Source organism: Megalobrama amblycephala, linkage group LG7, assembly GCF_018812025.1.
Source record: "Megalobrama amblycephala isolate DHTTF-2021 linkage group LG7, ASM1881202v1, whole genome shotgun sequence".
Taxonomy (NCBI): domain Eukaryota; kingdom Metazoa; phylum Chordata; class Actinopteri; order Cypriniformes; family Xenocyprididae; genus Megalobrama; species Megalobrama amblycephala.
This window is the reverse complement of record NC_063050.1, coordinates 47482375-47543322: the sequence shown is the minus strand read 5'-3', so window position 1 is coordinate 47543322 and position 60948 is coordinate 47482375. Positions and strand designations below refer to the sequence as shown.

Sequence of the window (60948 nt, the reverse complement as noted above, 5' to 3'; positions counted from 1 at the left end):
TGTCTGTAATTGAATAATAATAAAATAAAAAAAAAGCATGTAGACCTTTTGTGACAACATGCCCCGCTATTAGGTTAGTTGCTTTATATATATACACTAAAGTTTGGGGTCAGTAAGATTTTTTTCATGTTTTAAAAGAAGTATCTTCTGCTCACCAAGCCTGCATTTATTTGATTAAAAATACAAACAAAAACAGTAATATTGTGAAATATTATTCCAATTTAAAACAAATGTTTTCAATGTCAATATACAGTAAAGTGTAATTTATTCCTGTGATCAAAGCTGAATTTTCAGCATCATTACTCTAGTCTTCAGTGTCACATGATCCTTCAGAAATCATTCTAATATGATGATTTAATGCTCAAGAAACATTTATGATTATTATCAATGTTGAAAACAGTTATTTACATTTTTATTTCATGATGCTATGATGAATAGAAAGTTCAAAAGAACAGCATTTGTCTGAAATCTAAATCTTTTGTAACATTAAACACTACCGTTCAAAAGTTAGGGGTCGGTAAGAATTTTAATTTTATTTTTGGGGGATAGAAATAAAATTAATCAATACTTTTATTCATTAAGGATGAGTTAAACTGATCAAAAGTTACAGTAAAGACAATTATAATGTTAGAAAATATTCTATTTTAAATAAATGCTGTTCTTTTGAACTTTCTATTCATCGAAGAATTTTGAAAAAAAAATTGTACACAACTGTTTTCAACATTGATAATAATAATGAATGTTTCTTGAACATCAAATCATCATATTAGATTGATTTCTGAATGATCATGTGACACTGAAGACTGAAGTAATGATGCTGAAAATTCAGCTTTGATCACAGGAATAAATTACACTTTACTGTATATTGACATAGAAAACAGCTGTTTTAAATTGGAATAATATTTCACAATATTACTGTTTTTGTTTGTATTTTTAATCAAATAAATGCAGGCTTGGTGAGCAGAAGATACTTCTTTTAAAACATTAAAAAATCTTACTGACCCCAAACTTTTGAACGGTAGTATATATATATATATATATATATATATATATATATATATATATATATATATATAGAGGCTATCGTGTGTGTGTAGGCTTTTTTATCTTTAGCCTATAGTAATTATTGCCATTTTTCGTTGGCTTTTCTTTACTTTGGACTTTATTTAGCGTCCACAACGATGAATAAAGTGACGAAATATTTACGGTCAGTAATTTTGTTTACAACATGAAACCGCGTTTTACAGACTTGTGTTGATTGTAACTCGTGAGGTAGATGCTCTGCACTGAGATCAGATGCAGTAGTGCTGCTGATGCTGCTCAGTTTAAGAACAGGATGCGTGAACAGTCGTCACGAGACCGCCGCGCGCAACTCCCTCACTACAGCATCAAACGGATAACGTCCCACATTATGGACACTCTGTCCTTTATTTAAATGAAAAGTGTGGTGTTTAAACCCTAAAGGCGCAGAAGATGGGGGATAAGTTCGAGTTGCTGAAGACACCTGTCAATAGGACAGCTGCGCGGACGAAGAACAAGAATGAGAAACTGCGATTACGCGTCGTCTTCTTAGACGACAGTGAGAGAGTTTTCGAGGTGGAGGTGAGAAATAATATATATATTTATACAGACCGGGGCAAGTTGTCACAAATGCTTCTTTTTTTTTCTATAGCAGTGGTTTTGCGTGCGGGTTTCAAACCTGCGGTTCTTAGTCGAGAATATGTTTTGTGAGCTTTGTCTCCAAACTAACATTCTAATAGCATCATATTTTTTGCTATCTGTTGCGTAAGCTAAACAACTAAACACAATAAAACCACATGGCGTGCACTCAGACTAGATTCAGCTGTATAATGAAGGTAGATTTTAACTGTGTAGGTTAGTTTTCATAAATGTCATATGCATATTTACTTGTTGCCCAAATAATAGTTTGATATATCTGTATGTTTGATGAAATGTTCAAAATACCCCATATAGTGTGACAACTCTGCTGAGGCACTGAATGTGTTCAGTGAACTGTATTTTTTTTTTTTTTTTTTTTTTCCTGGGAAGTAAAAGTGTAGCTTTTTTGTGGCTGAGACTTCAAGCTATTTGACAATGGCTTTCAGAAATAACCCTACAGCCTGTGAAATATTGTGACAGTGTGACAACAAGCCAAGTCTATCCTATAATTACATTTTGTAATGTTTATGTCTATATTAAATAATCACTTAAGTATGTGTAGCTGGTAACAAGGACAATACATAATTTTGACTTTTAATATGTTTGCATTAATATATCACTTTACATCTCTTTACGTTTCCTCATTTAAAAAGTAATTAATTAAAAAAATAGGCTACATCCTTTGTCAAAACCATCTTTTGTGGTCTAGTGTGTGTATGTGTGTGTGTATGTGTAAGGGGTTCTCTCACTTTTACTCTAGCTGTGTTTTGCTTGTAAAGGAGCATCATTTCATGTCCCATTATCTGCTGCTGCTTCTGCTTCATGGGGGATGCTCTGTGTGTATGTGTGTGTACGTGCCTGGGGGTTTTCACTGCTTTTACACAACACAAGCTTGTCCTACCAGTCAGAAAAAGCAGGTGAGATATAAAGTCAGGGTGGTGGGGAGATGGACAGAAAAAAAGGACAGAGAGTGAGTGAATGAGTGAGTGAGTGAGAGATTTAGTGCCCGTGAGGCATGTGTGTGACTGAATAGGGGTAAATATCATGGCCTACACTGAACAGAAGCTTGTCCTGGCCTCATTCCAGAGAGCACGCCAGCATTCCCCTACACCCTCGGGCAAAACAGGCAATTAGAAGCACTGAAAAATACAAGAAATCTGAGAGAAAGATGTCAGGTTGTAGAGAGACAATCTGTTGTTTTAATCAATACTTGGTAAAAAGAATGTAATTTCAGCATATTTTGTGGTGCTTGCTGTTATTATTTTTTAATACTGAGGGTTAGGTTTTTTTAATGACATGAATGGTACCTTAGAGCGTGTGGCTTGTTGATGAGAGCTATGCTATTGCTTGTCTGAGCAAAATACTTAAAAATGTGTATAAAATCTTGTAAATTTACACTAAAAGAGGGAAATTTCTGGCTGTTTTAGTAACCGACCACTCAGAGCATAGCAACCACATAGGAATGCCTTAGTAACTAGTGGCTACCAGTGTTATAGTTAACTAAAACTATTAAAAGTCATTTTCGTTAACTGAAATTAATCTGAAATATAATAAAACATAAATATTAGAAGATAAAACTTGAAAAAGTTAAATGAAACTTAGAAATATAGTCTTGGCAACTAAATTAAATAAAATAAGTTTAGGTTTAAGAACTAAAATTATTAAAACTAAAAGCTAAACAGAAATAAAAAAAAAAAAAATAAAAATGAGGAAAGCACATAAAATTAATACTGTAAAACTCGATAAGTTACTGTAACGCAAACCATTTGAGGACACTGATTGCCTTGAGTACTGTAAACTCATATACATTAAGTTAAAGTCACTTATATTTTAGTGTTTAGTTTAGTAAATTATTTGAGTAAACTCAACTTAAAGATTTTAAGTTTATTCCACTCATTCAGTTTGAAATAAATCTAGGTCTTAACAACTAGCTACTTAAAGGTGCTAAAGAGGATCTTTTTGTCGACTGAGAATCCAAAGACTGTTAGTGAGTTTTTGAAATGAGCGCATGCGTAAGAACAACCCCCCTCCTTCACAGCTTATTTCGAGGGAACGCCTCATAAACTCGTGCACAAGTATTGGAACACGAGTGTTTACCACCGGCATTCGCTGTGTCGTGTTAGTGGATTCATTATGTCGGACTCACCGCAGGTAACTCATAATCTGCAGTTGTTACTCCTGTCTCCTGACAAAAACATTGCATGCGGCGCCTGTGGAGTGTGGAAAGTTACTGGAGCGCGCAGCCGCGCACGTCTCGCACAAGGAACGTCACGGCAGTGATTGACAAGCCAGAGGGCCAATCGTTTACTCGATGATCACGTAAATGGTTGGCTGATGTTTTTAAGGCCCTACCTCGTGCACAGATGATGTATATTAATATTATTCCTTTCAGTGCACCTAATAAATAGTCTTTTATCAGTTAGTAAAGACAGTTTCAAGTAATATTGCAAAAATGTATAAAACAAAACATCCTCTGTAGCACCTTTAAATGGTTTGAGGAAACTGATTGCCTTCAAGGATTAGTTCACTTTCAAATGAAAATAATCCTAAGATTTACTCACCCTCAAGCCATCCTAGGTGCATATGTCTTTCTTATTTCTGACGAGGACAATCTGAGAAATATTAATAAATATCCTGACGCATCCTGACGAACCTTATGCGCTACCAAACGAGTATGAACTGAAGAAAGTGACGCCAGTTCCATTTTATGCCATAATTTAAATATGGAAGGCGGTCTGGCGGAAGCTACATATTTTACTACATAACTTGTATTATATTTTTTACACAAACGCATCGCTTCACTTCAGAAGGCCTTTATTAACCCTCTGGAGCTGCGTAGAATATGTTTATGATGGATGGAGACACTTTCTTCAGCTCATACTCGTTTGGTAGCACATTACTGCCATTAATTTTTAAAATTCTCATGCTCACCTACAAGGCCTTGAATGGTTTAGCGCCACAATATCTGTCCGAACTTTTAACTGCATACACCCCAAGACGCAATCTTCGTTCTTCTGATTCTGGCTTTTTAATTGTACCTTCTACACGTTTACGCTCTATGGGTGACCGGGCTTTTTCTTCTTTTGCTCCCAAACTCTGGAATGCTCTTCCCAATGAGATCAGACATGCTGACTCTTTTAGTGTTTATAAATCTTCACTTAAAACTTACTTTTTTAGGCTTGCATACAAGTGATTATTTTTAATAATGTGTTTTGTTTTGCTTTTTATATAATGCATTTTTTTTTTCTTCTCTTAATTTTGCTCAAATGTATGTTTATTGTATTTATATGTTTCTGTGAAGGCGCTATATAAAATAAAGTTTATTATTATTATTATTATAAAGCTCGGATGCGTCAGGATATTTATTAATATTTCTCAGATTGTCTTCGTCAGAAACAAGAAAGTCATATACACCTAGGATGGCTTGAGGGTGAGTAAAGCTTGGAGTAATTTTCTTTTGAAAGTGAAGTAATCCTTTAAATGGTTTAATTTCATCAAACTCAAAGTAATACGTTTACATAAAACTATGCAAAAACTAACACTGGTACAAAACAATGATGACAGAACAGGAGCTAACCTAAAATTAAAATTAAAACTAAAAACAAAAGCTAATTCAAAATATTAATAAATACTATAACAACATATAAATAATTTTGCTAGCCACAACATTCTGACATCATGGTGGCAACACTTGCACGGACAAGCGCGTCACGTTTTCTGTAAAAATGTCATTTGATTATATTCCCTAGACAAAACTGGATTAAAGCACATGTTCAATGATGATTCACTGTTGAAAGTCAGATTTGTCCTGAATAAACAGTGCAAAAAAAGCATCCATTATGTCTTCACACATATTTACAAAGTCTGTATATTCTGACGTAACTTCACCCTGCCATGAGTTGCACAGATCTTTCTTTATTTTTGTACTGTGGTCTGTTTTAACCTCTCTATCTCACACTTGTCCCTGACTTTATCCCTCTATCTTATTTTGTTCCTTGTCTTTGACAAGATAATGGGGAGTTTCTATGCCCCGCTGTCACAGTAAATACAGGGTTTAGTGACACATCCTCACACACATATGTGCCCACAAACACACTCATCAGATAGCAACCCTGTATTTTGAGGCTGACTCAGTGAGCATCTGACTTCCCCATAATTCTGTTTGAGCAGTTCAGTTGCTGCAGATTCAATTACCAGAGAAAGTTGCTTTAACAGTAACATTCTGCTCAAATCGCATCACCATCTCGTTAACACCCGCATCAAGTAATAGAAATGGAAGAAAGAAGCAAATCCGAGGAGTAATTTCACAGTGACACTGCAGTCACATCATTTAAGTTACATTGATGCAGGCAGCACTGAGACCAGTATAAAATGTCTGTGGTTTATTCTTCTTCGTCTTTCTGCAGAGAAAGATTCTGGGTTCTGATTTCTTCAATAAGGTGTGTGGTCATCTAAAGCTGCTGGAGAAGGAGTACTTTGGCCTGGAGTTTCGTCACCATACTGGCAGCTATGTGAGTCCTTTGACCTGTCAGTGATGTCAATAGCAGCCCTTAAAGGAATAGTTCACCCTAAAAAATGAGTATGTTGTACCCTCATGGAGCACAAAAGAAGAAATTTTCAATAATGTTGTTGGTCGCTCTTTTTCATGCAATTATAATGAATGGGGTCTAGATCTTTCAAGCTTTAAAAAGGATGTAAAAGCACTTTGGAAATTATGACATTCGCCTAACTCTTTGCAGTGACTTCATGAGAGAAGTAGAAAAAAATACAAATTTAAAATCGGTTTATCCAGTTCAGAAAACTGATCTGAATGGATTGTTCACAAATAAAAATTGATCAACTCAGAGTAACTGATCTCATCAGCGTCCATGAGGTTGAACAATGACAATGTTTTTATTTATGAGTGAACTGTCCCTTGAAATAGTTGCTTTATCTACACTTGTCAAATGGATTTTTTTTTTTTGATGCAATAGAAAATTAAATCAGGTCTTAATGTTTCTTCTACAGGTCTGGCTTGAACTCCTGAAACCAGTGGCTAAGCAGATCAAAAGTGAGTTTTGTAGTGGTCGTCTTGTGACAAGGTCCACTTGGTTAATTTTCAGTTGATTATTTGTTCAGCAAATGCTTGGTAACTTGGTGAATGGTGTGACAACTTTAGTTAAGTTTTATTGGCAAGGAAAAGGGATTTAGAGGTCAAATTGATACACTTAAAGGAATAGTTCACCCACAAAATGAAAATTCTGTCATGTCGTTCCAAACCCGTAAGACTTTTGTTCTTCTGATGATCTTTCATGAAATCTGAGAGCTTTCTGTCCCATTGACAGCTACGCAGCTGGAACTTTGACACTTCAAAAAGTTCATAAAGAGATCGTAAAACTAATCCATATGAATTAAGAGGTTTAGTCAAATTTGTCTGAAGAGACACAATCGTTTTATATGATGAACAGATTTAATTTAGGCTTTTAACCCTTAAATGCATGACTGTTTCACCAATCATTCTTACATATTCGGGTCTTTATAGACCCAGATCAATATCTAACATGGAAGGATCTCTACCTGTCGCGATAATATAAAACTCCTCTGATATTAGAGTAGCAATTACAGAATAAAATAAATCATATTTTGTTAACTTTTGGAACTTGAAAGGGTTCAGTTTGAGCAGATGTTTTATGCCATCATCACTGTCCTCGTCAGAGCTAATTTCCCAGTAAATTCAGCAAATAATAGGCTAGTTTTATGTTTGAGGTCACAAATATGAGCCTATTCGCGATCTCAAACATATTCTCAGAACTATATAATTTTAACATCTTCAAAATCAATATTTCAATCACTAACAGCTTCACCAGATCCATCCAGTGACAGTTACAGTCATATTTGATTGCGTTTAGTACTTGCTCTGCAGTAAATCACTGAGCCATTTCATGTTTTTCTTATTTCGTTTTCTGTCTGAAAGAGTCATCACTTCAGCATTGTGTAACAGACATTGCCACCTTGTGGAATAAAGGTGAATTGCACTTATTTCGTCATCTAAGATTCAATTATTGTTGTGCAGAAAAAATATACGTACACTGATAGACACCTCGGGTCGTTAGCGACCCTATACAATTTTCACAAAAAATGAATTCAAAAATAGGCATTCTTTTATAATTTTATGATTTTTTTCATGTTATATTCTTTATAATGAATCAATTCAGGAATACCAAGAAGGTTGAAGTCTAACTTTAAAAAATGAATGAGAAGGAGGGTAGTGAATGACGTCCTGGGTCACTAAAGACCCGAGGTATGCATTTAAGGGTTAATCACATATAAACCTTGATCAATGAACATAAACAGAAGCTCAACCTTACTTGCTTAATGCGCCAGAACAAACCTCATTGGCTCTTGCATAAGCTCAAACGTGCTGCGTAACACATGAGAATGAACCTCATTGGTTCTCAAGTCAAGCAAACATGTTTGAGCTTCTGTTTACCACAACTGATGTGTGCGTTGATAAATGTTTATGTGAATAAAAGCCTAAATTCAATCTGTTTGAGATTGAGTCTCTTCAGAAAAATTTGGACTAAACCACTCAATTCATATATATTATTAGTTTTACAGTCTCTTTATGAACTTTTTGAAGCATCAAAGTGTCAGTTGTGTAGTTATGGAAGGACAGGAATTGTTTCATCAATTTCATTGATTTCATCAAAAAAGATCTTCATTTGTGTTCTGAAGATGAATGAAAGTCTTTGGAAAAAAGGGTTTGGAATGACATGAGGGTGAGTAATTTTCATCTTTAGGTGAAATAAACCTTTAATATATTTTAGCCATCTGCAACACTGTGCCATAAAATCATTCATTCATTAACCATTTCAAACGTATCCAACTCTTGGTGATTCTATGGGCCATCTCTTGTCATACGTGAGAGACTGTCCGTGAACTTTCTTGGCAATGATTTTTCCGGGGTAGGTCACCAGGTCTTTCCCCAGCCCTATTACATGGCTTGGGACTCACACACTCACACACACACACATTAATTCACACCTACGGACAATATTTAGTGTCTCCAATTCATCTATACTGCATGTTCCTGGAGCAGAGCACCTGGAGGAAACAGACACAGGGAGAACATGCAAACTCCACACAGAAAAGCTTCCTGGCTCAGCTGAGACACGAACTAGGGAACATCCTTGCTGTGAGGCGACAGTGTTACCTGCTGAGCCACTGTGCTCTCAAAAAGAAAAAAAGTGATTCAGTGATTCAGAAATCCAACTTGCCCCCAAAACTCTTTGACACAACACTCATTATACTGCCCACGTAGAAAACTCCATGAACAGCTAAAAATGCTGCTGACATGCTTTTTTTGCATGTCAGCAGCATTTTTTGCAAATGAACATACTTTTAAAAATACATTAAAATACTGTATCTTGAGAATGTACCCCTTGGCACATCTTACCCCACTTTCAACTACAGATGCTTTCTGTATCCCCTAATTTGAATATGTGGTCTCAGAAGTTAGTATTCACCAATTCCAGCAGTTCCCTAGATTGAACCTTTTATTTACCATCCCAGATGCTTAACCATTAGAATATCACTGTCTGCTTGATCCTTTAGTTAATATTAAGATTATTAATAAAGTAGTTTTAATGCTAGTAGGGTCAAATAAGATTGTGCACTTCCCATAGATACCAGTGATGTGGCGTTCCATTTCATAGTGAAATTTTTCCCTCCTGACCCAGGACAACTGCAGAGAGGCTTAACCAGGTAAACCACAAGCACATGCTTATCTATTACATAGACCGATTAATAGATGATGATAGGTGATATGCGTTCAGTCTGACTACCGATAAATAGATGGTGATAGGTGATATGCGTTCAGTCTGACTGCTGCCTCTTTTATACAGGTATCTGTTTGCCCTTCAGATCAAACAGGATCTGTCAAATGGCAGCCTCACCTGTAATGATAACAGTGCCGCCCTGCTGGTCTCTCATATACTGCAAGGTATCTCCTCTTACCTCATTGAAAGTTTACATGCCATCTGTTTGATTATCATATACACTTTATCGTTTTCCCTCTCTGTCCCCATTTGTAGCAGAAATTGGGGATTATGATGATGAGTTGGATGCTCATCATCTTGAAAATAAGCAATATGTGCCAAACCAGGAGTACTTGGACCACAAAATCATTCGCTTTCACAAAAAGCACAGGTAACATCAGTTACACACAGTATGAGCATAACAAAATGATAATATTCCCATTAACATGCAGCTCTTATAATGTACAATATGCTGTGACAGATGAGTAATTGAACATCTTTAATTTTGTCCATTAACTTAATTTGGATTTTGGTGACAGAGGCCACACTCCTGCTGAATCAGATGTGCATTTGTTGGAGGTTGCCCGGAAAATGGACATGTACGGGATCCGTCCTCACCCTGCCCATGATGGAGAAGGCATGAGAATCAACCTCGCTGTCACACATATGGGGGTACTCGTTTTTCAGGTACTGTACAGATATAAATGCTTACATTTACATGCTTACATATGCACAACAACCTTAAATGCAGCTAAGAAATATAAATTCTCTCTTACATGTTTAAATATTTAACATCTTATACCATTATCAGGGAAACACAAAGATCAATACCTTCAGCTGGGCCAAGGTCCGTAAGCTAAGCTTCAAGAGGAAACATTTCCTGATCAAACTCCACACTGAAACTGGGGTGAGACACAAACAATCCCTCCATTACTAGCACTGTTGGGAAACTGTGGGGAAAAGAAAACAATAGTTCCTCTGCAACAATTGAAATTATATTTCTCTTCATATATTATATTTGGAACATTAGTGCTGACTTCTAGATTTACATTTAGTCATTTAGCAGACAATTTTATCCAAAGCTGGCAGACTTACAAATGAGGAACAGCACAAGCAATTTATCATGAGAGACAACAATGAGATAGAAAAGAAAAGAAAGATAAACCACATAAAAAAAAAAGGAAGAAGGCAGATGCACAACTTTTGTTTATCCTCTTAATAAATAATTAGCACCAATGAAATGGTAAAAATTACATTTACATGTATGCAGAAGCTTCTATCCAAAGAAACTTACATTGCATTCAAGGTACACATTTGATCAGTTAATGCATTCCCTGGGAATCAAACCCATGACCTTGATGTTGCTAGCATAGGTCACTATTTTTGAGCTACTACAGGAAGGAAAAATGTTTATTGGAATGTATTTCTAATAAGCTAGCATTAGTCTGACTCTGAAGGCATTTAATTTGAGTCTGAAAATGCTTTAACAATCTTAATCTGTCATTCACTCAACTCTTACTGTGTTAGCCTTCGAGGAGGGACACTGTTGAGTTTTCTATGGCCAGCAGAGATGTGTGTAAGGCGTTCTGGAAAATGTGTGTGGAGTATCATGCTTTCTTCAGACTTGCTGAGGAGCCCAAGTCACATCAAAAGTCCATTCTGTCTAGCAAAGGATCCAGTTTCAGATACAGGTATGTGTGTGAGAGAGAATGACTTTAGATTTGTGGAATGCAATGAGAAGCCCCAGTTGTCTAATACCCTCTGAGAGAGTGTAATGAGGATATTAAACAGAGCAGTTCTAATTTTTATTTTTTATTTTTTTTTTTTGAACACACAACTAGAGACTACAGTCGTTGGTTTATATGTGTGAAAGTGCTTTCACACTGACAGCGATTTAGTGAGAGTTGACGATAACCGACGAAATGAGCAACAGTAACCATTGGCGACATTACATGACATTTGACTAGCAATATGACAAAGTTGAGAATAGTTTAACTTGATGCAAATGAGCAGCAATGTAGCGACATGATCAGATACTATAGTTGAATGAAGGCAAGATGGAGAAGTTAGTCACTGTGAGTGATTTTACTCTACAATATGAAATGTCTCTGCCCACATACATGAAAAATGATGGGTCAGAAACTGTCAGCATCGATTCATGTATTGACAAACATTCATTATGTTCAGGATATGATGCATCATGGACTGCTGGATTTTTTATACACACAAACATTTATTTTTAGCAGCATGAAAACTGATTGTAAAAATAGAATGTAGTCTTGTTTTTACCAGCAATATACACTACTGATCAAAAGTTTAAAACTTTTATTCAGCAAGGACGCATTAAACTGATCAAAAATGACAGTAGTCTTTTACATTGTTATAAAAAAATCAATTTCATATATAGTAAATGCGGTTCTGTTGAACTTTCTATTCATTAAAGGGATAGTTCACCCAAAAATTAAAATTTGATGTTTATCTGCTTACCCCCAGCGCATCCAAGATGTAGGTGTCTTTGTTTCTTCAGTAGAACACAAATGATGATTTTTAACTCCAACCGCTGCCGTCTGTCAGTGGTATAATGCAAGTCGGCGGGAACTTAAATAAAACACGACAGACAAATCCAAATTAAACCCTGCGGCTCGTGACGACACATTGATGTCCTTAGACACGAAACGATCGGTTTGTGCGAGAAACCGAACAGTATTTATATCATTTTTTACCTCTAATACACCACTATGTCCAACTGCATTCATCACTCGATTCGTGAGGTCTGATCGTGCTCTGACAATGGCAGTGATGTCTCGCGCATATACTTCAATGAGAGCGAGACATCAGTGCCGCTGTCAGAGCGCGATCAGACCTTACTAATGAGTGCTGCACGCGGTTGGACATAGTGGTGTATTAGAGTTAAAAAATGATATAAATACTGTTCGGTTTATCGCACAAACCGATCGTTTCGTGTCTTAGAACATCAATGTGTCGTCACGAGCTGCAGGGTTTAATTTGGATTTGTCTGACAGACCTCAGCGGTTGCAGTTAAAAATCATCTTTTGTGTTCTACTGAAGAAACAAAGACACCTACATCTTGGATGCGCTGGGGGTAAGCAGATAAACATCAAATTTTCAGTTTTGGGTGAACTATCCCTTTAAAGAATCCTGAGAAAAGTTTCAGTCCCCACAAAAATATTACGCAGAACAACTGTTTTCAATATTGATAATAATGAGAAATGCACAAAATCAGCATTTAAATTGTAATAATATTTCACTATATTACTGTTTTACTATATGTTTGATCAAATAAAAGCATGAGCATAAGGAGACTTATTTCCAAGATATTACCAACCCCAAATCTTTGAATGGTAGTGTATAACTCTGTTTTGCAAGCCACAAATAATGTTAGGGCATCCAGTGGCAGGAATTCCAAATATTCAAGAAAATCACTTTGAGTGTGAACAAGACTTGATGGGATTATTTTTGCATATCAGCAATAATTGTCTTGTAAAAAATCTTTTAATGTTTACAATTGTGATATTGTAGTGGCAGGACACAGAAGCAACTTCTTGAGTGTGTGGGCTCTGGAGGCAAGAAACATTTGCCTTTTGAAAGGTAAGATGTTATGTTGGGTGTTGAGATTTAAAGAGAAAACATTTGTGCATAAATTTTGCATAAATTTCTGTGGGACTAAAGGGAATAACATAAATTATACATAATGATTTTCCAAACACTCTTGCTGTCTTCTACTGGATTAGACAGTTAGGTAGCCTTAACTAACGCCAGCAGTTGGGTCAATGTTACTGTACTGAGCCACTCAAACAAAGCACACTTCTGAAACCCACAGCAACATGGATGGACAAATGATGACCAAAGTTGGGATGCGTTTTAACATTTTCCCTTTAAGTCGCAAAAACAGATTCTTTAGTAAATTGGACAGTGCTGTAGGGGTTTGTTTTTCACTGCATCTACAGCCTGTTTTGCATTTTTATTTTCAGAAGTTACTGCAAGTCTGAATATGACACTCGACAATGCAGATCCTCTCCTGACATACTAACTGACGTCTCTAAGCAGGTATTGTACTTGTTACTTACATTTCAGATGTGTTTTTGGATCCTGTTTCTCACATTTGTTTCTTTCTCACACAGCTGTACGAGCATCTACCTCCCAACCAAACTGTTGCCGGGCAACACAGCGAACAGACAGGCGTAGCAAAGCGCAGTCTATCTGCGGTGGAAGTCATGTTCACTAATGAGCTTGAGCGATCCAGGCCCTTGTTAAGAAATCCTGCCTTCTCAAGCAACTCTGCCTCACCCAAGCTTCGTTCACTGTCTACATCAGGAGTAGAACATCGTGGTAGAGGAGCCCAGAGACAGAAGGCAAAGAGACGATTGTCTCCCAACGCCCAGCATCTCGTGCTCCTCTATCCTAACACGCCCCACCTCCAGTTCCACCCTGTTCTGCCCACTTTCCCACTCGCCACTCACCCGTACATACTGCAAGACCACACGTCTTCATCCCTAGACCGCCTCCCTCAAACCCATCACAACCATGTGCCTCTGCAATACTTGCCCAGACGAATTGCCCACTCGTCCTTGCCATCCTCTTGCTTGTCGCCACAACTTCAGAAGCAGCAGGAAAGGCTCCGTCCTGCTGGACTGGGATTAGCCGAATCGAGATACCCCAGAGGAGGACTAGGGCTGAGGGCTGGGTTGAATAGGAAACTGGACTTGAGTAGAGTTGAAGCAGGCCATTACAGCGACGACTCCACCTTTCAGACTGGCTTGCCGCGTCGAGCCTCAAGCCAACCAGACTTCAAATTCCAGCGACCTACACTTGCCTCAAACGCCGCTGCATATGCATCCGAGTATCGCCCGCTGGGATATTATCCACATCTTTCTCGGCACCAGGTTCCTGCCAGGCCCACCTACCTTCCTCTAAGTCCTGCCCCTCTCCCAGAAAGACCCACTTCTTTATGCGTACTTGGCACAAGTAGTTATAGTGATTCGGATTCAGACACCTTCTACCCATATTTTCCTGCACTGGGTAAAGTGGTACGTTCTGGACCACTGGCACGCATGCGCTTCTCTTCTGGAAGCCTCCAACTTGATGAAGAGGATGGAGAGGAAGAGGAAGAGGAAGAGGAATGCCCGAATGATCAGGAAAACACAACTCTCACCACTGTTAAGGTGATGAAGTTGTAGTAGCCATGCTCAGAATTTTGGAGCCCTAAATGATGGGGCTCAACAAATAATATAAACAGTTAAAGGCACAATATGTAAGATTTTTAGGTTAAAATAACCAAACATTACTAGAACAATGTTATATATTTTGTTGACTTGTGTACTTACTTTTCCAATGATGTTTAAATCCAGAGAAATTGCGTCGCCTGTCAACTACGTCTACCATCGATTTCCATTTTACAAATATCGATCTAGATTCCTGCAAAGTGCAACAAGTCTCTCATAGCTAGTGTTGTAGTCTAGACCACCTAATCCAAGAGCAAGTCATGACCAAGACCAGTATGTGTTCAGACCAAGACTTTTAGGGTTTGAGACCAAGACAAGACCAAGACCAAGGTAGGGTGAAAGCGAGTCAAGTCCAAGACCAGATAGTCTGAGACCAAATACAGTCAAGACCAAGACAACACCTTCAAAAAAAATGGTCTTCTTAAGACCGGTCTCAAGATCAAGACCGGTCTTGAGTACTACAACACTACTGAGTGAACCCATAGGGTAACGCTATAGTGTCAACACACTCAAATGTATTTAGTATGGTTGTTTTAACCATGTAAAACAGTGCTGCGTTACCCCACATACGCAATGAAAAGAGCAGAAGTGGCCGACTGCAGCATAAGCATAATAAAAGCTCCGCTGGACTCGAAATCGGTGTGTATCGCAGGTGTCTTTCATTAGCATTTGCTCCAACGGCCTCGTTCCACTCCCACAGCTCTCGACTCGTCCTGCTTCATACCACAGTAATGTTAATAAAACTTTAATACATTAGCTCATCCATGAATGTGATTTCTGCCCGCGTCCGTCAGATTCCTTACCATCGGCTAGCTGTGGAAGTGAAGACGACATGCAAATCCCATAATTCCACACTCATTTACGGCGTCATCAAGTTACACCTTTGTTTTGAATAAGCGAACTCTAGTGGCGAAAATTACATATTGTGCCTTTAAGAACTGCAGGCATTGCACTCTCAGAAGAAATGGTACAAATCTGTCACTGGGGCGGTACCCTTTTGAACCTTATTTAGCCCTAAAAGCCTGAAAGGGTACTACCCCAGTGACAGCTTTTGTGCCTTTTTTTCTGTGTGGTAGTAACAAAAACAGAGGGGCACATTATTAATCAGGTGACAAGAGGTAATATTTTCTGTAAATAAAAAAAAAAAAAAGAAATATTTCATGTCTTTTTTGCATCTCTGATCAAAAGTTATATTTTGTTGTAAGCTGCTTTGAATATATGTAAAGGTATAGTTCACCCTGATATGAAAATTCTGTCATCAATTACTCACCCTCATGTCATTCCAAACCTGTTTGACTTTCTTCTGTGGAATACAAGAAGAAAAGGATGAACTGGATCAAATCGATACCTGAGTGAATCATTCAGAATGGTTTTGTGAAGTGGATCAACTGATTGGAAAGATCTGAGTCAGAAAACTCAACACATGAATCAGACATGAAAAGACTTGATAGGATTTCTTTCAAAACTGTGTTGCACGGAATTTGAAAAAAAAAACATGAGGTTATGTAAATGATGACTAAAGTGTCTTGGGTAAACTATACTTTTAATGAGTCATTATTTCTTAAAATGTACTGAGTGAATAATCATTCTGTGGTGATTCTGAGTAAATCTTAATTTTCAGGAAAAGTAAAGCCAAGTCCATGTTTATGTAACTAATAAAAATGGATTCTGTTAGCTGAAAATGAAAACTGATTTTCAGATGTTTGTGTAATGGGGAAAACACTAGCAATTCTTTCTTTGACATTTGTGCTACCATAGTGAAATGTATTTAAAACATTTTTGCAAGGATGTGAAATTTTGTCAATAAATGAGATATGTAATTTATTGCAAAGTCAAGCTCATTTAGCACTACAAGGTTTGCATTTTAACCTTATATATACTATAGTACTCAGCTTCTATGTGCCTACAAAGATAATCACTTGCACACATTTCCTTTTGCTTAAAGTACATGCTTAAACAAATTTAAATGGCATTATTTAAATGATTGGTTTGGCATTTTTAACCTAGAACCCTTTTAAAATGTTCTAAACACAGTCCTTTGAAAAGAATGTACACCCAATACTCAGATCTAAGAAGGGCATTCTCAATTAGTTTCATTCCTGTAGCTCAAACAGAAGTGCATTAACTGATAAAATGTATACCTTGAATGTACTGCAAGTCGCTTTACATAAAATTCATAAATTAATTCAGCTAAAAAGAGTATGAGTTTTCGATTAACCTTAACATTGTACTCACTGAATCGCTGCTATAGCTTGGAACTTTCACCTCAGTATTTCATTACGTTTCATCTGTTGTCACAATTGTGTGAATGGTCAGAATCCCAACACATACAAATACACAGAGATTGTTAAAACATTTTAGTCTCAAAGGAACATACAAAAATGATCAACAACAAAATCAACAATGACATGGGTAGGATCTGTTAGCGCGCTAAAATGTAGTGCAACAATAAAGTTTTCAACAAAAATTAAACAAGTAAATGCACAGTACAACTGCACAATCATGTAAACAAATCAAACTCTGCAAAAATAAAAACTTACTGGTCACTTTTGTATTTCACAGAAAAAGTATTAGTATATCTATTAGTATATATCTGTATACTCCATGAAGTGTGCAGTGCAAAGAGTACATTTCAACTGGAAATGAGTCTATGCTATTGGTCAGCTGGTACATTTACATCTCATTACACTCAGGAAAAAAAGCAAAAACTGTACCTTTAGGGGTACAACACCTTGTCACTGGGACAAAACCCTTAAAGGGACAACTTTGTACCTTATTTATGCCTAAAAGGGTCTAGTAATGCCTTAAGGGTACATATTACTACTCTAATGTACTAATATGCACCTTTTATAGGTAATACAAAGTACTGCTATGGGGACAAGCTGTTATACCATAAAAGTACAAATTTTGCATATTTTGTTTCTGACAGTGAAGATATAAGTTAATCACAGCAATTCACTTTGTTGAATATTTACATTCACCAACATTTTAAAGTTTTTATATGCAGATTGTGTCAAGGAAAGAAATAGTTAAAATGAATAATCTTTGCCTGTACTAATCTACTGGGTAATGCTACAGTTATTAATAGTAAGATAGAAGGTTTTAATGCAGCTATATACATTAACTATATAACCACATACAGGTACAAATAATAAGCAGCAATGCTTGATTTAAAAACAGCATCAACAAAAGTAACATAAGGATTATCAGAAATCTCTAGAATGTCTATAATATTGCATTGTGTCAGATATTGGAACATTTTTTAGTTAGAAGCAAAGCATAATTTGGTGCCTCAGCTGTTTTTGAGGGTCCAGATACACAGTAAGACATGCTGAGTGCTGTAGGAGGAAGAAGAGGAAGGTAAGGGTTTGGTCTAAGCCTGGGCCACAGACATTCAGATCCACTGAATAATATCCATGAAACAGCAATAAAATACACTGAAACAATAAATCAACTTCATTGTTGTCTATGATTCAATCTATAGCACATTTCAATCATTTGTGACATTAAAGTGCACTGAAATGAAAAACAAAAAGATCAGCTTTTGCTTTTCCCCTTTTCCTCTAAACCTCCCAAATGCTTCAGTATGGAGCTTTAATTTCCTTTTTCTTTCTCATTCCTTTTACACCATACAATTTTCAATAAAGCTAAAAGCTGCAATTCCCCTATATATGGCAATTTTCGCTTTAGAAGTTACTTTTACCAGCTATAACAACTGTCATATGAGGCACTTACTAGTTCTGCAATTCAGCCACAATCTCATTCTAACTAATGTTATAATGCTTCCGTATATTTGTGTGATGCCACAGTGATGTCAGAGTCAATTCAAGGGCCAAAAAAAAAGCCTGTTTCAGCAATTACTGATTCTGCAACTAAACTAGAAGTTCTACTCCTATGCGGAAATATTTGTTTCTCTATGCGTTTTTTAATTGTGCAGTGTTTAGGAAGGAAGTTCCCATTAGGAATGTGGGCAGATTAGGTTTGAAATTTAAACTATTTGGGTGACAAGTGGGTCATACTTCATCCCAATATCAAAAGGAATAAAATTAATAATTTAATTATTATTATCTAGAATAATAATAATTTTTTTTGCATGTTTTTGCATTGATTTTAGGGTGAAATATGATTTGAATATTTTACTGACAGTTCTTCACCCATTTCGACAGAGCATCACACTATTAACATCCCTTTTGGCTCTGTTTTCTCCTTCACTTGGACTTATTCTTGTCTCTTACACTTCAGCTGGACCTCCTGCTCCTCATTGCTCTCTTCTACGAGTAGTTGTGCAGTGGTTCACTGATTTTCATGCAGGCCCAATGTAGGGCTCTGAACAAAGTGATGAGCACCAGGAGAATGAAGAATACCCATGATGCATAAATCCCCTTGTATTGCCGTGCATTCAACCACGTACCAGCCTACAGAGAAAGAAAGGGAACGGAGTAAAGAAGTTTCCTGGCATTCTGAAATGGTGATGCTCTTTGAAATAATGAACTCTGAAATGCTTTTATTCTTACAATCAATCCCGCAGTCGTTATGATGAGAATCAAACACAGCATAAAACATTTCAAACTCCGCTTTCTCGGGTACCTCTGGCCAATCGATGAGCTGTATGGATGAAAAGAATGGAATTTACTTGTAATTAATGTCACTGTGTGGTACTAAATAAAGGAAGGTCAATGGATAGTATTTAACGTACACTTTTCTGCAGTGTGGACATCGAGCCAATGTCCGATCTGTAAATTCTGTCCACTAAATCAACAACAGAGGGGCATTATGTTACAGATACAGTATTAAGGCTATTAGTAAGGCAAAGTTAATCAATGAGCAATAAAATGTTACCTTATATGAATTAGAAAAGTTCTTACCAGAAAAGTGTTTGCACAGTGGCCACATGAAACTCTGGCACCGCTAGGCTGAGGATTCGGACTTCCAGCACCAAGATGAACTGGACCTAAATTGATAATTCGCTTACTGATCCCCACCGCCCAAAAAAAAAAAAAAAACATTAAATATCACTATTTCTGGAAACTTAATAATAAATAAATAAATATTATGCAAAAAAATTTAAATAAATCTCTGTGTGTTGCCAATGACAATGGGAAGAAATTAATAAATTATATGTTTATTTAAATATTTGCATTGAAACAGACAGACACAATTTTTACTAATATCAGAATGCAATGAGATAAGAATAATTTTATTGAACACACACACAAAAAAAAAAAACATTAAATATCACTATTTCTGGAAACTCATAATTAAAACCACTTTGTTTGACTTTATCTATTAAAGTCCACTGAAAAAAAATGTAAAAAAAATTTTTTACACAACCATGGTGAATGAATACACTACCATTCAAAAGTTTGGAGTCGATACGATTTTTTTTTAAAATTAATGCCTCCAAGCCTGCATTTTAAAATTTTCTATTTGAATATATTTTAAAATGTAATTTATTCCTGTGATGAGCAGCGTTGGTGTTAATGCATTACAAGTAATCAGATTACTTTTTTAAGTAACTAGTAAAGTAACACATTACTTTTACATTTACAACAAAATATCTTTTTCAAAAAAGTAACTTTGTTTTCCCATTTATAGACTGACCTCTCTTGTTCGCATGTTGAGAGAAATCAGGAGTAAGGTTGCACTTCCTTCAGTCTGAGGCTTTTTCATTTCACTTTTGGTGTGAAAGGGCCTTTACATTTGCCAAAAATAGAGCTTTTATTTATTTTTGTTAAAAATCAAACAAGCAAGCCCAGCCCATGTGAGAAAAAGTACTAAAGTTACTTTTTCGCATTTTTTAACACATTACTTTTAAAGGTGCCCTAGATTCAAAAATTGAATTTACCTCGGCAAAGTTGAATAACAAGAGTTCAGTACATGGAAATGACATACAGTGAGTCTCAAACTCCATTGTTTCCTCCTCCTTATATAAATCTCATTTGTTTAAAAGACCTCCAAAGAACAGGCGAATCTCAACATAACACCAACTGTTACGTAAGTCGGGATCATTAATATGTACGCCCCCAATATTTGCATATGCCTGCCCATGTTCAAAGCATTAGACAAGGGCAGAACTTCTGGATGTGCACAGCTGAATCATCAGACTAGGTAAGCAAGCAAGAACAATAGCGAAAAATGGCAGATGGAGTGATAATAACTGACATGATCCATGATATCATGATATTTTTAGTGATATTTGTAAACTGTCTTTCTAAATGTTTCATTAGCATGTTGCTAATGTACTGTTAAATGTGGTTAAAGTTACCATCGTTTATTACTGTATTCACGGAGACAAGAGCCGTCGCTATTTTCATTTTTAAACACTTGCAGTCTGTATAATTCATAAACACAACTTCATTCTTTATAAATCTCTCCAACAGCGTGTAATGTTAGCTTTAGCCACGGAGCACCATCAGACTCATTCAGAATCAAATGTAAACATCCAAATAAATACTATACTTACGCGATTAGACATGTTGTATGACGAACACTTTGTAAAGATCCATTTTGAGGGTTATATTAGCTGTGTGAACTTTTTTTATGTTGTTTAAGGCAAGCACAAGCTCTTGGGGCGTGGAGCACGAGAATTAAAGGGGCCGCACACCCTAAATCTACGCATTTATAATGATGCCCCAAAATAGGCTGTTAAAAAATTAATAAAAAAACAAAACAAAACTATGGGGTATTTTGAGCTGAAACTTCACAGACACATTCAGGGGACACCTTAGATTAATATTACATCTTTTAAAAACATGTTCTTCGGCACCTTTAAAAGTAACTTTCCCCAACACCGGTGATGCCAAAACTGAATTTTTAGCATCATTACTCCAGTCTTCAGTGTCACATGATCCTTCAGAAATCATTCTAATATGCTGATTTGATGCTCAAGGAACATTTCTTATTATTATCAATCTTGAAAACAGTTAATATTTTTGTGGAAACCATGATATTTTTTCAGGATTCTATTGTCACTTTTGAGCAATTTAATGTATCCTCATTAAATAAAAAGGTATTAATTTATTATTCATATTTTTTTTAAATTTTGAATGGTAGTGTAGTTTAAAAAAACTATTGAAAGAGTCATGAATTATGGTAATGTCTCCTTTCAAATTCTCTCACCAGTAAGGTCGAGGGCAGGCGATCCTCTGTGAGGTAACTTTGCAGATGAGAAGACAGTTACACGGACACCTCACATACTTCTTTCCTGCTGGAGCATTCTTTATGGGCTAGATAAATCAGGAAGTGGTATCACAGTCTTTCACTTAAATCTAGTTCAGTTTTCATCACCTCACTAAACCATCAAACACAATCAAACATTATGCATGTTTGATGAAAGGAATCCTAAATGAATGTGCTTGTTAACTCACTGTAGCCTCATTGCAGACACCACATTTGACCACATGCTGGTGGATTTTGCCCTCCACACTAATAAGCGACTGACACACTCTGCAGCTGATGACAGGAGCACTGCCGCTCTCCGGAGAACCCAGCGGGGAATACGGTGGAGGAGCCTCGCCCAACAAGGGAGGAGCTGACGGGAAATCTGGGATGGAAAGAGAGCATGAGAGAGGATGTAAGGTGGCGGCAGACAGAGAAAGTGAGGAAAAAAGAAAAGGATTGGCAGCTAAAAATGACAATGAAATATACAGACCTGGAGATAAACAAGATTTTGTTTCCTTATTTACTGTTTCCTTTCCAATATTATTATCCCTCTTTTGCATGCATTATCAATGCAAAGTTGAAAAAAGATTAACCTTTTTTTGCACAAAATGGACTGCATTACTAATAATATTATGCAAAAACTTTTAAATAAAAATCTGTGTCACTGATAACAATGGGAAGAAATTAATAAATTATATATTTATTTTAATATTTGCATTGAAACAGATGGGCACTTTTTTACTAATATCAGAATGCAACGAGATAAGAATAATTTTATTGAACATTTTCTTTACAACATCCTTAATGTTAGAAAATAAAATTAATATTTTAAGGAAAATGTAAATTTCAGAATTATCGTATCATATTGTAAGACTTTACGCTATAGTAATGACAAACAAACTTAATTTTTCTCTTAAATTATTAATAAGGTTCATATACTGTAAATTATGAATATAATTAAATGTTACGTACAATGCTTAGAAAGATATTTTTAATAATGGATAATAAAAAAAAATCTGAATACATATTTAAATAGACAAAAGTATTAATAGATATATAGATAATATTCAAATATTGTTTATTCAACATCATCCCTTTTACTAACCATATTAACTATTTCATTGCCATCTTATGTACATTGTTTGTGCAAAGTTAAGAAAACAGATTTGTTACCAAGACAAGCAACACTGTGTGTAGATGGTTACATGATTACATTACCATCAGTAGTCATACAGTTTCAGGCTGACAGTCAATAGTACTTGAACTGATATACTGATAAGCCTGAGGGCAAAAATCAGGATTCCTTCAGTCATGAGATTCAGGTGTACTGTCTAATATGGCACTAATCTATTAGTAGAGTGCTCAAATTACTGCAAATCAACAATGTTGATCTGCGTACAGTGACATACTGTACGCTCTACATGAGTCAGATTTAAATTAATAAAATAAAGGGATCTAAATAGTTCACTGCCTGCCTAGACCGTATGTGCGCGTGGGCATCATCACACAGAAGCGTTTGAACGCTCCAGTCGAACTGAACTGAATAAAATCATACGGTCGAATCTGCTTACGATGCTATAAAATGCTGTGTATGTGGACAGCTCAATACGCTTTCAGACACAGCCGCTGTCATTCCGGATCAGGTTTGACTCACTCTGTGGTTTGGTCGGAGGTCGGTAGGTCTCATCTACCGGTGACAGCCCGTTCATTCCATCGCGACTGTCCGACAGCAAAGGCGATCGCTCACCGTCAGCCATGCCGCAAACGAGCACCAAAAAGTCCGCAACAAAAAGCCCGTTGTAGAGGTTAGCGTTTCCTGCTGGTAAATGTTGTCACGGAGAGCAAAAGTGATACGTGAAAGTAAAGCTCCAGGAAGCGTCACATAATCACATGATTTTTGCTACCAGGAAGTGGACAACAAAAATAACAACACAAGCGCGTGATCGCGGATTGGGCCAATGAAAGACGAGCTCACGAGGATTGAAAAATTAATATAATCTCGTTTTAATTAGCTCTCACTCATTTAGGTGTGCTGTGCTTCGAGTGAAATATTAATGTTCTCTGCTCACTATACACAGCTTTTTAAAAGCTGCCATACATCATGAGTTTATGAACTAAATCCTTTTCATTAGTCATAAAATTTTAATTTTCTGTAATAAGAAAGATGTGTTGTGTCCTGAATATGTTTAATTGATTAAATAAGGGATATGTGGTAAAAATATAAATATATACACAGAAAACAAAAACTACTACCTCTACTAAACACACACATACATACATGCGTGTATATATATATATATATATATATATATATATATACAGACACACACATACATTTATGCAACTCAAATCAATAATAAAAAGGAATTTTATGCATCATAAATGCATCTAATATTATTGTAGATTTCCTGAATAATACACAATGATCTATATTTAACACTATAGGTTTATTTCCACTTAAACTTATGTTAAAGCGAAAAAAAAGGCAAAATATGAAAAGATGTCTTTTACTTCACATAAGTCGGAGCAGCATTTAGACACAAAAATTCACAGATAAATTACAATAAATATCAATGTAAACATTATCAATATAAATGTTCATCTGTTATGTACACACATCCCTCAAGCTGTCCATAAAACAGTAAAAACATTAAAATTTCAAACAAATAAAAACAAGCACTTCAACAAGTAGTCCAGTACCCTGAAAATGCAGCAACACTTTTGTCAGAAATTAAAGTTATAAAATACATCTTTATGTACAATCCTTATGAAAAATGTACAGTCCAAAAACACACCATAAAAACAATGTATGATTAAATGAAAATTAAATCCATTAATTATCCTGGGTTATATGAAAAGAAAACATTTTGAACACAGAAGGGAAAAATATCCAGGTTTGTAAAGCAAGTCCCTTTTGTATCTCAGTGTGTGTGTGTGTGTGTGTAAAGTGTATAAAAACATACACACACACACACACAGAGAAGTGCCCTTCCTTCATAGCTGAAATTTGCACCTCAGTAACATAATATTCAGTGTCCTACACATGATGTGATACTGATGAAAAACTGGTTAGTGTTACACATTGTAATCAGGAAGTGCTGAATAACTGATGCCACCAACAGAAGGAGGGGACGAATGGAGCGGGAACAGCCAACATAGTATAGAACCTGTAAATATGAGAGAAATACAAATGGAAAAACATTGAGCATTATATGCACTACCGTTCAAATGTTTGATTTTAATAAAAGCATTAAAAAAATTCATATTTTTACTCAGCAAGGAGTCATGATCAAAACTGACGGTAAATACATTTATAATAATCAAGTCAGCATATCAGAATGATTTTTGAAGGATCATATGACACTGAAGACAGGAGTAATGATGCTGAAAAAAATCTGCTTTTCCATCACATGAATAAATTACTTTTTAAAATATATTAAAATAGAAAAATGTAATAATGTTTCACAATGTTACTGTTTTACTGTATTTTTGATCAAATAATTGTAGCCTTGAAAAAAAAAAAAAAACATTTAAAAATTCAAAAACATTTAAAAAAAAATAATTTCTATTTTCGATTTCGATTCTAACAACAAGCTAGAAGGATCAGAACAGGGGGGTGTTCTAGAAAGCAAGTTATGTCACATAGCTAGGAAAGTTTAAGTAAACATTATTAACATGGTTAATAACATGGTTACAGAGAAGGGGTTTCTTTCAGGGTAAATAGCCATAGCAAAAAAAAAAAAAAAAAAAACCTGCTCTGGAGCTGGAGGTTGATTAAACTAACTCTTCACAGGAGCTTTGGAACTGTACGGAGCACCGCACATGACATGCAGGAAAAATAAAAAAAATCATGCGCACGCTTTACCAAGTCATTCCCACAATTTAGCCTACTATTTTTTCCTGCATGATATGCGCGGGGCTCCATAGAACCGACATATCCAGAGTAAGCAAGATTTGGGTGATCCGCCGAGAGTTCAGTGTGTAAGTTAAAGGGTTAGTTCACCCAAAAATAATTCCTTACATTTATATAGTGCTTTTCTGGGCACTCAAAAGGCTTTACATATTGAAGGGGGAACCTCCTCAACCACCAACAATGTGCAGCATCCACCTGGATGATGCGACGGCAGCCATATTGCACCAGAATGCCCACCACACACCAGGGCTGCGTTCCAGTTCGTTCTCTAAATGCCCTTCCCTCGCTAACTTCCCTCAGTCTCGTTAACTCGGATGTACATCATTGCTTACGTTGCACGAGTGCCCACTACTGGCAGAACCCTTGCAATGGGCTGAACTGGAACGTCCTAAGCCCTTGATCACTTGGAATCTACTATGGAGTTGATTTATTATTTAAAGGTGCCCTAGAATCAAAATTTGAATTTACATTGGCATAGTTAAATAACAAGAGTTCAGTACATGGAAAAGACATACAGTGAGTTTCAAACCCCATTGCTTCCTCCTCCTTATGTAAATCTCATTTGTTTAAAAGACTTCCGGAAAACGCGCGGATCTCAACATAACACTGACTGTTATGTAACAGTCGGGATCATTAATATGTATGACCCCAATATTTGCATATATGCCAGCCCATGTTCAAGGCATTAGACAAGGAAAGGCAGTATTAATGTCTGGATCTGTGCACAGACAAGGTAAGCCAGCAAGAACAACAGCGAAAAATATAATTCATGTGTTATATAATTCATAAACACAACTTCATTCTTTATAAATCTCTCCAACAGTGTAGCATTAGCCGTTAGCCACAGAGCATAGCCTCAAACTCATACAGAATCAAACGTAAACATAAAAATAAATACTTTACTCACATAATTCGAAGCATGCACACAGTATGCATGATGAACATCTTGTAAAGATCCATTTGAGGGTTATATTAGCTGTGTGAACTTTGTAAATGCACTGTAATATAGTCGAGAGCTCATGTGGCAGGGAGCAGGCGAATTAAAGGGGCGGCGCGCTGCCAAAATCAGTGTATAGTTAATGATGCCCCAAAATAGGCAGTTAAAAAAATTTAATTAAAAAAATCTATGGGGTATTTTGAGCTGAAACTTCACAGATACATTCAGGAGACACCTTAGACTTATATTACATCTTGTGAAAAAGCATTCTTGGGCACCTTTAATTTTTCCCCCTTTCAAAATTGTTTAAAGCAGCATTCTATATGTATATATGTGTTTTAAATGTTTAAAAAAATAATTAATATATCATAGAGTTGTTTGTGGTGGGGTAAATTAAACGCGATATGCGGTGACGTCACAATCGTGTGGCATTGTGGGTTATGGAGCTGCCTGAAGTGTACATATGAAGTAGACTCGCTCCCTCGGTCAAAATCGAGGGAGCGAGGGTCTGTCCATATAAACTTCCCTCGTCCATTTCACGAAGTGGAACGCACTTCAAAATGGTGGCAGGGATTCCCCCGAGGGGAAGTGTTTAGGGAAGTTCGCGAGTGCGTGTCTAAAACTGGAGTGGAACGCAGCCTAGCTGATTGGTGGAGAGGAGACAGAGTGATGAAGCCAATCAGTCTAAGGGGATGATAAGAAGGCCAGAGGCCAATGGGCAAATTTGGCCAGGATGTCAGGGTTACATCCCTACTCTTTTCGAAGGACATCCTGGGATTTTTAACGACCACAGAGAGTCAGGACCTCGGTTTAACGTCTCATCCGAAGGACGGTGCTTTTTGACAGTATAGTGTCCCCATCGCTATAATGGGGCGATAGGACCCACACAGACCACAGGGTGAGCACCCCCTGCTGGCCTTACTAACACCTCTTCCAGCAGCAACCTAGTTTTCCCAAGAGGTCTCCCATCCAGGTACTAACCAGGCTCAGCCCTGCTAGTCTTGGGCTACAGGGTGATATGGCTGCTGGCTATAAAAATAACATTTCTGTCATTATCAGTCATCTTCATGTCGTTCCAAACCAGCAAGACCTTCGTTCATCTTCGGGACACAAATCAAGCTATTTTTGATGAAATCTTTGGAGCTTTCTGACCTCCCTATAGACAGCAACATCATAACCAATGATTTGGAAATTGATATTGCTATTTACCTGTTTCAATGTTGTTATTTGCTTGCTTTTAAGTTAAGGCCATATATGCTTGAATGATTATGAAATTAAGTAACTGCAATACTTCCTTTGTTTGTTATAAGTTCAGATGACTAAGCAACAGTTGTGAAAGTTAGGTTTTTGAGTTTGATGTTTGTAACCAACCACAAAGGTTAACAAAAAGGATGAAGAGAGCATGTTGCAACCTCAAGCGGAGGTGAGCCAGACAAAGACTTAGGTGAAGAAGAGGAAGAGTGCTAGAAGAAGACAACAGCTTAAGCTAAGAGGAAGGACATCTGCTTAGTAACTGATATGCCTACAACATGAAGATTGGAGGCATTGATAAATTGATGAGTAATATGAATTTGGAATTTCACAAAAAGTAGTATACCTTCCAGGTTATACATCAGAATGCCAACTCATTATTGACTGGCTCCTGATTCAGCATCACACGAGATGTGTCATACTGCTCACATGAACAGCATTAGTTAATAATGAGCCGGCATTCTGATGTAGAACCTGGAAGCGCTGCACTGTGTTTTCTACGTGAACAGCATAGGAGACTGACTGGGAAGAGAAGAAATTGTTGAATAAAGTCATTATTTTTGTTTTGTTTTTGCACAAAAAGTATTCTCGTCACTTCATAATATTAAGGTTGAGGCACTGTAGTCACATGGACTATTTTAACAATGTCTTTACTACCTTTCTGGGCCTTGAAACTGGTTGCTGTATATAGGGAGGTCAGAAAGCTCTCGGATTTCATCAAAAATATTTTAATTTGTGTTCCAAAGATGAACAAAGGTCTTAAGGGTTTGAAACGACATGAGGGTGAGTACTTAATGACAGAAATTTCATTTTTGGGTGAACTAACCCTTTAACCTTGCTTTCTTGAATACCCCTAAGTTACTATAAATAGTTAAACTCACCTCGTCCAAAAACCTCTCTCAGCAGTGCAATTTTTGGCTTTCTTGTGTGTGTAATGTGTGTCGGGTGGGTGTTGTTGGGTTTGTCTTTCATTAGTCTGTTCCTCATCTGCTCGATGGGCGTCTCATCCGTTATAATGGACACCAGCTTGGGACAAAAACAAGAGAGACAGGTGACAGATCATCACATGCAAAAACATTTAAATTTCAACAATTACATAAGATTTGCATTTGAAGAAAATAGTGTTTAGAAAGCCAAAAGAGAATAGTGTTAGAGTTTTACACCGTGTCTACACAAGATGTGAGCAGCGGCAAAATCAGATAGAACTCATTATAATCAGCGATGCTGTCTACACTGGATTCGATGCGGCGCAACAAATTCCCAACAGCAAACTGATACCCCGTTCTACTTCTGATGTACTTAAAACTCTCACGCTACTTCTAGACAGCCTCAAGATGTTGTGTCCGGTGTAGAAACGGTGTTAGGCAAGCTTGTTTACACTCTAGTTCTGCTAAAGAGCCACCTTGCACTTAATCACACTTCATTGATTCTATTGACTGTGAATGAGAATCAAGACACAACATCATCTTTGAAATTTAAAGGTGGATAAATGTTTAAATAAATGCAAAAATATCACAATTCAGAATTTAAATAAGTGCAAAATTACCAGTAGCATTTCAATATGAAATATTACAATTATGTCACTGCTGTTCATTTGCTGAACATTCCATTAAGTCTATTCTAATATTCCTTAAAGTATTGAGTTAAAATAATTTAACTCAAAAGGACTACAAATTACAAATATTTGTTGAGAAGAATAAATATATAGAATAATAATCTGAGAAATGTCTCAGTGTTTTTTTCCCTCCTTCCAATGGAAGTTAATGGTAACCAAACTGTTTGGTTCGCACATTATCAAAATATCTTCTTTTTTGTTTTGCAAAGGAAAATTATGTATACAGGTTTGGAACGACATGAGGGTATGTAAATGATTTTCATTTTTGGGTGAACTATCCTTAAGGAATATTATTACAGCCTCCCCATGCAAACACTGCAACAAAGAATGTAAGTACAATACTGTGGCTGTATGCAAATTCACAGTTTTCAAACTATTAGCCTATAATTTCAACATATGGTACAAAACATATGCTCCCACTGAAGCTATATGATGTTGAAGCATACCTGGTCATAAAATATCACCAAGACAAAAACTCCAAAAAGTATTGACTCCACCAGCAGAATGATATAATGTGCCCTTCAGAACAAATGACCAAGAACAGTGTGAGAGAAGCAAAAAGCTAACAAAAGCAATATTGATAACAATATTGATTATCATTATATAGTATAGTAAATCAGTACATTGTAACTTACACAATAAGATGTTTGCTGGGAGCTTCTTCTCCTTCTTTATCTCCATCTCCCTCTCTTTCACTCTTTATTCTCCACACCCATGCTGACACCACCAGCGCCATGGAATACAAGCTGGCCATGCCTACAGAGATATGGCATTACAGGAGAGAAATGGAAAATCAAATCTGCATCCAACAGGGCATCCTTATGTTCTTAAACAGGGGTGTCCAATCCAGCTCCTTAAGGGCCACTGTCCTGCAGAGCTTAGTGCCAACCCTAATTAAACACACCTGAACCAGCTAAACAAGGTCTCACTAGACCAGGGGTGTCCAAAGTCGGTCCTGGAGAGCCACTGTCCTGCAGTTTAGCTCTAACATGCCTCAACACACCTGCCTGGAAGTTTCCAGTATGCCTAGTAAGACCTTGATTAGCTGGTCCAAGTGTGTTTCATTTGGGCTGGAGCTGAACTCTGCAAGGCAGTGGCCCTCCAGAAGCAGGTTTGAACACCCCTGTTCTTAAAACACCCCATGATATTAAAACTCACCTGTGTAGAAGAGGAACTGAATGAAGTATTTCTGATTGAGTTCTCCAACACAGTTATTGATCCTATAAAAGAGCATACACATATGCAATGCATTAATGAGAGACATGACAAACACTGTAATTGTCAAACATTATTATATGAGGTGTCTTTAACCACTTTGTACTTCCAAAAAAAAAAAAAAAAAAAATCTTAGGTACAAAGTACTTGTGTTCATGTTGGTGGTATGGGTAGGTTTAAGGGTGGGTTGATAGGTAAGGGAAATTAATTACAGCTGTAATTACATGCAGGTATTTTTTAATTAAAAGTACCATGTGAAAACATGTATGCACACAATAAGTGTAATGGTTTTTTTTATAATGTTTTTTTGCATTTTTAGCTTTTTTAGTATGTAATGTAGTTGTTTGAGAATAAGAAAGGTCTATTAAGTTGCAAAGTCATTCCAAAGAGACTTATTCCTTTATATCAGTAAGCACTGTTTCTGAACTCCCTGAAACGACTCGATTGTAGTCTTGCGTTTCCTTCAGGGAACGTACATGTCACAATATTCCTCATTTAAATAATTCCCACCAGAAAAAGGGACAAAGCCTGGGTGAGTTGCATTAGTAGTGTGTTGAAACTCGCAGTTATGGTAAGGGGCGTGACATTTCCAAAACACACTCGTAACGGTCGACCAATCAGAGCACATTGTGCTTTATGGAAGGAGGGGCTTCATAGAGACCAAAACTAAATGGAGTGTTACTGACAGACTAGGAAGAGAGGTGCTGCAACAATGTAAAATATGTAAAAGATTATGTGTTTTGAATATTCAAGCGTGAAAATCTATTCTAATAGACCCCAAAAACAAACTCAAGACTTTGTAAAAGTGCATAATAGGTCCTCTTTAAAGACACTTAAAGGTGCCCTAGAATCAGAATTTGAATTTACCTCGGCATAGTTGAATAACAAGAGTTCAGTACATGGAAAAGACATACATTGAGTTTCAAACCCCATTGTTTCCTCCTTCTTATGTAAATCTCATTTGTTTAAAAGACTTCCGGAAAACACTCGGATCTCAACATAACACCGACTGTTACGTAACAGTCGGGATCATTAATATGTATGACCCCAATATTTGCATAATGCCAGCCCATTCGACGCATTAGACAAGGAAAGGCAGTATTAACGGCTGGATCTGTGCACAGACAAGGTAAGCAAGCAAGAACAACAGCGAAAAATGGCAGATGGAGCAATAATAACTGACATGATCCATGATATCATGATATTTTTAGTGATATTTGTAAATTGTCTTTCTAAATGTTTCATTAGCATGTTGCTAATATACTGTTAAATGAGGTTAAAGTTACCATCATTTCTTACTGTATTCACGGAGACGAGAGTCGTTGCTATTTTCATTTTTAAACACATGCAGTCTGTATAATGCATAAACACAACTTCATTCTTTATAAATCTCTCCAACAGTGTGTAATGTTAGCTTTAGCCACAGAGCATAGCCTCAAACTCACACAGAATCAAACGTAACCATCTAAATAAATACTTTACTCACATAATTCGAAGCATGCATACAGCATGCATGACGAACATCTTGTAAAGATCCATTTGAGGGTTATATTAGCTGTGTGAACTTTGTTTATGCGATGTATATATAGTCGAGAGCTCGTGGGGCAGAGAGAGCACATCTCTTAAAGGGGCGGTGCGCTGAAAAAATCAGTGCATAGTTAATGATGCCCCAAAATAGGCAGCTAAAAAAAATAATTAAAAAAAATCTATGGGGTATTTTGAGCTGAAACTTCACAGACACAAAGGGCACCTTTAATGTAAAGTGGGACCCATTACACATGGCATATTTTATAGCACAAGTATGCAAAAAATGCTGTTCTTACTTAGGGTTTTTGTCTTGTTTCTAGTCCAAATATCTAAAAATTCTTAGATCAAGAAGCATTTTCTTGACAAGTAAAAATTATTTTCTTGTTTTTAGGAAAAATTAAGAGAATTTTTCCTTAAAACAAGCAAAATAATCTGTCAATGGGGTAAGCAAAATAATCTTAATCCAAACTGAAAAAAAGTTTATATATATCTTATTTTTGGTTTGAAATAAGATTATTTTGCTTACCCCATTGGCAGATTATTTTGCTTGTTTTAAGGAAAAACTCACTTAATTTTGACTTATTTTTTCTGAAAACAAGAAAATAATTTTTACTTGTCAAGAAAATGCTTCTTGATTTAAGAACTTTAAGATATTTTGACTAGAAACAAGACAAAAACTCTAAGAACAGCATTTTTTATGCTATTTTATACACAGCCAGAAATTACAGAAAAAAAATATACATTCAAGTTGATAACACTGGCCAATGGAGAACGAGGAGAGACTGACCATGGGCAGTGATGGTCCATTCTCCTGATGCAGCGCTGACAAACTCTGCAGTGATGGGCTCGAGGAGGCCGATACGTCTCACAGCGACTGCACACTGTCCAGCCCTCACAGCCCTGATCAGAACCAACACAATGATTGAGACAAGTCACAGAGAAAATGCACTCCGAAATAAGATATAATCATGTAAACAAAATATATACACACTCTGCACACTAAAAGTATGTGAACAAGCTGAAAGGGCCACTATGAAATCAATAACTACAACATAAACAGAAAAGAAAAAGTAGAAAATACCATTTGCAAAAGAGTTATATTTACACGATACAAATACAATTTAAACACAGTTACAGTAGTAAACAGATCAGTGACACTCACTCTGTCATTCATGCGGTTGGACTGGGACCTCAAGTCAGAGAAGTCAATGGCCGTCTCAGGCAGAGGAACCATTCCTTTAATGGTAAATGGTAAAAGTTTTTGACTGATTAACGCTGTAATGCCTGGCATTTGAAATAGTCAGAAAAAAACAGTTTTTTTGAACCTTTAAACAAAATTTAAAATAAGTAATATGAAAATTTTGAAAAGTTGTGAATCATTTTTGATGCATCAGGCTTTTATGGCTCATGTAGTATGATATAGAGAGCACAAATTCAAGAAAAAAAAAAAATTTAGAAGCCCAAACTGAGCAAAAATTTGCAATTTAGTGCATATGTTATTTATATAGCTTGCCATGTAAATCAGATTTCTTAACAGTTTAGCAGATTACATACAATGCAAATAAATATCAGTTGTCACTATATCTCCCAATAATATGTCTTAGATGATATATAAATGATTAATTTTATTGATTAATTTTATATAAAAAAATTACAACTAGAATAGTTGTAATTGTGGGGGCAAAACATATAATCCAATGCAATTCAGTGATAACTGAGAGATTCAAATAAATATTCCTCAAGAGCCTGTGGGATGATATTTGATTCTTGCAATGTAACATGATTTTTCTACAAAAATGTGTATGATAATAAAGTAAACTTCAGTCCAGTAAATATTACAAACAAGATAAAAGTTATGTTCAAGAGTTGCAAAAAGCAACTAGCAAAAGAAACATGTGTACCACAACCTGAAGATGAACATTTTTACTATGTTATATTACTTTTACTTACTAAGCATGAATTATCAATCAGAGGACAGAAGGCAGGTAGAAGATTGAGCACAGCAAGTTTTACAGCAATGTTTTGATTAAGTTGATCATTTGGAGGGCTTTATAGGGTTAAAACACAAACAGTCTAGTGTAAAAATCAAACAGAGAAAACATGTTTGATTAACATTAAATAAGACAAAGCAATGTCAAGTTTCAGGACTCTCACCAGGGTCGGAGAACACTGCTTTTGAATGGCACGCCAGCAGTAGTAACAGAATAATATTGAACACAGATCCATGGAGAGTGCACCATACACTAAACACAAAGAAAGTAAACATACACTTTACACACTGAAATACCCATAAGCTAAAATTAACCATAGCGACAAAATATTTTGCACATCACATGTAGTCATTTTGTTTCCTAGTGTTGCTATAGGACCTACTTAAAATTAACATTATCAATAAATATCAAACAATTTCTTTACATTGTGTTATGGAGTTGACATAATGGTTGTGACAGATAAGCACAAAAAAGAAAAGAAAAAATGTAATGAGGATATTTGTTTTGTTGTTGTTGTTTTTTTTTTACTTTTTCTTCTGTCAGGACATGGTTATAATGCTTATTTAAAATATTTATTGTTCCTTAAGGACAATAATGGAAAAATAAATTATTAACGCATCCCCACACGTGGGAGAGAGATTAAATTACCAGTATTATTCGACTGTAAATATTGATTTACATTAGTTGGAAATTCTATTTGCAGTTACACTAAATAACATGCTTTAAATCACTAATAAGCTTTGTTAATTGACACTCAGTTTCCCCATGTTTGAGAGATACAATGCAATTCAGTCTACTAAATATAATGAACAGATTATTACTAGCAGGTACAGACCACGTTATACTAACAAGTAGCGAGTACATCGACTAGGTTATACTCCTTTGCTAGACTATGCAATCATTAAATGCGTTTTACCGTATTCAGTGTATTTGTAACTTGTATTTTATTTATTTTGATCTGTCATTTTGACGTTTTCATCCAGTATGTGTAGCAAAATGCGAAACAGGTGGTCCAAAACAAAAACACAGGAGAGTGGTACCGTTTATCATAATATGATTTGTTAATTTCAGATGAGATAACCTGCTGAAACCTGAGACTACAGAGTAACAGAGACTGAAAGTGTAGTAAACACCCGCTGAATGATGAACTACAGCAGACTCTGACGATTCTCATACTAGTTGCTAGCAGTTCAAACGCACTGTAAACAATTCCCGCGGTAAAACACATCAGAACGAACACTTCTTTAGAACGGCTGTTGCTATGGGTGATGCTAAAAAGCTAATGTTACAATTAAAAAGCGATGATCTCATGAGAAACGGGCGCTGTTACGTGAACCAAACGCTGGCTCTTCCACGCTTTGTTTACACGGTACTCACCTTCCAGAATACGCGGGGATCAGGACATACTGAATCACAACATAGTCTGCGTAAAAGACGCTGAAATAAGTTAAAATGAGACAAATAAAGCCGCACGGGTCTCGCCGACAGCGAAACGCAGCCATCTTTCCATCTGCGGGCTTCCTGATGACGTCATAAAAGGACGAGCGTTACGTAGCACGCGTTGTCCGTCATCCGTTTATTTCTGACCACCTGTGAACGTTTGTGCCTTTCTGTCAGGTTTCTGCTTATCCTTTAAAAATTATACAATTTAAATAACAGCACAAGCTTTGGGGTAACTATATAAATAAATAAATAAATAATAAAATTAATTAATATATTATTCACTCACAAGCTATCAGATATTCAGGCACTGTTTTAAACAACTCATCACACAGATTGTTGGAATGACAAACATATTTTTATTTATTTTAATTTCCAATCACAGAACAACTAGTTTCTCGTTAAGCGCGATCTGAGCTTGAGTGAGATTCGCCAGGTAGGTCACCATCAACAGATCCTGTAAAGAAAGAGAAGAGTCTGAGAACTTCAGAAGCACAGGCACACAACTTTAGTTTAATCTGAAAGCCATTACAGGGTTCCTACTTTTTTTTTATTTTTAATCAGGGTTCCCACTCTTTTTCAGCAATCATTTTCCAGGACATTTTCAATTTTACAACAATGGGAGTTAAAGACTGGGATTATGACCTAAAGTAATATATTGCTCTCTAAGTCTTTTAAAGGTTTATTGCCATGACTTAACTATAAAATCAGTTTTTAATATGAGCTCTTAATCATACATTATGACTATGGAAGATTTTTTTTTTTTTTTTTTTTTACTGAAACAAAGTTAATTGCAACTTTTACTTTTCATCTTGCTATTCTGATTTTTTTTCTCGCAATTGCAAGTTTATATCTCACAATTCTAAGAAACAAAGTAAGAATCGCAAGATATAAACTGTCAAATGCCAGAAAAAATAATAATTGCGAGAAAAAAAAAAGGTCAGAATAGCGCGATATAAACTTGCAATTCTGACTTTTTTTCCTGGCAATTGCAACCTTACAGCTAGATTCCGGAAGATAAATTGTTCAAACTGTGGTGGATGTGGTGCTGGTCCTTCAAGAGTCACTCTCAATCTGTCTGTCTATAAAGCCTATAAAAAAAAATCTGTCTTCTTGTATTTTACTACAATTCAGTATGTGATTCTTAAATAGGGGGCATTTTTAGGATTCTTTACGTCTCTGAGAATCTGACACCTTGCACTCCTGGAGAATCCAGGTAGGTTGAAGTTCTGGAAAATGGTGGCGCTGAAGACTAAAGGGTTCCTGATGGTTTCACACTTAATTATTCACCTTAATTCTTTTGCAGTTAACGTGTCTTTTCTTATCCACCTGTTTTTGTCTGACCCTGCTGACCCAATGAGCATTTTGCTGTCCAATGGTCATGCCTTAACAGCAATTTCTAATATTGCATTAGTATTGCATCCTTCTTGTGGGAATTTGATAATTTTTGACTTTTCATTCTGAGATAAATCTCTTTTTGGCTCATTTTATCTGTTATAAAGAAAACAAGCCTTCAAAAACTAACTTCATGACTAAATACAAAATTATTAGTAGTTATTAAGATTGACTGGTTTGGAATTGGTAAAATGTGCTTGGGAAAAATATGATCAGAAAATCAACTTGCATAATAATTAAGCAAAAAATTATGCATTTAAGCAGTTAATAACATATTATAACAATATAATAACTGCTGAAAGTGGCAACACAAGACTAAACATCATCATTGAAAAAAATACTACTCTCACGTGTCTAAACGCAGCATTTATGAACACTGCACTTTCGGCAACTAATGGTGATTGTTTTAGGTCAGTGATAAACTCTTTGGTCTCGACTAAAGAAAAACCCAAGAACTTTTTAAAAAATAATTTTCCAGGACAACTACAAGATTTTCCAGGACATTTTCTATAATTTTCCATGTGTTTTCCAGGTTTTCAAGGTTTTCCAGGACGAGTGGGAACCCTGTTAATTTACCAGTTATTGGTGATAAATTTTAAAAAATAATTTGGCTAAGGTACCACCGGCGTTCGGACGTAAACACGGCAGCCTGCACTGCGTTCACTACGTCAACTGCGTATGACAACAGTTCAAATTGTTAAATAAAGTTATTTTTGTTTTGTTTTTTTTGCACACAAAAAGTATTTATCGCTTCATAACATTAAGGTTGAACCACTGTAGTCACGTTGACTGTTTTAACAATGTCTTTACTACTTCTCTGGACATTGAATGTGAAAATTTTGTTGCTTTCTAAGAGAGAAAAAAAAAAACCCTAACGGATTTCATCAAAAATATCTTAATTTGTGTTCTGAAGATGAACGGAGGTCTTACAGGTTTGGAAAAACATGAGGGTGAATAATTAATGACAAATTTCATTTTTGGGTGAACTATCCCTTTAAGTCCAATTCACACTGCACTGCCAAACGCTGACCAACGACAACAGACTCTTTGCCATGTTTTGTCAGATCAGTGTAGTACTCCTGACACTGTCTGTTGCCGCTGGTCAGCGCTTATTTTCGCTGATTGAACATGTTGAATCGCTGTTTGGAACATCTGAGAAGTGACGTACTGTACTCTAGTCACTGTCTGCGTTGGTCGGTGTCTGTCGGTGTGGTGTCAATTGGCCTTTAAAGACCATTTCTGACTAACTAGTTCATAAAATATATATATATATATATATATATATATATATATTTTTTTTTTTTTTTTAAACTGTACATTCATGTTCATTATAGGAATTTCCATGATCTTTCCAGAAATTGAAATCAAAAACAAAATTGTTATTTCCAGTTTTTTCATGACTGTGGGAACCCTGATATTCAAGCATGTCAAAAACATATATACTATCATATTGTACTGAATGTCACTCACATTAATGTTGGAGTTCAGCATGCTCTCAAAGTCCTCTGCTGTGATCTTGGGCACTTTGTTCACAAGATCCATCAGGAAACGACCAACACTGTTATCTGCCATCACTTTACCAGACTAGAAAAAAATAAAATTACAATACTTGTCATATGTATAAAGAGAATGTGAGAGTTTTATAATGAAATTAAATTACTCTATAAGGGCTTTTGCACCGGGTAGATATATATAGGAACTTGCTAGTTCCCCAAAAACTAAACGTTTCCCTAGGGCCATTTTCCTGGTTGCATTCGCACCGCCAGCAGGAATTCTGAAGCGACGAAAGCCGGCTGATAGCGTTGCATTCAACAATGTCAACAAGGATGCCGTGATCGGAGCTGTGTTTTTGTTGTGTTGTGGGATTCGTTACAATGGAGATGGAATGCGGATGTTTAAGTTATGCGATGGAAAGAACAAAACAGGAGGACTAAGTGACTAAATATCCTACAACAAGGGTGTTGCGGTGCTACATATCATCGAGGCTGAGAAAACAATTCCGCAGACAAAGGTAACAGGTAAATGCCGTTGACATTAGCTTTCTGTATGTTTATTGTGGAGTAAACTGTGCGCATTTACACAGCTTTTTAAAAACGGCAAGCGTCAGTGTTTCGTATGGCATGCGTTCGACCTTTCAACATACATAGACCCTACTCTGAAGTAAGAGCTAATTTAGTCTCCCAAAAGGTGTTCCTAGAACTAAATTCATTCCTGCGGTGGGAACATGCCAAAAGGAGGGTACTTCCGTTATTAGTTCTAGGAATTATGAAAATGTTCCTCTGGTGCAAAAGCCCCTTATGAAGGTATAAGAAATTAATAATTAATTCTCAAACCAAATAGGTCACCAAAAAAATTAACGTTATATCCCAAAGAGACACTCACCAGCACATCTTCGATGTATGCGAGCACTGTGGTCAGCATTTCTTGTATGCGTCCTGCTGCACCGCCTACCTGGGCCAGGTCTGTGGTCAGTCCGTTGGTGCGACTGGGAGATGCACGAGTCCTCTGTAGAAGGTCAACTATAGAGAGATGTGTTTAATCCATTATAAGAATGTGCTCAAAAGAAAATATGCTATTCTTAAATCACGTTCAAATCCAAAATATTGCGTCAACCAGTAAAGCCATTCAATTTAGATAACTGAATAATCCACAAAATGTTTATGAGAGGGGGAAAAATAACTGACCTCCAATGCGCTCTGTGTCGTAGTAAACGTACTTGACTGTCAGTGGGGTGAACATGACACCAACTGTCTTGCCCGGGACACCCATCTGTGAACTAACAGCACAAAGAACAAATAAAAACTGTTATTGCAGCAGAGGACATCAGTTCAGCAGCCAAAAAATAATCGACCTTTGTCTAGATGATAATACCTGACATAGGCACGGATGTTCATTTTGTTGCTCTGCAGTGCTGTGTCCACGGTGAGGTGAATGGGGTTTGGAGCCTCTCGGCTGTAGTACTCATGGATCAAAACGGAGTGCTCTGTGATGTCATATCCTGTGGCATACCTGCAAAACAAAAGAACATTATTGCTGTGTCCCAATTCGACAGAAAGCTTTGGGACATACTAATCTGTCATAGTTGTGTCTATTTACGGACCACTCTGAGGCTTAGTTATGTGTGCCCTGTCACTGTTTAAAATGCCCTGTCAATCATCTTTTCGCAGTTAAAATCCTCCACATTTAATTTAACTTCCTACCATATCAGAGAGAAATGTAGTAGCATGTTGATCTGCCAGTTGTGTCTCTCATGCAGAGACTCTCCCCATGTGTTTGCATAATGATGCATTTAAAAGTTAAAGACTAAATTTATCTTTATAAAAGTGCACAATGTTGTTGCAGATTAAATATAATGTGGATAATATATTTTCTTCAAGTTAAGTACTGATTATTAATCAGTCGAAACCCCCCGTAAGATTTTCATTCATCTTCGGAACACAAATTAAGACATTTTTTGATGAAATCTGAGAGGTATATGACTCATCCATAGACAGCAATATAATCAACACTTTCAAGGTCCAGAAAGGTACTAAAGACATTGTTAAGTGTTGACATGAGCGCACTGGTTCAACTTTAATTTTATAAAGCAATGAAAATACTTTTGTGTGCAAAAACAAAACTAGTGACTTTATTCAGCAATTTCTTCTCTTCGCTGTCATTATCCTTACGTAATTGCCACAGTAAGCACAGTGAAGGCTTCTGTGTTTACATCCGAATGCCGGCTCAGTATTGGCCAAAGCAGATCACATGAGCAGCACAACGCATGCGTGTGATGCTGACGCAGGAGCCAACCAATAATGAGCCGCCGTTCTGATGTAGAACCTGGAAGCGCTGGATGTAAACAACGTATGAGAATGACACAGAAGAGAAGAGATTGTTGAATAAAGTTGTTTTGTTTTTTTGCACACAAAAAGTACACATAAAATTAAAGTTGCACCACTGCAGTCACGTCGACTGTTTTAACAATGTCTTTAGTACCTTTCTGGACCTTGAAACTGATGATTATACTGCTGTCTATGGACGAGTCACATACCTCTTGGATTTCATCAAAAATATCTTAAGTGTTCAGAAGATGAACGAAGGTCTTACGGGTTTGGAACGACATGAGGGTGAGTAATTAATGACAGATTTTTCATTTTTGGGTGAACTAACCCTTTAAGTTATACTAAAAGTTGTTCATATTTTATTTTAGTTAACATTTATTTAAATTCACGTAACTTATTTAAAGTTTACTAATAACACTGCTTTGAAATTAATCCTTAGGAAACCTAAGATGATGTTAAATTCATTAGCATGAGTGGCCACATACCATCCAATAATGACTTCACTTGGTGAAACCTTCTTATGAAGCTCATACATGTTCTTGGCGAACTCCATGTCAACAGCCACCTATGAGACAGACATAAATAAGGATGATATCACTTAGCTTTGTGTTTGAAGGATGATGTTTTTGAAATGAATGTACAATGATATTTACATGGGAGTTCTCTAAAGCACACCCAATAATACGTCCAAAAATATAGTGATAGATACCATGGTATTTTCTAATAATGTTTTCTAAGTAATCTCTGGCATATATAAAAGTACCATGGTATAGCACGGATACATCATTGTATTTCGAGGGGAGAGTGGGATGATGCCGTTTATCTCACCTCATCTTCAGACTCATTGTGAGGAACAGAGAAGCAGTTGGTGACTTCAACTGAATGCTTGTCTGCTGTTCCTGTGACACACAAATTAAACCAGTTATTAAGTGATGCTGATCTTTTAGTGCGGATGCGCTCTCACCCACTCCAACCATCCTGCTGGACTACAACACATGCTTCACAAGAGAAAATAACGATCCTGTTGTCTTTATTAAAACAACTGTCTCGGGTTTCATTCAGAGAAATTACACGACCCACCTAATAATGTTCCGATCACACGACTTGCTCCCTCATTCCTACGCTCGTATGAGTCCGCAATCGATGCCAAAACCACTGGGTGGATTTTCACGACCGGGCCGTGGACCGCCATGATTTCGTAGAGGAAGTGAAGGATGATGATAACCAGAGAAGAAGAGGGCGAGTGCGGAAATCAGCACAGGATTTGTGCTTCTGCCCCCTAGCGGATGTAGGTCGATGACAACAAAGAATATACACTGACAAGAAGCGACACTCAAACACCGGCGCCCAGCAGCAGCCCTGCGTTTCCGCCATTTAGGGGTGAAAGAGACTGTCCATTAGTTTCTATGGCAATATCAGCTGCTTTGTAAAAAAAGAAATAAAAAAAGAAAAACATATATTAAAGCTGAAATCCAACCTGAATGATGACAACACAGAATAAAATACTATCACTAGTGATCATCAAATCCTTTTAACAGTTTATTTTACACACTTTGTGTTTAAATCTTCCACTTTTTTCACAAAAACTTTTTGCTCTCTAGAAACCCAGCCAGTAAAGTATTAGCATTATAAACACTGAAATAATACAACTTATGAAATTAAATTAAGGACAAGCATCAGAAAAATTGGGAATGTTGGACAATAAATATATATATAAAACAGCTTGATTTTGCAGTTTTGCATCGGAGCATTAAGAATCAGTGTGTCGAATCTGCTGTTCGGAGATCCAAAGTCACATGATTTCAGCCGTTGACAGTTTGACACGATCTGAATCATGATTCGATACACTGATTCATTTGTGCTCTGATGCTTCATGAAGCTGTGTTTTGAAATGGGCCATCACTAAATAAGTCATTATTTATTTTATTTTTTTTGGTGCACCAAAAATATTCTCGTCACTTTATAATATTAATATTGAACCACTGTACTCACATGAACCGATTTAAATATGTTTTCAGTACCTTTATGGATCTTGAGAGAGGAAATGTCTTTGCTGGCTATGCAGGCCTCATGGAGCCATTGGATTTCAACAAAAATATCTTAATTTGTGTTCCGAAGATTAACAAAGGTCTTACGGGTGTGGAACAGCATGAGGGTAAGTAATAAATGACAGAATTTTCATTTTTGGGTGAACTAACCCTTTAAATACAATTTATTCCCAGGATAAACGCATTCTTAATATTTTTTCCTTATTTCTAAGCCGCAAATCAAATGCGTAAACATTTTCATGTGAACTGCAGATGTTAGATTTCCTTGCTTCCATGCTCTTTGTAACAGCTATAAAAATCAAAAAGCGTATACTTTAACTTCAAGGACAAAGACAGACAAAAAATGACAGGTACGTGCAAGAAATGAGAAAAGCAACAGTAAAAATAACATAATGTTAATTGCCAAAGTAGGCCTATTAATGGAATATTTAACGATGCTAGCTTAGACTAAAGATTCGGATAAAGATGAATCTCCCTTTAAAATCATCCACAGCTAAATTCAGCCAGTTTATTCTTAGGCTATCAGAAGTTGCTGTGCTGGTGGTGGATATAAACTGTAAAACATGTACAGCAGGTGGCGATAAAGTTCATTACTTTTACTACCCAGTTTTCCTAGCTTCATCAAACTGCATCAAACCATAGAAATATATACATAAATGCTTAATTAGTGTCTGTTTCTGTGGGCTGCTATACGTAAGCTGTCCGCCATATTGGAACGGTCAAATCCGGCCTGTGACCTCTTGAGAACAAAAGTTGACTGTACTGCATTGGCTCAGCAACCTAATTATTCAAATGTATTTATCTGCAATAGACATTAGCAGATGATTTTCACAGCATTTAGTTGATCATTATTATGATAAATCTGCAAATGGATATTGGTTATTGAGTTATACATAAAAACACAAGCCAGCACATTCACATCTCTGAAAGGTTAGGCCTATCCCATTTCATCTGGAATTTACAGCTCGGTAGTTTTTACAGCCATAGGCTGCACAAAGCTGTGACATTTTAGATGAAAATTCATTGATTTTTTAGTGTGAGTTATGAACAGCGTCATGTTAACCGTTCCAACATGGTGGACGCGTCGGCGTGTCTGGGCCTGGAGTGATCGAATGTGGCATCCCACGTATCCATATATATGATCAGACCATAGACATATAAATACATAGGCTGTGTGTGAAATTGCCCCTATAACCTTAAATAGGGCACTATTTGAAGAAACAGCCATTTGTAGTGGTGCTTGAAACCATAGTGGACGTTATCGAGTGCACTCATTCAATCCCATAATGCACCATAATAACTAGTGTACAACCGCTGTATGCTAAACCAACAGCTAGAGAATACCCATAATGCACTGTCGGAGTCACACGGCAAATTAATTCCTGCGTCTGACCTGAAGATGGCCTCTGCAGCTGAATTATCCATTGATCTGTTTTCCAAACCTCTGGTTCAATGTGGCTAAAGCGTAAAATCATACAGGAATATATTCGTTTTTAATGGATTATTAATTTGTCTAAATAAGTTTTATACATGCTAGTGTACATGTCAGAGATAAATCTTTTCATTACTACTAGAGCTGCCAGTTTGCTAAGTTTCAAAAAACGTGGCAGTTTTTCCAGTGCACTCAGTGTCCGAATTCACTCACTCATTTTCATTCACTCCTTCAAGTGGACTATATTACTGGAGTAATGTAAGGAATAGTGAATAAGGGTAAAGGGAGCGATTTCGGCCATATAGACATCTCATTGGCCACTTAATTGTACGTCAAAGGCGCCGCCATATTGGACTGGGCAAATTGCAATTACACCCATAAGTGGACTGAATAAAAGATGGCTGACTATTTTGATGTTTTAAAAACCGTTGTACAATCCAAACCATCTCAGGGAATTATAGTTGTTTTTGATTGTAGTTGGTTATTATAGCATTATGCTGGTAGCAGCTGGTGTGTACGGTGGTGTTTTAAAATGACAAAAAAAAAAAAAAAAAAATCATATATCAAATGTAAATTTATGTCCCTGTTACACTTAATTTTCCTGGTTAAACATTACATAAAAAAGAGAGACTACATTCAATTCTATTTTGTATTTTTACACTAACTATGTAATGTGCTATTTATTAAAAACAAGTATAAATTTCATCAAGTTAGTGTTTTTATGCATTTTTACATTTATTCCAAAATAATAACTAAAGGCAGTAACAATTTAAACAATATACATTATTTGTGAACTAATGTTCAGCTTTTCTTTTTAATAGTCAACTTATTTTCAGCGGTCATCAAGCTTGTACACACTGGTCACAGACACAAATCACCAAGCTGATTGCTCACTAAAACCCCCCGCAGTCATCATGTTTTCAGGCTATTTTAAGTTTGATTTTGATGTGACATAAAGAGGTGAAATCTAAGTGTCTGAGTTGTTTACTTACTTTTTAATTAGTCTTCCCATTAAAGGTGCCCTAGAATCAGAATTTGAATTTACCTCGGCATAGTTGAATAACAAGAGTTCAGTACATGGAAAAGACATACACTGAGTTTCAAACCCCATTGTTTCCTCCTTCTTATGTAAATCTCATTTGTTTAAAAGACTTCCGGAAAACACTCGGATCTCAACATAACACCGACTGTTACGTAACAGTCGGGATCATTAATATGTATGACCCCAATATTTGCATAATGCCAGCCCATTTGACGCATTAGACAAGGAAAGGCAGTATTAACGGCTGGATCTGTGCACAGACTAGGTAAGCAAGCAAGAACAACAGCGAAAAATGGCAGATGGAGCAATAATAACTGACATGATCCATGATATCATGATATTTTTAGTGATATTTGTAAATTGTCTTTCTAAATGTTTCATTAGCATGTTGCTAATATACTGTTAAATGAGGTTAAAGTTACCATCGTTTCGTACTGTATTCACGGAGACGAGAGTCGTTGCTATTTTCATTTTTAAACACTTGCAGTCTGTATAATTCATAAACACAACTTCATTCTTTATAAATCTCTCCAACAGTGTGTAATGTTAGCTTTAGCCACAGTGCATAGCCTCAAACTCACACAGAATCAAACGTAAACATCAAAATAAATACTTTACTCACATAATTCGAAGCATGCATACAGCATGCATGACGAACATCTTGTAAAGATCCATTTGAGGGTTATATTAGCTGTGTGAACTTTGTTTATGCGATGTATATATAGTCGAGAGCTCGTGGGGCAGAGAGAGCGCATCTCTTAAAGGGGCGGTGCGCTGAAAAAATCAGTGCATAGTTAATGATGCCCCAAAATAGGCAGCTAAAAAAATTAATTAAAAAAAATCTATGGGGTATTTTGAGCTGAAACTTCACAGACACATTCAGGGGACTCCTAGGACTTATATTACATCTTGTAAAAAAACAAATGCCATCATTGTCTTCATTCAGGCTGATTCGAGAAAGCGCACAAAAACAAGAGGTGGGTGTAACACAGTTCACATGTACGGGAAGAAGGAGGCTGGAACCGGCGAACATTCAACATAATTTTAATTCAAAATAAACAAAATGAAAGTAATGCCGGCAGTTCCTCACGGACAACTGCCGGCCACACAAACATAATAAAACATAAAATAAAGTCCAGGCCTGGTCCTCTCTCGTCCTTCACTGTCGTCGCTCCTCATTTTATGCTTGCGGAGCTCCTCTGTGAGAGACTCAAGGCCAGTGCGCCTCCCAGGTGGAGCTCATTAACTCTCGTGCCACCGGCCTCGCGCGGTTCCCTCACGGCTCTCGCCCGCCCTGGTCGCCACATACCCCCATCACCCCTCGCAGGCCGATGGTACTCCCCCCAGGGGGCCTGTCTCGGCAGCCGCAGCACCTGGGGGTAAGGACTGACGAGACGAGAGAAAGGAGACGGAAGCAAGGGGAGCGACAGGACGAGAGAGGGGAGAGAGGAAAAAGAAAAAAAAATTCTGGGTCCAGTTCCCAGACACACTGTTCCTCAGCCTGCCGAGAGGCTCTTCCTCGCGGTGCCATGCGATGGCACTGGACGCTCGATGGATGGCCCGATCCTCGGCCGCCTCCTGGTCCGGTTGAGGGCAGCCGGCAGCGAGTCCACCGTCCTCCTCCCCTTCATGGCGGACGGTAACAGGCTCTGGCCCACGGCAGACGACGGCACTCCTCCGCTCCCTCCAGGATGGCAGCCACCTCGTCCCAGGAGCACAGCATCCGGGTCTCCATCCCACCTTTCACAAGGCTCCAGTACCACCACCCTCGGGCAGCCTCTTGCGGTCTTCACTCCCACGCTGCCCGAACTCTGCAGCACCGCTATCCCCCTCAGCAGCGAGGGCTCTCTCTACTTCATATTACACCTTTTAATGTCACATTTTGTAATTATTTGCGTTGTTTTATTTTTGTAATATCGATTATTTTCTTATCCAGTTTTTTTGAGGAGACACTGGCCTCCCTTGCCTCCTTGGAGGATACGCCCCGGTTGGTAGCTAGTAGCTAGTCAGACCAATAATAGCTAGTAATAACATTAGTTAGCTTTGAAAGCTGAGACGTTATAAAAAATAATACGTTTGTTATGATTCTCATGAAATCTAAACTCATATTATAGTTTATATTAACTAATTTAAATGGCAAATTTCGTACTCCATGCAGATCATAAATCATTGAAAGTTGAGAAATATAAACTTTGTGCTTTTTGTCTGAAAAAAACCACAGTTCACTGTTTGGGGCGGGACACCTTTCTTGCCCAGAGAATTTAAGATGTTGTTTGGGACTTTTCAGGGGCAACCTGTTTGTAAACACGCATTATTTTATTCATTTCTGTTTGTTGCCAGTACTGGATCAGAAATGGTTTACAGCAGCTTTAAACATGAATCTAATATGCAAATTACTGCTGCCTCTGGGCGGTCAACTGTGTAAAGTGACTTAGTAATCAACTATTGAGATATCGCAGCCTGAACTATTAAAATTGCCATTTTGGTTCTCCACTAAATATGTTGGCTATGTTCCCCAAAGCAGTGTCATATCACTCATACAGAAAAATGCATAAATAAATAAATAAATAAATAAAAACTTAACAACTAGCTTATTGTGCAGTTGGTTAATACCTGCCAGTCACATTGGTTCATTATAGTTCAGTTTAGCTCACCATTGGCTAACGTTGCCTAGGGGCATCATCATTTTGCATATATTATTTAAATATTTAATATTTAGATATAGCCCAACATTAAAAAAGTATAATACTCATTTGACCTAAATCTGGAGAAATTTAGCGATTATTTCAGATTTTTTATTATTATTTATGTGATTGTCCATGGGTTTATTACTAAAATGATTCAGTTATTCCATTATACATGCCATATTAAAAAAATAATACAACTGAAATGAAACTTCTGTATCCATCAAAAATGCATAAACCTCAGAACAATTAATTCTAGTGGTTTTAAACTGTCAGTTGATGCACCTTGTAACTAAAAGCACTGCATGAATGGTATTATGTAACTGAAGCTACTGTTTAAAATGCACATTGACCATACTGTATTTATGTTGAACAAAGAGTTAGTGTAAATGCCACATAATAGTTGATCTTTTCATTTTACTGTTACTGTTTCAGACCAACTCTTTTGCTTCTCTGAGCTGGACAACAATTCTTTAAAGATGGCATCTTGTCCTGCATTTGACCATCTGTCTTTTTGCACTGCCAACAGCCTGTTCTTCTGTGATTTCAGCTGCATACTTTGGGCTACTATCGTGTCTTGGAAGATACAGTGTTCTTTTGGGATCTGCCTTAGTTGGATAAACCACGTAGGGTTATGTCAGTCTGATGACTGCGGGTCCAATTATCTGTATCCAGATTTCACACATCACAGCTCAGCTCAGCTCATTTCCAATAAGGTTTAAATAACCAGAAAAAGATACAAGTAGCACACACACACAGACACACACACACACACACAAAATAATCCATCATCATCTCTCTGCTAGTGCGGAGACATTGCTGCACACTTCTAACACGATATTATTATTATCTTGGAAAAGTCTATTATTATTATTATTAATTTAACAGTTCTCAGCACAAATCTTTTTCCTGATTTTGTTCAAAAAAATATTGAATATATGTAAGAATATATTTTTATATCTGTTCAATCTTTTTGACAAGTCTGGGTGAGTAAAGGCACAAGATATTGTACCTTCAATACCCTTTGATGGCAATATCCTTTCTTTATAACAGAAACAAACTGCTGCAGCAAAAGTTAGGTGCCATTGTAACGGAGGCCAGCTAGTAGTCGCTGTGCGAGAAAACCTCACTTTTCTGATCTCAACAGATGCTCTAGCGATTGACGCATGAGGTTGCAGACCTAGGTTCGAGGCCTGTGCAGAGCGGGGTAAGTAAGACCTGGGTAGAGGGGTTACATTGGTGCCGTGACCCGGATGGGAGTGAGGTTTAGGGGGGGTGAGTGTAACGGAGGCCAGCTAGTCGCTGTGCGAGTAAACCTCACTCCTCTGATCTCGAGATGCTCTAGCAACTGATGCTAGAGGTTGTGGCCTTTAGCCTCCTTGTTAGAGCATCCGACTCCCACGCCGGAGACCCAGGTTCGAGGACCGCGCAGAGCGGGGTAAGTAGGACCTGAGTAGAGGGATTACACCATGCAAAATGTAATATGTCACTGCATTACTCATCACAAATATATTGGATTAAATTTACCTATTCAAAAATGTAGTCAAGTAGAGAGTAAATGTTGCTAATATCTTTGATACTCAGTAAAACTACAAAGTAGCCAAAAAAATACTTAAGTACAGTAATGATTACATTTCCTCAAATACTTTACACACCACTGGCTCCAACCTCAGTTAAACACACCTGAACCTTACCTGACTTATCAGATATACTTAAGTATTGAATACAATAGTACGTATTGTCAATACAATACTTAATACTTACAATACTATAAAAAAAAAAAAAAACAAGACACACCAGCATATTGCGTATACACACTTCACATCTTTTTTCACACAGTGTTGGTGTCTGTTAATGTGCTTCACAGCACACTGTCGCCTCTTTTTCTCATTTAGTTGAGTCATCCTCTTAATGTCTGTTCTGAGAGCCATAATAGTGGCAAACACGTAAAGTTAAGTGTGTGTCAAACAGCTCAATTCAGTCTAGGTTGGATAAAATGTATAGGCAATGAGGGTCGCTGACCCCAAATAGACACCCACACTGTAAAAAAAAATATATATATATATGTTGGTTTAACTTGTTACCATACAATTTTGAGTTCATTGAAATTAAAAATTTTAGTTAGGCAATTTAGGCAATTGGTTTAATAAACAGAAACTCAAAAGATCATGTTATCTGAACCACATTAATTATCTAAGTTGATTTAACAAAGGAAAATGTTGTGATAACAAATCATGAAAATAATTTTTTGCAGTACAGTCCTATACTGTGATTTTGTTAGTAAAACCAATCAAACATTCTCCATCAAAAGCCAAAGGTTTTAGATGTGCATGCAGTAACTTAAAGTGAGAGTTCACCCAAAAATGACAATTCTGTCACCATTTACTCACCCTCATATCAAGAATGTACATAAAAGTATCCAAATAAAACCAGTGAGGTTGTGGAAAATGTTTTACTACAGTTTATTCAGTAACTGAAAAGTAAATCCTACACCAATATATTTTCAGTGTATATGCATAGATGCGTAGAGAAAGAGAGAGAGAGAGAGTTTCAGTGCAACATATTGACAGATTTTTTTGTGTTAGTGCATGAAATCATCAAAGCTTGCAGCAAGTTGTCACGGTTACACTGCAGGAAACTCTTTGCATCATTTGTGATGTACCCAATAAACGTCACGGTAAACACGGATCGCAAGCGTTATCACTATCACCACTGTAACCAGACTCGAAAGACCAATCCGCCAATCACCAGGCCAAAAAAACTGATAAGAACTGTCATTGTCACTCATGACAGCACCAATTATCGATTTTCAGTTTAGTGCACTAAGTGCCAGCAAGGCTACCTCTACGACACAGGCTCTTATTGGCAGCCCAGAGACAGTCCAGCAAATCCCTGCTGGTTCACAGATTGGCCTTAATGTATTTTTAATGGCCCTGAATGTCTCATTCATGTTGTTGATCAGTGCCTTAGCTCTTATTGGCACATTGATTCTGTGGAACAAATTGCTGTCTCCCTCTCAGGCCACAACAAACGTACATTTTCCCCACAAGAGAACTATTGAAGGATGCATAGCCACTTTAAACTCTCCCCTGCTACCAAGGACAGCGCTGATGAGTGAGCAAATGTGGTCGCACAGTCTAATTTGCTAAGCATGGAAGGCTTGCAGCTTTGATTAGTATAATAATAAGGCCATCGCCTACTGATACATCTACCAAGTGTCTAGGGAAAATAATTATGCATAATGTGTTTTGCAGAGACCGGCATCCAAACAAATGATAGAATAATATGTCCAACTGGTCAAAATCCATATCAGACAGTTTTACTGTCTTATCTTGTTTTAAGCCAATGTTCTCATCACGCTCCATTGCTTCATTAGTTTTAGCATTAATTGAGGTGGATATTTGAGCGGGTAGATTTTGTGCATTAGTTGTTTGTTATCATTATTGGTCTGCTGTTAACATATAAAGAGAGACACTCAAAACATCTGAATATGTTATTATTAGGGCAGTATTGTGTCAAATTACTATCATCTGTGATATAATTTTTTGTTTGACTTTGTTTGAAAGTAAATCGTGCACACAATTTACTAAATCAAAATCTACTATCGGGTGCACGATTTACTCTTTCTTTCCCTCAATTTACTAAATCGTGCGCATGATTTACTAATTCGTTCCCTCGATTTGCTAAATCATGCGCACAATGTACTATTTCATTCCCTCGATTTACTAAATCATGCGCACGATTTATTAATTCGTTCCCTCGATTTATAAATCATGTGCTGGATTTATAAATCGAGGGAATGATATAGTAAATCGAGTGCACGATTTAGTAAATCGAGGGAACGAAATAATAAATCGTGTACACGATTTAGCCAACTATTTTTTTTCCTGCATGTCATATAACATCAAAATGGCGTGTTGGTTATACTCAAATTAGCTCTTAATTGGCATTCCCATTTATCTTAATGGCAGTTTGCTTATAATTTTAATGTTTTTATTAACCATGTTTAATTGACCATTAAAAATTTACTTTAGTTATTTTTAGAAATAAAAAAATATTAGGGCAAACTACTTTTATTACAAGATTTTCTTTTTATTTAACCTTTTTTTCACTATGTTGTTACTTTAAGCCATCATAAAACCTTTCAAAAATAAATAAGTCAATTCACAAAAATGAGCAGCATGTCATATCAAAATGAATTCATTTCATTTACAGTAGTTGATTTCAAGTCTGAAATGTATTTGCATTTTTGATTGTTAAATATACACTATATTGCCAAAAGTTTGGGATGCCTGCCTTTATGTGTACATGAACTTTAATGACATCCCATTCTTAATCCGTAGGGTTTAATATGAAGTTGGCCCACCCTTTGCAGCTATTACAGCTTCAACTCTTCTGGGAAAGCTTTCCACAAGGTTTAGGGGTGTGTTTATGGGAATTATTGACCATTCTTCTAGAAGCGCATTTGTGAGGTCAGGCAGTGATGTTGGACGAGAAGGCCTGGCTCACAGTCTCCGCTCTAATTCATCCCAAAGGTGATCTATCGGGTTGAGGTCAGGACTCTGTGCAGGCCAGTCAAGTTCCTCCACACCAAACTCGCTCATCCATGTGTTTATGGACCTTGCTTTGTGCGCTGGTGCACAGTCATGTTGGAACAGCTCCAAACTGTTCCCACAAAGTTGGGAGCATGAAATTGTCCAAAATGTCTTGGTATGCTGAAGCATTAAGAGTTCCTTTCACTGGAACTACGGGGCCAGGGCCAAGCCCAACCCCTGAAAAACAACCCCACACCATAATCCCCCTCCACCAAACATTACACTTGGCACAATGCAGTCAGGCTACCGTTCTCCTGGCAAACGCCAAACCCAGACTCATCCATTGGATTGCCAGACAGAGAAGTGTGATTTGTCACTCCAGAGAACACATCTCCACTGCTCTAGAGTCCAGTGATGATGTGCTTTACACCACTGCATTCGACGCTTTGCATTGCACTTGGTGATGTAAGGCTTAGATGAGCTGCTCGGCCATGAAAACCCATTCCATGAAGCTCTCTACGCACTGTTCTTGAGCTAATCTGAAGGCCACACGAAGTTTGGAGGTCTATAGATATTGACTCTGCAGAAAGTTGGCGTCTTCTGTGCACTGTGCGCCTCAGCATGCGCTGACCCCGCTCTGTGATTTTACATGGCGTATCATTTCATGGCTGAGTTGCTGTTGTTCCCAATTGCTTCCACTTTGTTATGATACCACTAACAGTTGACCGTGGAATATTTAGTAGTGAGGAAATTTCACGAATGGACTTATTGCACAGGTGGAATAAGATTGGAATAAGATGGAAGTGATTGGAACACCTGAATTCATTGATTTGGAGGGGTGTCCAAATACTTTTGGCAATATAGTGCAGAAATGAATAGGAACATCAGTGTTATGTCATTGACCCTAATTCTTTGGTCTTTATGAATGTGAGAAAAGGACTGTAATCCTCTCAAACTGTACATGTACTTCAGTATGAATCACAATCATGAATCACAGAGATCACAAAAGTTTCATTTATATGGCCCACATACTGTAACTGTTTAATTTATTATTTTTTCCAACCAGGTCAAGAAACCATGTTTAAGTGATGATTCATGTTAAAAATTCAATATTTGATCGCTGGAGCTTAGTGATAAATGCTTCTGCCGCAGGGCAAGTTGAACGGCGTAATTTCTTGATCTTAGTAGTTTCATCTTTCTTTCCAATAAAAGTTAAATGCTGTTATGTTTTTATAAGCTTATTTAGAGGGATGCATCATAGAATCTCCAATCTGTTAATACGCAGAAACAAAATGCTGTTTTGGAGCACAAGGAGAAACAACACATCCTCCCAAGGTTTCACTTCAGTCAGTGTGTTTTTTTTTGTTGTTTTTTTGCCAGCTGTGTTGGTAGTAGCCATCTGCCATCTTGTAGTATTACTCTAGAGAATCTCTTGTACAAAGTTCCAAGAAAAGCTTTGCTTTGCTGTCTTGTCCAGCAATGCGGATTGTACGACAGTGCCTCTGGAGGCATTTATTCCATCTGGGACAGATGGCATGCCTCAGTCCACTGTGGTCACCCTCCGTTGAATAGACTAGAGCAGGTGTACGCACAAGGCCAATAGCATAAAGTGCTGTGGCTTCAAATATTAAATGCAATGCAAGATGAAATCACATGTGTTCCGATTTCATAGTTGCGTCCCGAATGACACACTATACACTATGCACTTATCCACTATGTACTTATACACTATGTACTCATCCATGTAGTACGTGAATTGTATAAGGTTATTTTGTTATTTAACATTGGAGTCTGACAGCCCCTTCCCCTCCACTACATAATTAAAGCTGCGACGGCTGAGTGCATGAAGTGTCCAACAATCCACACTTTGTTTTTTTCCATTAATTTAGTGCATCATCCGGGTATTTAAAGTGTACTTTTTCTTTTTGGAATTTTCAGTGTGAACGCACTACTTGCACTGTTTATACATAAAAACATCATAGAATAGTGCATAAGTATGCAAATTGGGACACACCTCATGTGTTATTTCCTGCATTCCTTAGTTGCTCCAGTTAGCTAGTTGTTTGTTACCATAGCAACCAATTGTGTAAACCTGCCCATGTTTACATGACAACGATGTACTAAAAACAGATTTTTTTTTCCTTTGCGTTTTGCAAAAATGACTAAAAATGCAGTATTATGTTGCCAGGCCAGTAGTTGGCGATGTCATTTTGTAAAGAAACACTAAGCGCCTATAGACTGAACATGTAATGTGCATGATGTCACCGTTTTCACATGTTTTTGTAGTTTATATGATAATAACACTATCTTTTTCAAAAACTTGCACTTTGAATCCAGTTTCAAAAGTTTGCATTTTCAGGCCCCCAAAATGCACAGTCAAAATGCATAAAAAGATTTTAGTTAAAAATGGTGTAGTGTAAAGTTTCGTTCCTTGTCCGGTCTGTTTTGAGTGATTGTTCTGTTCCTATGTGTTGATAATCTCCTGAGTGTTTGTTATTTTGAGTTATTGTTTATTAAAGTTTTACTGCTGCATTTAGATCCTGCCTCAAGCTCATCCTTGCTGCAACCTACCGTGACAGTCATATTATTATACATTAAGTTTTTAAAACACTGGGAAAAGGGAAATGTTGATCCCATTTGTGCAAATATTAAAGTCAACATGAAATTCTGTTCACAAATGCTGTATTTTACCTCCATAATCTGACATACTTTGTGTGTAACATCTTATACAATGAGAAAAACACATGATGCAGGACTTGATTTTATCCATCAGTAATTGACTGGATTGTGAACACTGGTTGTTATATACCATAATGAAACCAGGTGGTTGAAAAATAAAAGGGATTTGTGTGTAAAGAAAAGTCATTTCAGAGTTATACACTACTGTTCAATTTTTTTTTTTTTTAAACAGAAATGAACTGTTATTCAGCAAGGATGCATTAAATTGGCCAGTAAAGACATTTATACTAAATAAAATATATAAAATAAAATATTAAAATAAATGCTGTTCTTTTGAAGTTTCTATTTATGAAAGAATTCTGAATTGAAAATGAGTTTCCACAAAAATATTAAGCAGTGCAACTGTTTTCAAATCAGCTTTGCCATCACAGGAATAAATTACATTTATTACAAATATCTTAAAATAGAAAAAAAGTTATTTTACATTTTAATTAATTGCAGCTGTGGTGAGCATAAGAGACTTCTGGAGTGCCTGAGATGCTGTTCTCATGCTGGATCTTATAGGGATGCTCCTATGACACAGCATCATGTCTGCTGGTGATGACCTTCATAAATATACAGGTAAACAATTACTGCCTGCCATGATGAATTAGGTAAATGAGAAACATGCTATTCCCAGCAGACAGTGGGGGAGGTATGTGTAAAGGATGAGTCCTATCATTTCATTACAGTGCATGCCAAAAAAGGTGACTATTTTGTGCAGAAAGAGGAGTTGAGGCAATTTTTTTATTTTACACATGCAATGAGTCATTTTTTTTCATGTATTATATCTGGAGATTGGATTTTACAAACAACCGTTACAGCTCAATTCTACAAGCGCAATGTTAACAATGTTACATCTTCCACAGCAATTGTCATTGGGCAATCAAATTTGTCAATCTGCCCAAGGTAGATTTAGGATGTGTTAATCTATATTTAATTTATTGAAGACTGTAAAGTGTTTTATAACTCATAAATATTCAATTATATACTAAATATACCAAACTTAACAATATTATATTTGATAAATATTGAAATATATTTTCAGACAATGTTGAATTTAAACTGCTCTATTACTTATGCAGTAAGTTTACTGTGTTTTCATGTAAAATTGGATGCAGTAAGTGCAGACCTTTCAGAATGGGCTAAAATATTGAGCCATTGCTTATTGACTTTGTTGCCATAGAGACAACAAAACATTGCTAAACATAATTTGCTTGTCTTTGAAGTGTGAAATGGACACAAAACCAAAGCAATTTTTAGCCATTTGTTTTGTGCTTTGGTATTATGGAGAGAAGGGGAAAACAAAGGCCAGAAACAAAGTTCATAAGTCAGAAGAATAGAACAACACACTATAACTTACTAACAGTACTAACTTATACGTTAAATTACATTTAATTTCTTGCTTAATGACATATGAAAATAAACACACCAGCTGATAGCATTGTTTATTCGTTTATTATAAAGAAATTGGGTAACACTTTATTTAAGGTGATGTAGTTACACGTTACTGCATGTACTTACTACAGTAATAACAGTAAAGTATGCATAATTACAAAGAACTAACCCTATACCAAACCCGGTAACAATTTATTTTATAGTGTCATTGTTACACGTTACATGTTACTGTAGTAATAACCAGAAATTAAGAATAATTACATGCATTTAACCCTAAACCAAACCCTAACCCTAAACCTATAGTAAGTACATGCAGTTTATTATTACATAGTACTTACAATTACACTGTAATACTGACACCTTAAAATAAATAACCCCTAACCTTAACCGTAACTCTATAGCAAGTACATGTTAATTAATATTACCAAAGTCCCTTTAAGACAAGCCATTTCACTCGGCGGCCATCTTTGAAACGCCTCTCGGGCATCCTGGGCATCATGCAATCTCTTTGAATGGGGAAACATCAAATTCTCCAAAACTGTTCGCCAACCTTACAATTAAATTTCATATTTGAAATCACCAATGAAATCTAACAACAACCGGCTCATAAATTTAGTTTCTAAACGCTTGAATCATGACAAAAAAATGTATTTTTCAGGCTGGATCAAGCCAATGCGCATGCGCAGACCTAAATGCGCGTCTCTTCGGAGGCGCGCGTCTGACTGTTTCTATACACAAATCCGCCGCGAACTCTATGGGCGCCGCCATCTTGCCTGCCGCCATTACTGCGTGCCTGCGAAGTGTGACGGTGTGACACTTGCCGGTGCCCTCTAATGACATTTCAATTAAAGCGCATCCTGCTCATTAAAGAAAATGTCTGGTGAAAGGGAACATGGGTAGATGATGTCAGGCAGTGGCCAAAACTTACCGATAAAGGTAATTTAATATTGACAACATAATGTAATAATGTAAAAATGTAATGTAATGTAATTAAGAAGTGTATTAATTGATGACAACAATAAAACTGAACGCTGTCATTACTAGCTGTGTTGCTAATATGTTCACAAGCTTCAAGTTTTAAATAATTATTAGGCCATCCTTAAAAATAATCTTGTTTGCCATAACCCGACCGACCCTGTCAATTTAGGACCGACCCAATTAATTATTTTTTCCCCTTTTAGTCCGACCGACTTGCCGATTGTAATTGCGTTAAGACCCACGGATTTTTTTTACTCTTCAAACAGCTAATACAAATGCAATAAAATGTGAGACACACGCAATTGACGCTTTTCACACGCTCTCACGCCACACATCCATTTTCTCACGCACAGAAAAATCGCGAAGTAAAGAGGACACAGAGACCGACAGACTAGACAGAGCAGGTTACTTATGATAGAAAAAAAATCTCAGCTCTCAGATTCTGTCAATTTTATTACGAAATTCAAACAATAAATACCGTTTTGGTGCTTGTAAATGTGACATGCTAGAAATACAGATTACAAAATATTACAACATCAAACGACGTATAATGTTATGTTCTTGTAAACATGTTTTTCAAAATGGATTTATGTATTCACACATACCTTCGTCTGAGGTAAATCTCTCAGAAATGACCGAACTCTGTCAGCTAGCAGCCCCTCACACAGAACCTGTTTTGGCTGTTATGTGTACTGTATTACATCTTTATTATATTTTTACTTATATCATTAAATAAAGTTGTTATTATAATAAAAAATGCATTATATTTAAATTGTTATTTTTAAATAATACTGCCAGCTGATAGGGCTCTCTGTATGTTTACAGCATTAAGTTAGGTGAGTTGTTTTTTTTCTTGAGAAAAATTAATGCCTACCTTGTGTAGCCTAGCTAATATTTATCCAAATGAGTCAATATTAAATCAAATCACAATAATAATTAAATAATAATAATTGAATAAAAATAATAAAAAAGTGTAGCTTACCAGAAATTGTAGCCTACCATGTAAACATTGTAACATGTCACTAAACCTAATAAAATTCAGCTTAGTTACTAAAATGTTTTGACAATCACAATACACTTAATGTGATGCAAAAATTTTTTTTTTTTTTTTTTTACATTTTTTACGACCTACCGACCATTTTTTATTTTTTTGGCTGTTATGGCAAACCAAAATATTTTTAAGGATGGCCTTAGCCACGACCAGTTGTAGCAATAAAATACATGTTCTTACAGGTATTCAAGATTATTTTATTAATCATCTGGCATGCGATGAGCCATCTCGGTTATGTGTTTCATCCACTTTTGACGCACATCTTGGTCCTCCGCTCGACCAGGAACTCTGTGCAATCCGTATGGCCGTAAACATGGGCAGTCAATGTGCAACAAAGCTTCGTGGATTACACAAACGGTTTTATTCCAGGCCTGTAGTTTTGTGCTGTTGTTAAAACAACCAACCACACAACACGCTCTGCCCGGCATCACTGGACAGCATACGTACTAAAAAAAACTATATAGCTAACATCTGCTACAGCCGCCTATGGGACCAACACGCTACTTCTGCTACTTCCTTAGCAGCAAGGCACGCAGTAATGGCGGCGCTGCTTTACTTCCGTGTTTCGCCGGATTTGTCTATAGAAACCGGTGATTCTAACGGCCGCTGAAGTGACGCGATGACTTTACCAGTCGGCGATTGGCTCTTATTTAGAAGACGGGACTTATTCCGCCATATTGCGCGTTACACTTTCTCCCATTCAAAACAATAGGAGTGACACGTCTTGTGTTATTCTATAGTCTTTGATATTACTCAGTACTTATTTGAGTATGTACAATGTAACTACGTCACCTTAAAATAGTGTAACCAGAAATAAAAACTATTCTATTCTATTCTATTCTATTCTATTCTATTCTATTCTATTCTATTCTATTCTATTCAGTCCTTATGTATCTCTTCACCTCTGAACTCTGTCAACAGGAGAGCAGGACAAAGCCAGATCATGTATTTTCTATGCAACTACAATGCCATCCAGGCGAGAGCACACACACATACATATGTGAATGTTTGCGCATTTGTAAATCCATATCTGTGTGTGCACAAGCATGTTTGCGTAAGAGTGATTGTGAGCGCATGTGTGTCTGGCAGGGAGACTGAGGGTGATTTGCCTCCAGGCTGCAGCAGTCGTGCTCGTTCACTGACCCAGCACTGACAAACAATGTCTGCACACACTGTCAAGCCAACACCTGCTGAACACTGACAGCACTTTGACAAACCTCTTCCACCTCGTTGCATACTAACTTTGGGCTTCAGTATCAAAGCGCATTACAATGCACCGTGCACTGCATAAAGTATTTTGCTTATAGTTTACAGTTAGGGATTTGAACAAATCACTAGTTTAAGTATTAAACTTTTTTTTTTTTTTTTTTTTTAAAGAAGTCCTTTTGTTGACCAAGGCTGATCAAAATGAAAACAGCAATTTTGTGAAATATTATTACAATTTCAAATCATTGTTTTCTATTTTAATATATTTTAAAGTGTAATTTATTCCTCTGATGTGAAAGCTACACAGCAAAATCACTGGAGTAAAAAGAACACCCACAGTGTCAAATTTTACACCAGCAAAGTGTCTATATGTGTCCACACTATAGAGGGTAAATTTTACACTTTTGATAGTGTTAACTTTTTGACACCCTTTGAGTGTAAATTCAACACTCATTATCGTTAATTTTAAACCTAGTCAACACTATTTATTGTTGTTTCTGCACTACACCAGTGTTAGTACTCAATTACGGTGTTAAAAATTAACACTCTCCTTTTAAGATCAACACCAGTGTAATTTCAATATACCAAGGATGAGTGTTCAAAATACTGATTTATAATAGCACTTTTGGTGCTTTTAATATATTAAAAGCACCAAAAGTGCTATTATAAATCAGTATTTTGTATTCAGTATTGAGTATTTACATAGACCCCTAGGATTTATAGTTACAACAGTTACCATCTATTAGTGTTACCATCCCAATAATCAGATCATAAAGTTCTGCAATGAATACATTTTATTTTTCCTTTAACAGAGCTACACATTTCATTTAAGCCAGGGACAGGGCACTCAAACTACCCTGTACAATGACCTTGTTCAACAAACAAAGCT

At 36.7% G+C, this 60948-nt stretch overlaps 4 protein-coding genes and 1 long non-coding RNA gene across 8 annotated transcripts in view; 1 reads left to right on the top strand and 4 right to left on the bottom strand.

Moving 5' to 3' along the window:
- The first annotated feature begins 1307 nt into the window (after nt 1-1307).
- On the top strand, nt 1308-16305 carry LOC125272768 (FERM domain-containing protein 7). The gene is made up of 12 exons (XM_048197864.1): nt 1308-1602; nt 6066-6170; nt 6667-6709; nt 9324-9402; nt 9543-9640; nt 9732-9846; nt 9995-10142; nt 10267-10362; nt 10983-11146; nt 12996-13064; nt 13448-13523; nt 13598-16305. Exons 1-12 carry the CDS (start codon nt 1474-1476, stop codon nt 14651-14653), a joined length of 2178 nt encoding a protein of 725 aa, XP_048053821.1. The 5' UTR covers nt 1308-1473; the 3' UTR covers nt 14654-16305.
- Nucleotides 16306-17042: 737 nt separating this feature from the next.
- On the bottom strand, nt 17043-23775 carry pip4p1b (phosphatidylinositol-4,5-bisphosphate 4-phosphatase 1b). 2 transcript variants are annotated; one of them, XM_048197868.1, is made up of 8 exons: nt 23514-23775; nt 22066-22241; nt 21818-21924; nt 19564-19669; nt 19395-19447; nt 19213-19303; nt 18934-19113; nt 17043-18036 (listed from the first exon to the last, which is right to left on the bottom strand). In XM_048197868.1, exons 1-7 carry the CDS (start codon nt 23614-23616, stop codon nt 18970-18972), a joined length of 780 nt encoding a protein of 259 aa, XP_048053825.1. In that variant the 5' UTR covers nt 23617-23775; the 3' UTR covers nt 17043-18036; nt 18934-18969. The 2 variants fall into 2 exon arrangements, with proteins under 2 accessions (XP_048053825.1, XP_048053824.1); XM_048197867.1 differs by having other exon boundaries at nt 17043-19113.
- A 577-nt stretch (nt 23776-24352) lies between these two features.
- On the bottom strand, nt 24353-35972 carry zgc:77880 (zf-DHHC domain-containing protein). The gene is made up of 9 exons (XM_048197865.1): nt 35686-35972; nt 34472-34560; nt 33480-33553; nt 33105-33217; nt 30734-30795; nt 30211-30331; nt 30022-30094; nt 28842-28986; nt 24353-25026 (listed from the first exon to the last, which is right to left on the bottom strand). Exons 1-9 carry the CDS (start codon nt 35808-35810, stop codon nt 24935-24937), a joined length of 894 nt encoding a protein of 297 aa, XP_048053822.1. The 5' UTR covers nt 35811-35972; the 3' UTR covers nt 24353-24934.
- Nucleotides 35973-36087: 115 nt separating this feature from the next.
- Nucleotides 36088-42208, bottom strand: eif3f (eukaryotic translation initiation factor 3, subunit F). The gene is made up of 8 exons (XM_048197866.1): nt 42048-42208; nt 41796-41866; nt 41453-41532; nt 40015-40152; nt 39828-39919; nt 39526-39662; nt 38614-38727; nt 36088-36205 (listed from the first exon to the last, which is right to left on the bottom strand). The coding sequence occupies exons 1-8, from the start codon at nt 42157-42159 to the stop codon at nt 36128-36130; spliced, it is 822 nt and encodes a 273-aa protein (XP_048053823.1). The 5' UTR covers nt 42160-42208; the 3' UTR covers nt 36088-36127.
- An 18630-nt stretch (nt 42209-60838) lies between these two features.
- The window catches only part of LOC125272767, a 6076-nt gene continuing 5966 nt past the window's right edge, over nt 60839-60948 (bottom strand). For all 3 annotated transcript variants that reach the window (XR_007185916.1, XR_007185918.1, XR_007185917.1), the window contains one exon: nt 60839-60948. This exon is cut by the window's right edge and continues 471 nt beyond it. This is a non-coding gene — a long non-coding RNA (uncharacterized LOC125272767).

Excerpts from the sequence above, each read along its gene's own strand:
- LOC125272768 (XM_048197864.1), top strand. The coding sequence starts at position 1,474 with ATGGGGGATAAGTTCGAGTTGCTGAAGACACCTGTCAATAGGACAGCT. Across the intron at positions 6,171-6,666 it reads GTCACCATACTGGCAGCTAT|GTCTGGCTTGAACTCCTGAA; the intron begins GTGAGTCCTTTG and ends TTTCTTCTACAG. Across the intron at positions 10,143-10,266 it reads TGGGGGTACTCGTTTTTCAG|GGAAACACAAAGATCAATAC; the intron begins GTACTGTACAGA and ends TACCATTATCAG.
- pip4p1b (XM_048197867.1), bottom strand. The coding sequence starts at position 23,616 with ATGGCTGACGGTGAGCGATCGCCTTTGCTGTCGGACAGTCGCGATGGA. Across the intron at positions 22,242-23,513 it reads ACCTCCGACCAAACCACAGA|ATTTCCCGTCAGCTCCTCCC; the intron begins GTGAGTCAAACC and ends TTTCCATCCCAG. Across the intron at positions 19,448-19,563 it reads ACTGTGCAAACACTTTTCTG|TGGACAGAATTTACAGATCG; the intron begins GTAAGAACTTTT and ends TTGTTGATTTAG.
- zgc:77880 (XM_048197865.1), bottom strand. The coding sequence starts at position 35,810 with ATGGCTGCGTTTCGCTGTCGGCGAGACCCGTGCGGCTTTATTTGTCTC. Across the intron at positions 30,332-30,733 it reads TCAGTTCCTCTTCTACACAG|GCATGGCCAGCTTGTATTCC; the intron begins GTGAGTTTTAAT and ends ATATCTCTGTAG. Across the intron at positions 25,027-28,841 it reads GAGAGAGGTTTTTGGACGAG|GTTCTATACTATGTTGGCTG; the intron begins GTGAGTTTAACT and ends TCATATTTACAG.
- eif3f (XM_048197866.1), bottom strand. The coding sequence starts at position 42,159 with ATGGCGGTCCACGGCCCGGTCGTGAAAATCCACCCAGTGGTTTTGGCA. Across the intron at positions 41,867-42,047 it reads TGTGATCGGAACATTATTAG|GAACAGCAGACAAGCATTCA; the intron begins GTGGGTCGTGTA and ends TGTGTGTCACAG. Across the intron at positions 39,920-40,014 it reads AACATCCGTGCCTATGTCAG|TTCACAGATGGGTGTCCCGG; the intron begins GTATTATCATCT and ends TTGTGCTGTTAG.